The 71,190-nt window shown below is 33.6% G+C and overlaps 8 protein-coding genes across 8 annotated transcripts in view; 5 read left to right on the top strand and 3 right to left on the bottom strand.

The window, feature by feature from the left end:
- Positions 1–4,155, top strand: part of LOC130648480 (uncharacterized) — a 5,004-nt gene extending 849 nt beyond the window's left edge. The window contains exons 5-8 of the mRNA XM_057454531.1: positions 62–114; positions 237–760; positions 1,535–1,681; positions 2,822–4,155. Coding sequence (XP_057310514.1) covers positions 62–114; positions 237–760; positions 1,535–1,681; positions 2,822–3,123 — 1,026 coding nt within the window. The 3' untranslated portion in view covers positions 3,124–4,155. The remainder of the gene's footprint in view (positions 1–61; positions 115–236; positions 761–1,534; positions 1,682–2,821) is intronic.
- Positions 4,156–21,066: 16,911 nt separating this feature from the next.
- Positions 21,067–35,279, bottom strand: LOC130648830 (probable ATP-dependent RNA helicase DDX47). The gene is made up of 15 exons (XM_057454932.1): positions 35,175–35,279; positions 27,535–27,628; positions 27,293–27,416; positions 26,602–26,666; positions 26,422–26,493; positions 26,086–26,156; positions 25,325–25,372; positions 24,445–24,575; positions 23,878–23,935; positions 23,563–23,645; positions 23,383–23,446; positions 23,073–23,210; positions 22,322–22,392; positions 21,999–22,128; positions 21,067–21,260 (listed from the first exon to the last, which is right to left on the bottom strand). The coding sequence occupies exons 1-15, from the start codon at positions 35,232–35,234 to the stop codon at positions 21,099–21,101; spliced, it is 1,371 nt and encodes a 456-aa protein (XP_057310915.1). The 5' UTR covers positions 35,235–35,279; the 3' UTR covers positions 21,067–21,098.
- Positions 35,280–38,591: 3,312 nt separating this feature from the next.
- On the top strand, positions 38,592–44,886 carry LOC130648831 (TNFAIP3-interacting protein 3-like). Its single transcript, XM_057454933.1, has 3 exons — positions 38,592–39,786; positions 41,062–41,262; positions 43,553–44,886. Exons 1-3 carry the CDS (start codon positions 39,739–39,741, stop codon positions 43,799–43,801), a joined length of 498 nt encoding a protein of 165 aa, XP_057310916.1. The 5' UTR covers positions 38,592–39,738; the 3' UTR covers positions 43,802–44,886.
- A 3,618-nt stretch (positions 44,887–48,504) lies between these two features.
- Positions 48,505–53,070, top strand: LOC130649038 (RNA polymerase sigma factor RpoD-like). Its single transcript, XM_057455233.1, has 5 exons — positions 48,505–48,661; positions 49,286–49,388; positions 50,182–51,249; positions 51,340–52,251; positions 52,377–53,070. The coding sequence occupies exons 1-5, from the start codon at positions 48,581–48,583 to the stop codon at positions 52,886–52,888; spliced, it is 2,676 nt and encodes an 891-aa protein (XP_057311216.1). The 5' UTR covers positions 48,505–48,580; the 3' UTR covers positions 52,889–53,070.
- Positions 53,071–54,231: 1,161 nt separating this feature from the next.
- Positions 54,232–55,406, top strand: LOC130648479 (histone H3.v1-like). The gene is made up of 2 exons (XM_057454530.1): positions 54,232–54,351; positions 54,907–55,406. Exons 1-2 carry the CDS (start codon positions 54,232–54,234, stop codon positions 55,138–55,140), a joined length of 354 nt encoding a protein of 117 aa, XP_057310513.1. The 3' UTR covers positions 55,141–55,406.
- Positions 55,407–60,483: 5,077 nt separating this feature from the next.
- LOC130649327 (uncharacterized) lies at positions 60,484–65,424 on the top strand. The gene is made up of 8 exons (XM_057455584.1): positions 60,484–61,577; positions 61,733–61,962; positions 62,080–62,185; positions 62,645–63,041; positions 63,358–63,376; positions 63,671–63,764; positions 64,166–64,245; positions 64,995–65,424. Exons 1-8 carry the CDS (start codon positions 61,340–61,342, stop codon positions 65,277–65,279), a joined length of 1,449 nt encoding a protein of 482 aa, XP_057311567.1. The 5' UTR covers positions 60,484–61,339; the 3' UTR covers positions 65,280–65,424.
- A 733-nt stretch (positions 65,425–66,157) lies between these two features.
- LOC130649045 (endonuclease V-like) lies at positions 66,158–67,711 on the bottom strand. Its single transcript, XM_057455238.1, has one exon. It carries the CDS (start codon positions 67,213–67,215, stop codon positions 66,220–66,222), a length of 996 nt encoding a protein of 331 aa, XP_057311221.1. The 5' UTR covers positions 67,216–67,711; the 3' UTR covers positions 66,158–66,219.
- Positions 67,712–68,436: 725 nt separating this feature from the next.
- Positions 68,437–70,919, bottom strand: LOC130649046 (H/ACA ribonucleoprotein complex subunit 2-like protein). The gene has a single exon (XM_057455240.1). The coding sequence runs from the start codon at positions 69,666–69,668 to the stop codon at positions 69,192–69,194; it is 477 nt and encodes a 158-aa protein (XP_057311223.1). The 5' UTR covers positions 69,669–70,919; the 3' UTR covers positions 68,437–69,191.
- Between the last annotated feature and the right edge of the window lie 271 nt (positions 70,920–71,190).

Below are 71,190 nucleotides of genomic sequence, written 5' to 3'. Positions count from 1 at the left end.
GGGCCTAATTTATCAACGGGAGTTTATAAACAAGACCTAGCAACATTGTCTTTTTTTCAAGGAAAAACAATCTCGTCAAAGGAAACTTCTGGTAACATCATACGCAATAGAACAGTTAGGTTAAAATGTTATCACTCTACTTAGATTAATGCAATTACTTAACCTATTTGGATTAGAATCGCAATTGAGTCACCACAGTAATACATCGCCGTATTAATGTCTTCTCTTCCTCATAGATACAGCGCCCACAACATGGCAGCATTCCAAATTCTGTCAGTTGTAGCTGTCATATTCCTGTCAGTTGCTTGTATAGCATTTATCCTGGGAGTAACATCTTATAACTGGATTGTAATAACAGTGACCGTAAAATTCGATTCTATTGTTCAACTGATGGCAAATAAAAACAATTCCACACCGTATAACAGAGTGATTGCTACCCCACCAAACAGTGGTGACCCACATGGAGGAGAAATGCTACTGAATAAGTCAGTTACTAAAAAAATTACTGAATTTATAAACGAAGATGGTGTTTATGAAGGCATAACTCTTGAATGCAAAACAAACTTTGGGTTAAAAGAAATATGTGTTTCAGTACAGCTAACAAAAGGCAAAGACAAGTTGATTGAGGTTAATCGAAAAATTCAAGAGAATATGGGCGATATGTTACAATGTCACAGCAAGGAGAAAATGAAATCAATCTTCATTACAAATAGTTTTGTCGGGATATTAGCAAAAGAGGAGATTGACATTTACTTTAAGGGTACGATAAGTTTTTATCAATTGTTTCCCAGTTTCTTTTTTAGAAGGTCTAAAGTTAATTGAGCATCAAAATCTAAAAAGCGATTTTCTTATTAAAACATCTAGCGCGCATTTCCTTACTTTCCTATTTCTCGAGATTTTATTAACAATTAAATAAGCACTGTCTAATTACCTTCCTTTATTCAGTTAATTAAACCATACCTCGTGCTTCAAATGTAGTTGTAATGCTCATTAAATCAAATAATGTCTCAAATCAATGCTCTATATAAGTGTAAGTTTTCTTGCCGCTAGTGTCCACTGATAGCTCAGTTGGTAGAGCGGAGGACTGTAGATGATATTGCCAGTTATCCTTAGGTCGCTGGTTCAAATCCGGCACGGTAGAAAATTTTTCATTCTGTTAAAAGCCACTTTATTGCAACGCAACAATTTTTTTAAAAAAATGGTTCAATTGATTTAGCAAATTTCGCAAATTCTGTTGTTTCTCATAATTTTTTTGAAGTAATAATAAAATAAACCTTATTATTATAAAAATAAGAAAATTCTATAGACTAACACAGTCCCAAAATATTGTAGGTCTCCGTGTATTTACCTGCCAGATAATTAAAAGCACTACATTTCTTGGAAATGTTTAACATTTTTTTCTGTGATTGGAGACTATACCAACGGCTTTGCAGTTATAAAGACAACAAGAACTTCTTTTGTCATTAAGACAGTACTATTAAATATAGAACGATATTTGTTCCATATTTTTAAATAATATTTGATCTTGTTTCAGCACTCGATGATGCCTATTTATGCATGGCTATTGCCGTCATTTTTACAATATTGGCATTGATTACTTCATTCACAAAAGTTCCATGTTGTCATGTTTCAAAGAAACACATAACTTTAACTTTTACTGTTCTTTTCATTGGACTATCAGGTTTGTGTTTTTTGTAATCTTTTTTTTTATGAACTCTTTTTTATCTAATATTGTAATAAAATCTACGCATTTTTTAATTGATGCATGTTGTGACGTACCCTAATGTCACCCTCAATCCAAATATTTACAGCATGTGGTATGAAAAACAATAAACAAAAGCTAAATTTTTGTACAATTTTATTATTATGACACACTACATGTGAAAAAGTAGAGAATTATCACTACATGAAATCACAGAGAGGTGACAAACAGAGAAAAGAAAGAAAAAGGGAAATATTGGCGATAATGAACAGAAGATCGTGTGAGCGAAATGAAATTCTACACCGCAATGAACAATGTGATTGTTTATAGGATGTTTTATTTGCATTTAATCTCGAGGGTTGTTTATTAAGGGGGTGAATAGTGTTTACATGGAAATCTCACATCGGGTTGAAATGTCCCTTTAGTAATTTTTAGCTTATACAGTTCAGAAAGACTGTAGGTTTTGGCAGAAGATGAGTACTAGGACAAATAATATTATCGTCACAGTCTGCAAGAAAGGCCATCATTTTTAATTTTCTTTAGAAAACGTTCTAGTTGTCCTTCTCTTAAAAGTGTCACATCTTTGTTCAGGCTTTTAAACTTTTCACCATGTCCAATGAGCGCCTTGATAGTCACATGTTCTTTTGTCGAAGTATAACTGTAAAAAACAAGCATCTTGAACTTCCTTTAGGTTTGCTTTTAATAAACGATAAATTAATTCGATTGTTATAAAAATTTTATTTTTTTGCAAGAGTCCTTGAAGTAGATTTGATTTGTAAAAGGTAAGGCTGTGGCAGATTTAAAAGAATTTTTTCACAATTTTCGATAGTTTTTTTTGAGTACTTTTTTATCATTTCCTCTAATGGCTAGGATTAAATCATACGAATTGATGGATTTAAAATATTTACCAGTCTTTTAACACAGTTTTTTCTATAATAATGCTTCGTTAAAAATTAGTGTTTTAAAATACATAAAAAGAATATTGACATGGATCATTATTCTTCAAAAATTTGTGTAGTTCAAGTGCACAATCCGAGAAATTGACAAATTTTATAACCAAGAAATTGACAAATTCTGTTTTTGTAATCTCTGTAATCGAGCTAAATGTTTGCTTTTTAGCTTCTTCTGGAATCGCTTGTAAAATCATTTTACGAGAAAATATCAAAGTTCAGGAACACTATGACCAGATAACAAGCCATTTAAAAACGACATTGACAATTGGAAATGAAAGTTTTCGAAATCTTCTGGATGCCATGACAATGTCAGAACGTATTGGGTATTCCTATGTCGTTTCCTGTATCGGTGTAGTGGTTCTCCTTGCAGCAATTGTGGTGAATGTAATTGAGTTAGTCAGTGCAAAGAGAAACAGAGAAGATTATTACGAAATGACTCTCCTCGGAAGAGATAGCAATAAGCATTAAATATCTTTTTTATGCCAAAATTTGATTCACGTAGGTGTGATTGCATTTTCTCAGGATTAACGTCTATCTACTCACGTAATGCAAAGCATTTAAATATTGCATGGTAATTAGAATCAGAATTGTATGTTAAATTCCTTCACTTTAACCAAGGATTCACTTGCAGCCTAACTTATCTTAACAATATGTAGTTGGCAGTGTTTAATAAAAACTTATAACGCCTGGTAATCAAAAAGGAAGCTGAAGAAAAAAAACGTTTGCGAAATTAAAGCTTACTAAAAAGGACCTCAAGAATCATTCAAATTGTGAAATAAAATATTAAAAAGCGCATATTTTTATTCACGATGAGGAATTCAAGATTGCGAACTATTAACCCTGAATTGCCATTGCTTTGCCAAATGTAAAGTTTTGTATTAACCTAGTATTCTCTACGAAATATCTTTTCTCAAGCATTGGCGAAGCAGTTACCATAATAAATAAAAAAGAATAGCTGGGTTTAGCCATGAATAAATGGGTGACCCAGTCAGCGAAAAGGCGCTTTAGTACAGCTATGCACCATGTCGTAAATTGTGTTTCAGGTGTATTGTATTTTTAAAAAAATAACTTTCCTGAATCTTTAGCCGAAATGAAATGACATTATAAAAACCTGTTGTTACCCCCATGATAGCAAAAGCAAACGCTAAATTTTTTACATTTGGCGAAAAAAAATTCTGCGAAGTTTAAAAACTTATCATGACACCAAGCTGAGCACTTAGTCAAGGTAAATGGTGTTGCTCATCTGTATAGCCGTAATACCCTTTTAATAAAACATTATGCAAATTCGGTTTAAGTAAAAGTAAAGGAAACAGCGCGTTGCTACCCCGTCTAGTTAAAATAATTGCTCAGCAAATATTTTTATTATTATTATTATTATCATTCATATTTATAAAGATATACAATATAAATGTTATCAATGAGAGACCTGTAATTAATTTGGTGGAATAAGTTTTCATGATAGAAACAAAAAGTGTAGCTAATAATTTTGTTGCAGCCAAACTGTATTTCATTACTTTTACTCTTTTTATCAGCTGAAAAGCTAACCTGGATAGCCACGACGTTAACATAAAAATAAATAAAGTAGCTAAAATAAAGAGCTCGTTTATCGAATAAAAACCTTAAATAAGTGGGAATAAATAAGGCTAGCTATAGCTAGCTAGCTGGTTTTGATGCTCCCTCAAAATCTACGTTCGTAGTCACAATCTTAAAATTGATTCTTTAGGATTTATACATGTCTCGAAAAAGTTATAATATATTTATCTTAACATGCGAAGTCCAAAGCTTTTAGAAACGAAAAAGGTCAAGAAATGACCTACAAATCTCCTTTAAAATGACCAACACCACCTTAAATCGGCCATAAAGCATGCTGCCATAGCTTGAACTTCCCGTTGTACTCATCAAGGGAACCGATCACACGGCGAATGGTGATTCATATTAAAATTAACCTAGTCGAGTTTTACTATTTTTAATTTTTTTGTTTGTTTTTGATGTATTTTTTTTATTTTTTTTAAAGAATTAAACATAACTTTTCTTTCTAAGTATTAAAGAAAATAAATCGAACTCCGGCTTTTTCAAGGAAGCTCTTACTCATGTGAGTACCATGTCGTGCACACGAACACTTAAATTGTAATCGTCATAAAGTCCTGATTACCCTTATTTTTACAGGAACAATTTAAAGTTTAATATTCCGGCGCTGAGCTGTGAAATTTACATCCAATTGCTTTTGGCTACAATCTTTGACAAAATATGTTGAGACAAAAAAGCTAATTTGGCCTAAATCTAACATGGCCATTTTTTACAAATTTTGGGGCATTCACAGGCCCCGACGCAATCCACTTCGTTGTGAAACCGTGCTATGGAATGCGACTTGCAAATTTTAAACGATGCCTGCTTGACCGTTCATTCTATTATCCATATTCAAAAAATGAAGAAATCTGCCTTTGTCTCAATATCTAAGTAGCTAAAACACATTTGAAATTTATGTATATGCGTGGCAAGGTGATAAAGATAGATGGATACATGGATTTTAGATGGATGGCCTCACAAATATCGAGGGATATACCCCTGCCTATTATTTCAAAGTGGAAACATGACTTAAATGGGGAGTCCTAGAATATTTAATGTTCATTTTGAACTACGCAGGCGGGAGGGGGGCTATCACTGCATGAAAATTGATGTTATCCAACCAGAGAACCAAAAACGTTGCACTTTCCGACGATATAGAGCCTTTTAAATTTAATTTTTTTTCTAGCCCATTTCATTTTTTCAGGAAACGGGAAACAACCTTTTCAAGTTCTTTTAAACATGGAAGGAGACTATGATGCAGTTGAAAGAGAAGAAGAACAAAGCTTTTCTGAAGTCCAAGGTATAGCCGTTTTACGTGTTTTAGGACTCTAAAAATGCCTTGGCCTCCAGGGACTTCGCCGCAGCTGTTTCGGCAAGTTGCTTCGCTAGTTGATTGTCACTACAATTTAAAAATTTCCCACTATGCTTAAGCCTTATTTTTATGTCGTAAAGATGACGTTCTTTTAAGATCACCAGTTTTCAAAAAAATGATCAAATAAATCCTTATTCACTCTGAACTTTCTAAAAGTCTTTGGTTTTACTGAAACTATAACGTCTGCCTAGGCCTGCATACTTAAAATCTAAAGTAAAAGTTCAAACACCTAAGTACAAGCTGCAATGATCAAAACAATCTTGTAAAGGGAATGCTTTTTTCATCTTCTTTTACTCCAGTTTCAATGGCCGTTCACTCTTACTGGTCATGAGATAGTTATATCGAACAAGCTGCGTCAGAATGATTAATTTTTTAACTTTCTACATCCTTAATGAAATTTATCTAACTTAAAATATTTGTAATCTATCAACGAAATAATACAACACATGCGAAAATTCAATTTTGGTACTGTCAAGTCCTTATACTGTATTTTTAAGGTAATTTATTATTGTTATATATTTGTGAAAGCAGATACTAAAAACCTTTTTTTATTCAAGATTTTTGTTTATTTATTAAAGATGAATTGTTAGGGAAATTTGTTAAAGATGAGGTTTTTGTGTGTTTATTTTATCTTTTATGATTTGGGTGAAAATAACCTGTAACGAAATCTAAAAAGCCGCAAATAAATCCAGCAAAAATGTATACATGCTATTTATTGAATCACTGACAGTCACTGACAGAAGAAATTAATTTCTAATTCGCTTCGCGTAAACAAAATTAACCTTATTTATTTCCCTGTAGACAGACCTAAAAGAATAAAAACAATCTTTTTAAGAAGAGAAGTTGTTAAGACAATATATATTAAAAAGCAGGGGTCATTTTGTGTAGTCGTATTACGTTTCATATGTAAAACCTGATGATTTTAAAACAGAAGTTTATATCATATTACCATGAATAACGGATTAAGCGCCCGGGGCGCTTATTAAAAAAATTTTATCTTGATAGGGGTCGCTCATTTAGCAGGGGCGGTTAATTTAACAGGGGCGCTTATTATTATTTTTTTAGACAGCAGATTTTTTAAACTTTATCTTAATCTGCATCTTCATCTTCATCGTCGTTAGTAATAGTCATAGTAAAAATCGTTGTTTTTCGTGTGGATCCTGAATAAGCTTCCTTTTTTCTCAAGGTAAGGGGTGGCGCTCATTAGAGCAGGGGCGCTTATTTACAAATTTTCTACTCACTCCGGGGCGCTTATTCGACAGGTGTGCTTATTGGGCACATGCCGCTTAATCCGTCATTTGCAGTAATAACTTAAAGTTTTTTAGACTGAAAGTAAGGAGTTATGATCATCTTCACGTATTTATGTTTTGATGAGACTGATTTTAAATAACCTGTCTGTGACTCCACCATTTACAGCGACCGTTGCACTAACGGATCTTGAGCTATGAAAGCGAAGCATTGACTTGTCAAAACTGATACTATCCAGTTTCCTCATCCATGTATATGCTATACTCTGTCTTTATCTGATAGTTCCAACCGAATCAGATTTTGTAACAGTTATTGCTCCAAAAATACATTTCTCTGAATTTCCGTCCGTTAACTTTGTAAGTTCTTTGCACACATTAAAATTCTTAACTGGACATATTTCGTTTTCAGTCTACTAATAATAATCCAATTTCCCTCCATTTAAATATCAGTTTTTCCTTTCTTTACAAACAGCTTCATGTAGGATTTACAAATTGATACAACACAACGGCTAGGACTTGTTACATCGGAAAATTCGTGAAGTTTGCATATATAATTAAGCATATTTTTACTCTGTTATAGTATTGCATACAGTAACTTTAAATGCATTTGTAAATGTTTTGTTTCATGTTTTTAAAACCAGGGGGTTGTTTAATCGCAAACTTATTATTGATTAAAATATTGATTAAAATAAATTTAATAAATTAATTTTTTCTTTAATTGAATTAATTATTTAAATTTATAAAAATAAATAAATTTAGTGATAAAAATAAATGCATTATATATTTTAATACGCCGTTTCCCAAAGGGCACTGAAAATACGTTGCATGTGACGATGTGGTGTTGAATAGTCGTTTCTATGTTATGAAGAAATGTTCTTGCGGATGTTGTTCTACTTTGTTTTAACGCTTAAGCAACAGATTCGGAGATTTGGGCAAATCAATAATGTTCACGTATCGTCTCCCCAGCATGATCCCAATGTTTTTGTAAATGACTATCCCAAATGACACGATTTTGAACAGATAACGTCATATCAAGTATAATATAAACTACTCTAGAATTCCCATCAGCAACCAACCCTAAAACAAAAAACTCCCCACAGGCACAGCCAAAGAAAGATTCAGTTCAACCAGAATTTAAAGTGCATTTGGTCATATTTCAAAGCGATTATGATTTGGCCAAGGAACGTAGAATACTAGAAGGTCGTTAAGATCAGATTATGTACAATCTGTATCTGTAATTATTAGTTGAAAACGAAACGAAGCTTTTCTATTGGCTTTTTAGGTGATAACAAAGAAATAAAAAAATAAAAAATAATGCCCAAAGATTGCGTGAATATTTTAGCCTAAATATCACAGCCCCCTACGTCCAACCTAGCTGCGCTGTCTCTATATCTCTATCTCCCTGAAGGCGATTTCAAAGATTCTTCTTCGCGTAGCGGTTGGCGGAAATCAACAACCAATTTTAAGATTTTGGCTATGAACATAGACATTTAAAGCAGCATCCTGCTAAAGCCTACAATACCCGAACAACAGTTATTTATATCAAGAAAATTAGGTCAAAAGTTTAAATTACATCCAACTTCGGCAAAAATTTGCAAACATGAATTAAGATTTTTTTTAGTACCAACCAGAATTATGCCTTGGGATTAAACTTTGACATGCCTACCGTCCATACTGCTTAGCTACAAGGCATGTTTCTACTTAGCTAAACATACAACGCATATATACCGCTACGTAATGTTTGGAGACTCCTGAAAATGCAGGCATAAAAATCCGCCTGTTGATCCGCACTGGATGTTCCTAAGAGACCGGATTGGTGGGTTATAATGTCACGTTATTTTGTGGCAAGTTGACAGCATGTACTATAATATTGTGCCGCTATGAAAAATATTGATTGGAGCTATAGTTACAACTAGTAAAACGTCTTTCGTATCATTACCTAGCTAGTCATGTTTCCCACTGTGACTATTGTTTACCATTCATGTTAGTCAGCTAGTCACGCTAAGCAAGAGACAGTAAAGCAACGTAGAGCTAGCAAGGTTTAAATTTGTTTGAACAATGTAAAAGAAAAAGACGGACAACTTCTTTTTTGTTTCCGAAGCCATTCAGCGTCTGGGTAATATTTCGTTTCCAAGATCAATTCGTTGGAATTCTGTCCCTGTGTTAGACCACTCGGGCACGATTTAGGTAAAATAATTATTTATCATTGGTTCAATTTAAATAATCCTTTCTTAATCAAAATCGGCTAAAAATAGTTGTATTAATTATTAAATGTATCAAGCCATGACAACATCTGTTTGATGTCTTTCCAGCTTTCCAGTTCTCTGACTTTTACACGAGGCTGATAAACAACATCTTTTTTGTCTTTTTAGCTTTACAGATCTCTGACATTTAAGCGGGATCGATAAATTGATAAATTATCGGACTAAGTTAGACTTGTAAATGGTGACGTTACGATAAGCACTCCAAAAATCTGTCGAATCGGGAGAAGAGAAAAAAAGGGGATCCTGTTGTAATACTACCTCGAATTTGATTCGAAATATTTTATTGTGAAATCTTAATTATTGTGATAATGAAATGGTAAGACATAACTAATGGTTGACATTTCGAACATAAATTTTAAATCTATAAGATATATAAAGTTCAATGATAAAATTTCTGTAAGCAAATTACAATAGCAATCTGTCCCGGCAAGTTTACCGACGTTCTTTAAACTGAATTCTTTGCTTCAATACTTTCGTGGATTATATTGGTAACATCCATTACATAGTACACACATATATTAACACAAAATAAAATCCATATGAAATAAACATTCTAACTTTTACAGGGCGGTTGTTTTGAAGTCTGTAGACCATTATCTTTTGCTGGATGTATGTTATTTTTATTGAACAAACGATTTGCCTTCGATCTGATTCTTGCAATTCTGAAATCGTGCAGAAAAGGATCCAACAGAGGGTGTAAAAATAACAGATAGACAGCAGTTGGTCCAGCATAGCTGATCAGACTTTAAATCTAATCAAGGAAATTTCCTGTACAAAATAAATCAATTACAATGGCGACAGATAAAAATTAACTGCAGAAGTATGTCCCGTTTTTTTGTGTTTTGTAGAATACTGATACACAATGAAACAATATATTTTAGGACGTATTTAACCCTTTTACAAAATCAAATCAGGACTGCCATGCAAGGTAGCGCAGTCAAATTTGTGAATTACATTTTTTTTAAAAGTGTACGATATACCCTCTGCCAAAGGATTAACCTAATTTGTGACCAAATTTTTAGGTGTTTTTATCAAGGACATAAAATGTACCAAAAGAGGGAAAGCCTAACGGCAAAGTATAAAGAAATCAATGTTTACGACGTGCATATGAATTTCTTAACAGTTTTTAAACGCTTTTTTTTTCAGGGATAATAATAAACTGGGGCTTATAACAGCCGAGGAAAGACAAACACAGGGGCGTGATTTTTTATTTTGTGGTCATTTTGAATTCAAAAATTTGGACGTTTAAAATTTTGTACGACAAATAATTTCAGACGTTATTTTTTTTTTGGACTTTTTCTTTATCCGAAATTTGTTAAACAAGCGTAGGGCAAGCAAGCAGCATTTAAAAATACGTTCGTTTTACTTAATCTTTTCTAAATGCTCGCATTAAAAACAAAATTCGCATAAAAAACAAAGATACGTGACGACGGAAAAATTTGTGAGGATCACGTTTGTATTAAGATTTTATGATCCAATTAAAAGTTCAAATCCACTGACGCCATTTAAATTTCTCTGTGCTTTGCACAATGTATTTCAATACATTTATTAATACAGAAGGGAGCCAAATGGCACTGTTTTTTCGCAAACAGGAATTGTTGGACCGTAACTAATTTTTTGTTTTAGTGTTAACTATTTAAGCAGTAATCACGAATGTTACACAATTTTTTGTATCATTATTGGCCAAACCTTACAATAATTAATACTCCGCGGAAGTAAAACTTGCAAACTTCAACAGCTAACCAGAACCGAAGCATGGGAAATGATTTTGTTGATATGGAAGCTTGGAAAGGAAAGCGAAGAACAACAATCCTTGCATATATGTCAGTTTATTTTCTAAGAGGGCTTGAACAAAGTGCAAACACGGCAACTTTGTGGATATACCTAACAAAAGTTATAAAAACTGACAACGCAGACGTATATTATGGATTAATAAATATTGCGGTTTATATTCTACCGATGTTGTTCTCTTCTGTAGTTGCAAGATATGCCGACAAAACAAGACGCATAAAACTCATTATTATCATCACAAACTTTGTAGCCATGTTGGGAAGTATGATGTATATTGTGCCATGGTCGCCACTGTTTCCCTTTGTTGGAAAACTTCTAAATGGTGCAGTAATTGTATCGAAGCCTTTAATGATAGGTGAAATGGCAAGATCATTTCCATCTGATAAACTGCAAAGAAAACTACCGTACTTGGTGTGCACGACAGCTCTTGGTTTTGTGACGGGCCCTATTATTGTTCTTCCCTTTAAGAAACTCAATATCTGGTTTGGTAAGCTGCATATTACGTATGGAAACATATCAGGCGTCATTCTCCTGATCCTTACTATCGCCGTGCAGTTCTTTTTTATTTGCTTTGCGCATGATCTATCAAGAGAATATGACATGAAAGAAGCTATATCGATCGGGAAAACTAGTAAACAGAAAGATGCAAGGAGTAGTGCACTAATGGTTTTGAAAAAGGCTCTATGCTCAAAAGTTATTGTGGTAATGTTGCTTGTTTCATTTTCTGGTTGTGTACTCAATATTGCTTTCTTTCGCGGCCTCCCAATTCTTTTGTTGGATATATTATCGATGCCGTACGAAGCTGTTTCTTGTGCTTTTGCTGCTAATGGAATTCTCAACATATTACTATATATTCTAAGTATCAAGATCAAAATGGGAAATTTAGTTGTATATGCTATTGGTCTTGCCAGTCAGGTTTCCATTATCACGGTATCAATTTGTCAGTATATTTTCGCTAGTGGTCGCCATGAATTCGATTTTAAAATTGGAATGTTGGTGTTATATGTTGCTTCTTTGACTTTGTTTGAAATGGGCGAAGAGCTATTTATAGTCATCGTTTTCGCCAAACTTGTATCGTCTGAACATCAAAGTTACTTGGAAAGTATACGAATGGTGCTTAAACAGTTTGGAAATATCTCTGGAGCATTTTTATCTCTGATATGCATAGAATATGCAAGTATATTTATGCCATTGTCTGTAATTGTAAATTTAGTATTACTTTTTTTTCTGTATCTGTTCAGGCATGTTTTAATCCATCCAGAAATACTGGTTTAAATGTCTATGTTTTAACTATAGCATTCTTTAATCTTCGTTTAAACTTCTTTGAACATTTAAATATCTGTAATGACCAACAACAACATTTTTTTTTTGTTTTGAGTTTTTTTCCACAACAAACAACAAGCTTCGAACGATAACGTTTGTTACAATGAGATGGCGCCAAATTTAAATAAATATAAAGACCGGAAATAATCAACAACAAATCGAACGCGCAATATAATAGCTTCACCTTTATTTACGAATTTTTCTTTTACTTATTTTACCTTCACCCACAAAGTGAATATCAATTTGCTAAGTACGTTCAGTAGCTACTATAAAATAACAGACCTTTTTAAATATTTACCTTTTTCGCGGTAAGCAATCCTCACTTTAACAACTGCGTGGCAGGCAGAAAAATGCAGGAGCTTCCTAGAAAGGTCTTATTTAGCCTATTCTTTCTATTGAAACAATGTTAGGTTTTAGATTATTATTTAGTGTAGATAAATAACTTCTGATTGACATATATTCATATAAAGTTGTAACGATATCTTTGTTCGAAGAAAAAGACTTAGTGCCCACAATATGTAAACAAAACTTGTATTTTTAGCAGACTATTTTGTATTTTGGGTCTAGTGTGTTGTCGTTATGCAAATTTTTACGTGAAATTTAATGTTTTCATGTAAGAAACATAAAAACATTCTTAGTCTTTGCTTCTAGACTTTTTTGTTATGATAGCTAAAACATGTACATTTATTTTTTATGGAGCAGACCAAGCTAGACGGTCTGGTTTTTCAAATCAACACTGTCATCATGAACTTTTATTCAGCAGTTCGCCTCTCCTTTAATAACTCTGATTTTTTATATTTTGTGAAAAACTTCAGAAGGGTTGCTGTATGCAATTGACTGAATAGCTGATTTGGTATGACTTATTGCAAACTGTACATTGTGGAAATTCTGTAACAACCCTTTTTGTATTGCTTGGCGAAATATTTTTAATACCAGGTATACTTTTTCCATGGTGTAAAATAGGATTTAGTTTCAGCAGATTTAGGTTTTTACGTAACGGTTGTTAGACACCTTTGATTTTAATGGACATTTTGCATTTTTATTTTATTTTTATTTTTTTTTTTATTATTTACTTTTTTGTTGCATCTGCTTATATTCTTAGACGTTTTGTTTTAGCGGGTATAAACATAGAATAATGCAGAATGTGGCTTTTAAAAATGTTGTATGTTTTTCTTTGGCATACCTAACATGCATTCAACGAGACATGGCAATCGATTCTATATTCCCCTACTCTGTATCTCACATGGATATGAACAAGATTGTCCAACAAAGGAGCAAGTATTTTCAAAGTGCGCATCTAGTTCGTAAACAATCCCACCGCTTACGCATTTAACTATGGCTCAGTTCGGTGCATAAATGCAATATTAACAACTTTATTAGCTGAGCATATTAGCTAATAGGACCAGTTCATCTTGAGTAAAATTTATATGATTTTTTATTTTAAATATCATTAATAAATTTGACGTCAGCACATTTCACTCAAGTATATGCTTTATATAACCCCATCATACAGATTTGGTTTGCCACCTTATTTTTCCTGATGTGCATGTTCAAATACAATCATTTTCAATATAACACAACATTTTCGATAAGCGCTTTTTATAAGGCTAATATAACTTTCAGAACAGTTTTTTTTCTCAGGGAGCAAAGCTAATTTGCCACTCAGGCGAGCAAAAAATTTTCTTACCAAGGACCTTTTTTAAAAAGTTAGTTGTCTACTTATAACCTTTAGTCCAGTTCCGCTTATGACCTTCAGATTAAAAAGTATTTCACTTTTTTAGCGTACTGACTCTGAAGTGACTTTTTGGCGCGAAAACTGCAAATTAAAATTGGAAATCGATCACGACGATAAAAATTTCTTCATTCAAAGAAGTTAAGAGGAAAAAAAACATAAACAATAAAAACTGCTGAGAAAAATTTAAAAATCATTTGAGCAGGGGAATAAAAGAATATAAATAAAGTTCATCATTTTCGCGGGTTCAGTGACAATTCCTCCCCTGGACAGTTCACATTATTTCTATCTGGAAGATTGGCCCCCGGACTATTGCCCCCATTACTCATTGCCCCCAGGATTATAGCCCCCCCCCGGAAATTTATACCCCGATCGTTTTGTCTCCCAGATAGTTCCTAAGTATTAATTGTTTATGATTGTTCGACTCATCAAATTCCAACACGCTATATTGCGCGGGGGGGGGGGGGGGGGGGGGGGGGCGTGATGTGACATGTATAATATGTGCGACGTTTCTGTTTTCATTGTTAATATGATAAAGAAAAGACTTTTAGATGTTTATCTCACATAGCTTGGTTGTAATGTGTTTATTCCAAAAACGTTTTTAATAAGTACCAAATAATTATTCAGTTCAAATAACTGCCCAAAGTTCAAAATTAAATAAGCACACAGCAAGGGCAAACGACAATCTCTAACTCTCAAATTTAAAACCGAAAACACGGAAAACGAAAGAAATGTTTCTCTTATTTACGAAAGGTTAGGTACTTAGGAATTTTCTTTGTATTCTTCAATATGTGTGCTGAAAAACGTATGCGTTTATAATAAATTGAACGAAGTATAAGGCTTCGCACACTAACCCTATTCTAAGAGAACTCTTTTTGCTTGATTATACTGTCTTTCCCGCTCCTCAACCCTTTTTATACTGATTTAAGGATATAAGCCCTATGTTGCTTATATCTGGCTTTGGGAAATTAGTCTAATTTTGATCTCAGATGATCTCAAGTTTCTTGCGCGGTATAAAATTGCTGACGTCACTAACCCTTTTTTAAAATTATTTAGCTAAAGTTATAACTGCATTGTAATGGCTTCATTAATTTAAATTAAGCTATTGACGTTAAAGGAACAGAAGTTGGCTGCGAAGCGCGTTCTCTAAAATTGGATTCTGTTTTTTTTCACTTCTCTCGATTTAAATTTGGCATTACTCACTTAGCAATTTTCAACCAGTTTATACGGGAAACCCGCAGTGCTGATTGGCTAAAAACCCTTAACAATGGGCCTTTGCAGCACGGTATAACTTTTAACTTCATAACTTGATAGCTAAAAAGGTAAAAAAATAATATTGCCCGAGAATCATTACAATATAGTTAGCCAAATATATACACACTTAAAAATGCAGTTCAATATATCCAAGATCTTAAATCCATCTGGCAAACAAAACAACTTTAAAAGCACTGCGTTTTTTACAAGCAATTAAAATTCCAAAATGAGACTTAAGGATACTTATGAAAAGTACTTTCTCAGGCTTGAAAGATGTTTAGGTTATGCTTAATAGCAAGAAGATTTATTGGAGAATGTTAATGAAAAACACGATCAGGCTCAAATGTGCTTATTTGAAGGAAAATTTTCCATTTAAATTTTAAACATCTGTAAATTACAACTTAAATCTAACTGCACGATAGTTAATTCAGGAATAAAGAATAAAAAGAGCAACTGCTTACGAAACAAAGCACATAAAAACTTCACAACATTTTCTTAGGCTTTACATAATGCTTAGCATACGCTTAAAGAATGACCTAATTTAAGCCTACAGATGTTTATAAATGCCATGCTTGTATAGAAAACATGTATGAACATTATTCGGCACAATGAACAACAGGTGAAACGGCATTAAAATTTGGTATTGCACTGTTATGACGATGAATAAATATTGATTCAAAAACGTTTAAAAAAATCTGTATATGATTATTCAAATGTTTTGTTTTAAAAAATATTTCTTCCCGCATTTCTTAAGATATCGGGACTAAAAATGATTCTTATCACTAAATTCCTTAGCAAAAAGTTGAACAAATAACTTAGTCTCGTAAAAAATTCTGTTTGTTCCGGGCCTTAATTGCGAGGTGAAACTAACAGTGTCAAACACTTCATAACGACTTTTCTAAGAATAAGTCTCGTTTTTCAAATAATTATTTTTTTTTAAATCTTGAGAGAATGCCACCAGAATATTAATAATGCCCAAAAAACTTCACTTTTGTCATGATATTTAATATCTATCTGAATAATTATATTTGGAGATCATAGAACCATCAAATACAATGCAATGTAGAATAGAAGCTTTCCCAGTTATTGATTTTCGCCAAGTGAGGCGGGATCTTTAATATTGCCTGGTGATATATATGTTGACATGGTACATACGATAGATGCCTAGAAGGTAATGGTACCCAGTCTACTGAAAACTTTTAGTTCCAGAACTTTCCTGATGTGCTAGAAAAGCTGTTACTTATGTTATAGTACGGTGTATGCTGAATTCTGATAGATTAATTTTGGTTTTGCTTCTGTCTGTTCAGCCAGCATTCATACAGCTAGCTATATATAAAAATCACAAACAAGAAAACAATTAACTTGCTGATTTTTTATCGAAGCCCTGCCCTGAAGTGTCTTTGATTGCTTCGATAATAAACATTTTTTAGTCAAAAATATATAACTACCCTACTAATGTAACATTAAGAGTATTCTAGCTAGTTAAAAGCAGATAACAGTGACCTATGTAGCTAGTTCCTATCTACCTGTTTTTAGTAATATAAAATCGTACGGGGGTGACGAAACTACATCGATGAAACAATAAAAGTTAATCACCCATGACTTTTGTATAATAAATTTTTTTAATTAAACAAAGATTTTTTAAAACCCCAAAAAAGAAATTAGATACTGCATTTCTTGTGTCCGTTAGCACGATATTTTTTTGCACAAAAACCAACAGAAAACGGCTATTAATATAGAGACAAGTCGATTAGACTAATCACATAATAATAGGCCTAAAATCTACTTAGGCTGAAAAACAATGAACAAAAACTGGTTACTTAAATTTAAATGACGTCAAGAATGACCTGTTGATACACTGCGGCTAGTTCTATCTACTTCATGATCTTGTTAAAAAGCGAAATTTTGAAAATGCTGTTGGCAGCAACAATAGTATTTGTGTTAAGTGCAGTTAGTTAGGGAACTTGTCCGCGTCACAACAAAGTCGATAAAACTATATCGCATTTGTTATTCTTAAGAATTTTGTGCGTGGTTTAGCATGACCCCACTTTTACAACAGACAAACGGGGACGCATATTATATAGAGCTTTAATATAGTTTTTTGACTAGATTTGTTTTTTATATCAAAGTTTTTTATTTTTTAAGAAACCATTATTCCTGGAAGAATGAGCCCCTGTAAACTCTCCACGCCTATGTGCTGTGATTTACTTGCGGCGTTTCGTTGTCATTCACAATAAATTTTTAAACTTCCATGGACCTAATTCTGCCAATTAAAAAAGTATTTTTTAGTATGACGCCGCGTGTTAATTTTTCAAACAACAAGGCATCCTGATCTATCTGTCTAAACTAAATGTGCAGAACGATTTACGAGCAATTCAGTGCTTAACAATCATCCATTTTTTTTTTAAATCCTCTTAAATCTGCTTTGCTGTATTTTTAAAGACCAGACCGACTGCGCTTTTACCCACATGAAATGAAAAGCTGTGAAAGAAACATATATCTTCAAAAAATTTTAGACAGGACTAACGCTATAAAATGTCCACGTTAGGTTACATGAAACGTATGCAACCTATGGTAATGAAGAGTATAGGAGACATTTTAAGGGACATGGTATTGCTGAAGATGCGCAAGTTAGAAATGCGAACAAAGTAATGGAATCAGCTACAATTGCTCTGGGGAAACTTGTTGCATCTTGGAAAAGTAACAATGAGCAGCGAAACCCTTTGCAAAAAGTTGATGCAGAAAAAAAATGATGATGAAATATATTGCGAGATGCTGACGACTGACACAAGTATCCGATGGTGATGACAAAGATGATTTAAAGCCGGAGATTCAACAATTGGTAATTAACACCAAACGAAATACCATGCCGTCACAACCCCTACAATTGAACCACGTGATGTCCCATGGCTATGGTATGTATGCGTCTAGAAACCATACTCACACCGCCTCAAATTGGCTCTCAAAGAAAATATCAGTGACACTCGATTTTCAACTACACATAAAACACAAATATTGTAAACTTGTTTGTTTTAATGACCACCTTGACCAAACTATATTTTATACGTACATTGTTGTAACAAGAAATTAGTAGTTAACATATCGTATATAAACGTGCATATGACTAATGGCCTTCTTTTAAACCATGGCCACGGAATTTGCCCAGGCGCCAAAATTGATCTGCAAAAACGTCTCGTACATACTCCGCTGAATGACTTGCTCTATTACTGCGATTAACTGGAAGACTATGCAATACAAAGTCAATGAAACCTCCTTCCCTTGAGTAACGTCCCGTCTTACATTTCTCGGTTGACATAACCATCTGGAGTGTACGAATCTCTGAAAAGATCACGAAGCATGTTGTTTAGTACAAGCGAGCAAAAGTGATAATAGTGGATTTGTCTGGATTAAGACATATTTTTGTCGAAAAAACTCTGAAACGGTTCACCCATATTCCGAATGCATTCTCCGAGATTCTACATTTACTGGATAAGCGATAACTAAATATGCGCTTTCGCAAAGTCAAACCGGATTGCGGGTAAGGCTTCAGGCAGTGTATTCGTAGAGGAAAATCATCATTAGCTACAAAATCGTGATAAAGGGGGTCACTTGATAATGGCAACATCTTTCGTTCTGGAAGATTAAGCTGATTTCTTTCTAAAGCACTGTAAAATGCGCTATTTCAAACGCTATCATAACTGATACGACCTTGGCAACCAAAATCAACGAATATGAAGTTGGTAATCATAATCTACAAGTGCCAATAACACTTAAAAAAACTTTGTAGTTAAAAAATCTGATTCACTGTCAGGTAGATGAATAATAGCAACATGTTCGCCGTCAGCTACACCAAAGCAATATGGAAACTACCAGCGTCGCATTGTTTCATGTTCGTACTCCTCCCACTCTTTTCTGGTACTTGGAATTTTCAAACAGATTTCTCTCAACGTATTGTATATCTCTGCACAAACAACAGGTATAAACTGTGAAATAGTTGTTTTATGGATCCGAAATTGATACATTAGACTTTCATGCGACTCGCCAGTGGCCAAGAAACAAAGAGTAATAGCTAATTTTTCTTCAGGGTAAAATTGGCGTTCTCATCATTGTCGTTTGCTTGACCAACTTCGGACCAACCAATTCCACAAGTTTCTAGGAGAGGGTGAAAATGTCTGTTAGTTATAGCATAAGGATTTTATCTCATTTTACTTCCCTACAGGGATGTACACCCTTAAAACCCACGATGTAACCTCGTTCCCAGTGTCCTCCAAAAGCCATACAGCCCTGGGTTTGAGGTTGCCCAACGACACGCACACCATAATAGAACATAGAGGAACATGGATTCGAGGTTGCAGAGAGAAAGTACTATGCGTCTAAAATATGCTTACCTCAAAGGCTGCAGTATTCATTCTTAAATAACGTCGAAAACTTTCAAATCTCAGCAATTAAGCCAAAATAAGCGCCACATCTCTTCGTAACCATTTCTTAACCTAAACTGTGCGCTTTTCACAAGGTTTTTTCTTTTACTCTTCTTTTAACGTTATTACAAGTAGCAATGATAGTAATAAGAAGATTAGCTTCTTCCTCAAAGTTATCCATAGTTGCACTCTGACTGTAACAATCTTCCGTGTATATGTTTGAGAAATAACGAAAAAATATAAAATTAGTAGGCAGGTGTTACAATATTCTTTTAACATTTTTACGTGTATTTACCAAAAACATCTCTTTAATAATAGCCGTATTTTGTCTGTCTGCCCGCGAAAACCGCGTCCTGTTACAGAAACACGAAATGCGATATATAAAGGACGGGCGACACCGTGGATTTTTCCACGGGTTAACGGCTAGGCTATATAATAATACCCGTGTATGTCTGTCTGTCACGCAAAATGGTAGCTTAGCTGCGCAAGTAACGAGACGCACGCAATTAAGTATAAAAAGGACGGGCGAACCCGTGGATTTTTCCACGGGCTAAAGACTAGTATTAGAAGAATATTGAAAGAATATTTAAAAGGTGAATATTCTTTGTGAATATTCTTCTGTGTATATCGGCCTTTAGCACTTTTTTTAATTGATCAAATAGCAGCCAAAACTAGAACTATAAAAGAGAAACAACCCTTATTTTTCCAAACAAAACTTTTAAACGTTGGTTAGATGTCCTGTACAGTTAATGACCTACTAACTTAAGAAACTGAAGAAACTTTTAGCCTCAAAATCAGAAAAAATAAGAAACTTGGGCCTCAGTAGCCAAAGCTAGTTTCTTATATAAAAAGGCATGCAATTAGTTACTGAGAGTTATTTTTAGATTTTATACTTTTTTTCTATAACACACTTTATAACACTTTTTTTATTATTATAACACACTTGTAGCGACTTTATATCTGTAATAATATTATCTTTCATCAAAAATGTTCAGTTGCAATTATATTAGCTGCACTCACTTTTGGTTTTCAGGGAAACAACACATTCCGACCGCCAGCTTTTCAGGTTGGTTTATTTTCGTTTTTATGTATTATCACCTAGGAAGATGGAGGATCTACATAATATAACTTTACATAACACCTTGCGCAATCCTTACACTATCAGTAAAAGTTGAAAAAGTGATACTTCATCAAGCTCAACTCCAGCATCTTTTACAGCGCAGCGACGCCGAGAAGCAAATTATCCTGGTGACGGGGTTGGTTCTCTTCGGTATTCAGATCTTTACGAACAAAATATTTAGAAGATTTTATGGGATTTTTACACTTGCGAATTCGAGAAAACTTTTATACTTGCATTGCATTTACCTTTCTAAAACATCCAAATTGGAATGAGTGTTTTAAACCGTTACATGTTTGAAATACTAGTTTCACTAAAAGTCGTGGGTTTTTTTGACAAATATATATTCTGAAAATATGTTATCTCTTTCCAAACTTCTTTTTAAATTTGCTTCCTTTCTTTATTCTCTTCTGATCTTGATCTTGTTTCATTTTTTTCGTCAAACCCTCCACAGTGGATGAAGCGCTTTCATCGTCGATATCGATCGATCGTTTCTTGCTGTCATGCATTTCTTTCAACTCCTACACAAATGCAAGAAAATAGTATTCGCAATGAAAATAATCATACTCGTTAACTCGTGGAAAACTGCACGGGGTCGTCCGTCTTTAAATTACACGCTATTTCGTGCGCTAGTTGCACAACACTTTTCTTGCGGACAGACAGAAAAAATACGGCTATATAATAAAAACAAAAGAAGGATTCGCAACGAATAGTGGAATTGGTTGATAAGGCATGAGATTTCAGAAACGTTTTTCCGAAATTATAGCAGAAAACAGAAACATACCAGTTGCACAAGCAACAAGTTTTATAAGAACGAAGATTTCGTTTTCGTTAGTTACATCAACTTTATTGTGTCTACGAGGCTCCAGAACATTGAACATTTTTTAAAAATATAGTATTATCAAATTTTATCTTGGATATTCGGGATAGTGTTTGATTAGTTCTCCTTGTTAATAAACTTATTTTACGACATGTCAACTTTCAATATTTTTTATCCTTCCACGTATATTGTCTCTGTTCATTGGTGTCATATGTTTTAAATTAAATTAAATATTTGCCGGAAAATCGGCATTGTATATATTTATCATGTTTTAACACTTTAAAGATTTTAATAAACACAACATCGTCATCAGAAGACTATGAGATAAGAATTTATTAATTTCATTTTAATTTCGCAATATTTCGCTAGTTAGCAGTTAAAAGTACCTTATATCCTTCGCCTTATGTTTCGTAAAATTGTAAAAAAACATATGATATACCAGTTTTGCATATCGTTGTGCCTCGGTTACTCGTTCAACTAATAGCATAACCTCTTCTTCAACCATGGGGTGTAAAGGCAACTTTTTTCCAATTAGCTGCTCGATGCGTTGATACAATTCAACATCGTATCTAGGATTGGAGAACAAAATTTGACAAGACACCGGTTTTAAAGGACGAAACGATAGCCACAATAGTGTTAAATTACAAATAGAACAATTTTTACTGGCACAAAAAACTAAACTTTAATCAACAGTGACTGGATAAGATAAGGTAAGATCGTATGCTTCTTAAAAAACAGGAAGCGAAGTTAGAAAAAACGTACTGGGTTACAAATGTGATTGATCTTCCAGATCTTCCAGCTCGAGCTGTTCTTCCGACTCGATGTATATAATCCTAAATAATTAATTTCACGTATTTTCTATCAAGAAAGAACAAAATGCACAAATTTCCAGTCAAAAATTTGCAGAAAGCAACCTTGTTGGGTCCACAATTGTATAAATGTATTAAATTGACAATCCAGCAGAATATATTTTTGCAAAAAGGTGGACAAAATTTTGCACTCCGAATTTGTGAATGTTTACAGTGGACTTCATACTTTTTCCCAAATTTTTAGTTTCGTCACATTCATTTTTATCGCACCCGCAAAGTTCCTAAACATTATGTCGAAAATTGTAGCTCAGGACCTATTCACAACATTTTGGTGCTCAAACAATAAAGCATATTGAAGAAAACGGTATTGACAACCATTTTATGTGCTTTTTTACACCTTGCCAATCACAAAACTTTTAACATATACGATCAAATTTGTCCGCAAAATTTTAAACCCATCAAAGTCAAAAATTGCTTCCCCTTGGGTATATTGGCATTGGCTATTGCAGTCAAAGTATTCACTAACTGCTGTTCATAGACATTTTTAATTTTTTAAAAAAAATGCTTTTGTTTTGAATTTGAAATTCTTCTTCGGGATCTTTCTTATAAAAGTTAAGAAAGATTCCGAAGGAGCCAGCCTTTCCCTGAAGTGAAAAAAACTTCTTCATTTCACAAACGTCCTCAGTAAGTAAGCTACAACCTACCTTTGAATGGGTAGGAATATCAAAGTTGATCACGATGTCCACATGAGGTATATCCAAACCACGACTAGCAACATCAGTGGCCACCAATATAGTACGTGTTTTTGATTTGTATTTATTTAAAGCTCCAAGCCGCTTCGACTAAATGATATCATAGATATGATTGATGGGACAAAAACAAAGAGAACATTTGAGGTACCCTCCCAATGTCTAACACAGAAAATCTTCAATTTTATAATCAGTATTTATCTAACAGAAATTTGTCTCAGTGAGAAAAATCAAACACACTAAAAGTATTTTTATGGAAATTTACCTGACTCATTTGGCCGTGCAGTGGTATTGCATGAAAACCAAGATGGCGCAAAAGTAAACAGATTCTAAACAATCCAAGATAAAATTCACAGTAATAAAAACAGTAATAAGAAGCATGCCATGCAACAATAATTTTTCGGAGACTGCGAATTTGACAACCAAAAAATAGTCCCGGTAGTACCTTTGAACGTTATTACAAGTTCCACAAAAGATCATAAAAGAATTGCCAGCCAGATCGTTCATGATGGAAACCAAATAGCAGTCCTAAAAAAGAATTAGTAATGGTCTATAAACGGCGTCTCGATTAGTCAAGTTTTCCTCTAAAACGCAGTCAGGGCTAGATAATAAATATCTTTAAAAAAAAGACTGAATAACAGAACAAATTAACGTAAGTTTCCCGCTTTGTTTTTGGGAAAAAACTTTCTTATCCTCTACGATCTCAAATTCTCAAAGGTTAATCCACATACAAAAACAATTCTAAATAGAAAAGTGGTACCTTGAATTTATTTGGGATAAATATATAACTTTGTTGCAGTTTTTCCACAGTTTGAAATCTACCAAATAAAAACAGATCACAATACTCTAATATTGAATTTCCTGGGTAGGTCAAGGTAACATTGGGGAGGGGTGGGGGATGGGGTCTGGAGGGGTTACGTTATAACGAACAAAACCGAACAAGGGAAAGGGGCGTAAATTTTGGTTTCCACAATTTCTTCTTTTAATGCTTTTGTATTGATTGTTTATTGCTTGAGTTTATTGTGAAATAAACGCTAGGTGTGCAAAAATAAACTGATCTAATACGACCAAGAGTCAACGTAAACAGCTAGCAACCACAGTATGCATATGTATATACACTAAACAAATCATTACTTGTTTCTTAAATATACCACTTAAAGAATTCGTTCACAATTATTAGCTAAACCTCTAACATGTTGCTTAAAAAAACAACAACTTACATAAACAACGTATATATACCTATGTCATGATTAGTATAAAACTTATAAAACTTGATACAAGACAATATGCTGTGTCAAAGAACGTACTACTTAAAAAGATTACATACTTGGTGGAGACTTCAACCTTCACAGGATTTTGCAGTGAAGCTCTTTGTAACTTTTGAACTTTTTTTGTCATTGTGGCTGAAAATAAATACGTGTGTCTTTCTTTCGGGAGAACTTTTAAAATTTTATCAACCTAAAATAAAAATGTTTTACATTAGTTCTATGCTTTAACCCTTTTTCCAATGACATCATCTCATTCGTAGAAATCGGAAGAAAATTAGCTTAAATTTGAGATTCGTAAAATTTTTATATTAATTGTGAATACACTAATGTGAAAAACAAGAAATAATGCAAAAAATGTCCCAACAAGCCCTGTAAATCTTATAAAACATTTTTAAAACATTTTTTGAGCGAACGATGTCACTCAACTCTAAAAAATAGTTGCCATGACGACACTCATTTTTATATCCACCATATTTTCCAAACAACATTTCCCGGAAAATTAAAGCTAAATAATAGTTAGGGCAAGCAACAAAATATTGGCACGCAAGAGTTTGGTTTTTGGCAATTTTTTATACAAACTTACTACAAATTTAAGGTATTTTCAGTATTCTGAGGGGGGGGGGGGGGGGGGGTTAAGGATATAACTATCATTTCAGCGATATTATGTTTCGAAGCGCACAGACAGATAAAAAAAACTTGGTTATACAAAAAATGGCAGTACTGAACATAACTTACGAAAATTAATTATTGAAAAATATGTTAAGCACGACATTTTAAGGCAAGGCACAGAATTTTCATATTTCCATGTCTTTAAGGTTTTTCTCGCCCTTGTCTGATTCCAGGAATTATAAGGTCCGGCAGATACAGATACTAATATAACATGATGCAGCGAGACGCTAAGGTGGACCAAAAAAATCCACGTTAATAAGCATTTAGTACCTCCTCTTCGAAGTCCATGTTGAGTATCCTATCAGCTTCATCCATTATCTACAAAAAAGATTCAAACACTGCATATTTTACTTTATCAGTTACTTCTTCAGTAATCGCGCATGCGCATACATCAAGACAAGCCATTTGAGGACAAAGAAATTGGATTCTTATTATCACAGTTGTCAATGTCATTAATGATTTAAAATCCATTTTTCCATTTACTCTTATTTCATTGCATTTAATGGCAATAAGTGTTTAGTTCTAGACTATATATTTTTAAATGCATTAGGTTCTTATACTTCAGGCGAAATAAAATTTCACAAGTTCCTTTTTATTATTATTATGTATTTAGAAAAGCCTCTTCGCTTCCTAATTGTAGTGTCATCAATGAAGGCCCTGTAAATAGGGGTCTTAGTGCATAAAGCTTCCATTTGAGCCACAAAAGTCGTGCAAGAACAAGAATCGATCAAATAGACAACTGCTAAAGATATCAAAACCTATTCCCATGTTAAATGCCAAGAAAAAAAAACATTTCACAGTTTCATGATCCGCCAGGATCTTTGGTGTTATACATTTACATTTATTTATCAAACTCTAAACTTGAATTTTACAAAAGCGAAAATTTTCAAGTTTTGTTTTGTGTTTTAATCCCTGATGCAGCGAATAGTTCTTGACTTTTGAGCATTTAAAACTTGTCTTTCTGCAAACGCTTTATTAAACTTTCATTGCAGTAGCCTGTCCAGCTTTTAACAATTCAATGCACAACTTACTAAATATTTTAACGACCGTAAGTTAAATCCTTTTGTGTTTTCTAAATGATCAACCAGGCGTCCAGGCGTGGCTAGAAATAAAATGACATCCAATTTCTTTTTAAATATTTCCTTGTTAGTTATAGTGTGATTTTCAGAAGAGTTGACATACACAAGTATTATGAAAAACAAAAGAACATTCGTTTGTACTTAAAGTTTTCTGCTACCGCTAGGATCACAATTCTCAGCAAATAATGTCTATATAGCTAATACACCAAGGCAAAAAAGTAAATAGTAAGGCACATCCACCAGAGATGACAGGTTATGGATTCCAAAATAAAGATATCTAATCTATACCTATAATCACGTGTGGCTTTTTCGTCAGTGCAAGGCTCTGTGTCATAATATCTATTCCACCAACAATAACAGCTGAAAGAAAATATGAAAAGAATCATGATTTGCTTTTCGTGTCATTTAAAGCAAAATAGTAAAGAAAATCAGCTCTAGATGATAACATTAATGCATAAAAAATCATACCACATTTGATTCCAATTGATGAACCAAGCGCCTCGAATTGTTCTGATATTTGAAATGCCAATTCCCTGATAGAAATAGAAAAGAGAAAAAAGTTTTGTTAACATACAAAATGTGTGTACCTTCATAGTCATGATAATTTTCTGGAGTATTTTTAAAATCACTTTTTAATTTAACTTCAGGAATAGTAGAAAGAAACTTGCGGACATAAACTTTAATGGGTTTTGCAAAGAAAAAAAATCCAAGGTCTGGATTATTTCTGGGGGACTGGTTTTATGTTTTTAACAAACTTGTGAGATTTACTTTTGAAGATGGCAGGTAATTTTATTCCATCATTTAAAACTAAGAGAAATAAAGTTAAAAAGACAATTTTACAAATTATATATTTTTGATCTATTTCGTGTTTTGAGACATTTGAGTTTTTTGTTTTTAACAAACTTGTGAGATTTACTTTTGAAGATGGCAGGTACTTTTATTCCATCATTTAAAACTAAGGGAAATAAAGTCAAAAAGACAATTTTACAAATTATATATTTTTGATCTATTTCGTGTTTTGAGACATTTGAGATTAGTAATCCTGTTTAGAATTTCTTCTCCATTTTTCTCTTAGACTTTACTAACACTGTTGATGTAATTACCCTATCTAAAAACCGAGGAATGCAATAAAAATATGACTTTTTAAATAAGAACATACCGAGTTGGTGTTAAAACCAAAGCATAGAGCCTTTGTGGATTTTCCAGTAATGTGTGTAGAACAGGCAAAGCAAATGCACCTGTTTTGCCAGAGCCAGTCTCTGCCAATGCTATGACGTCTTTTCCTAATGCAAATATTACAATATAGGCATCAGAACTAGGTGCTACCATGAGTCATTTTTTTCTTTCTTGAAGTAAATGTTTAAAGCAACTGTTTAATCCAAATTGTATAAAAACATTCACCTTCTAATGCAACTGGAATAGCCTCTTTTTGTATTTTTGTTGGACTTTTCCAACCGAGTCTTGTACAAGCTTGACATAACACTTCATTGATCCCCTAAAATTTAAAATAACATTTATTACATCCATTCTTTTTTACACAAATTTGAACCAATTTTTTCCCCAAAAATTTGAAAAGCTAAGAATTCGTTTTTTACAACAATCCAAATGAAGAAAAAACCTATGTCAGATAGTATTAATTTGATAGCATGCAAACAGAAATAAAATATAAAGGGAAATAATGACATTCAAATCTTGTCACTACAAGCAGAGAAGTTTGTTTTGGGAAGAAAATGGCCATGTGAATTAATTACACCATGGTTTGGGACTTTCATGATATTAAAGTTGTTATGGTGTTAATGTTCCTGCACCTAATGCAATCCAGAAAAATAATTGTGTGAAAGACAGTGTAAAACAGTGAGTAAACAAATTGAAAATGTGATTTAACTTATCAGATTTTGCTCTAATAAAAATAAAAAACTGAACACTGAGGTCAAGGTGATTGAAAAAGTGGTATAGCTAGCTAAAATAACATGACAAAATTTTCAAGACTTTTTAACATGAAAAAAGAACCTTACCTAGATTTTATTCCTCTAGTCTCATGGAATATCTTATTAAACACTAGTCTATAAAGCCCGTGGAGAAATCCACTTAGGCAAAAGGTCAATAAAAAGAAAGTTGTTTTAGATGTTTTGCTGACGTCAGCAGTGCATTGCAGATATAAAAATTCGCGAAATTTGTTTATTCTTTGTCTGTAATGTGTATTGGTTGAAATGCTGGTTAAAATAATGTACAGGATCATATTTTCTCGACGAACGCCTAGGGAGATATCAGGAATTAAAAATTTTGCTGACGTCAGCAAAGACCCGCCAAAAACTCAAAAAAAAATTTTCAGAAATTTTATACCTGTTGCCTTCATCGTATAGATCTTGAAACGCTGATCAAGAAAATGTATAGGATCATGCATCTTTGACAAATGGTTGCAGAGATACTAGGGTTTGAAGGTTTTTTGATGACGTCATCAACCCACCCATTCCAAAACGGATATGGGGACCCCAGTTTGGGAAAATTACCCAAATTGGTCCTAGGTGGTCCCTAGTTACCCACGCGGTGAAAAATCATTGACGTCACCACCTCGTTTCCAAGTTATTTGGCCTCAAAGTTTTAAGTGCACTGTAATGGCTTCATTAATTTAATATATCCTATATATATATTGACGTTAAAGTAGTGTGATTGACGTCGCGCAGTAACGTCCTAAAATTTAACATTTGAGACATAATTTTTTCGGCGACTTCAAAGAAAATTTCACATACACTTCGTATTATTATATAAGATTATAGTTTTGCGGAAATTGTGTGTTTTAAATTTGGACGAGAGCAAAGTGACAGTGGATGTAACAAAATGTCACACCATCCATTAGTAGAGAAACTAAGAACTTAGAAAATTTTGTCTAGCTTGTTGTCACACCAATTAAAAAAAAACACAGTTCTAAGCACAAATACTTTCTACTTTTATATTTAACGTTATATATGTATTATACAATGTTTGAAACTCTTTGACACTTCTCATTTAAACATAATGCATATACATCATGTCTGGCATTATTTTTATCTTGATAAATTTTTAAGGAAGGATTGTTTGCATTTTCATAAAAGATTTCCTTACATTGCCAAGCCTGCTTTTAACATATTTTGAATATGTGAGAGATAACATGATTGCTTTCATCGATTTTGATTCTGTGGGGAATTGTATTTTTTTTCATGAACACATGGTCTTGCTTTATTGAATTAAAAATAGAATTGTCATGGCAGCTGTTGTATTGTAAATTGTTACTTGTTTTTTTACAAAAGGAGTATAAGGAAGTACTTATGAATCAAGGTTTTAAGTAATATCCCTCTGCCCTGGATGAAAGTCATAAAACAAGTCTATAACGGTGATCTCTTTGCTTACAAATATAAACAACGGAAAAATCATTTTTCCCTGATAAATGTATATACTTCTCCAGGTAGCTCAGTTTTGTTGACAAAGAGAGAGTACTTTCCATGAAGAAGATGGTATTTTAGATGGTATTTCAGCATCTTCTAATACTACCTTATTCCATGAAATTAACGAGTCAAGAAATTTAAGCAAATTAAATTAACGATCATGAAATTAACGCGGTTCAATGATATTAAAGAAAGGTTGTTTCCAAAAATGCATTTAATTAACGCGAATTTGAGAATATGCGATATCACACACAGCAAAAATTACTGCAACAGTCGAATCCGCTGTAGTGAAACGGTCTCCTCTGTTACAAGGCGGTTTGAAAATCAAAATAAAAGTTCTTGTTGTTTGGAAAGACAATGCTAAAAAATTTAAAATTTTGGAAGAAGAAGTTTTTTTAGTTAATTTTCCACTTGGATCAGAGTATGAAGACGATACAAAAGCTATTTTTATAAAGATCCTTGAAAAAGAAAACACTGTTGAGGTATCGCCTGATGAGGAGGAAATAGTAGGCTTTTATATATTGTAAAACCAAATTAACAGTACTTTAATTAACAAGTCATGAAATTAACAGTCTTTAAATTAACATTGCATTTAATTACGGTCATTAAATTAACGCGAATTTTAAAAAAAACGCATTAATTTCATGAATCGTTAATTTCATGGAATAAGGTAAATCAACTCTATTTTAGCATTTTTGTAATTGAGGTCATAAAACAATTGCTGGGGGTCAAAATGCTGGACTTCTGAGATGGCATATACATAGTGATTTTTTGGCTGAAATACAAACACAGCAAAAGAATATTAAAGGGAACCCAAGGTATGTTGGACTTATATTATAGAGCTTAAAAAGTTAGCTAACAAGTCTTTTTAAATTTTTTAAAAAGCTCTTTTCGTTCTCAAGATATTCACATTTAAAGAATTTCAGATTTAATTATGCTGCATAAATTATGATGTCATATTTCAGTAATAGCAAATTTAGACATTTTCTTTTATCAGTAAATTTAGACCTGTTAAGGGGTGTGCATTCAAACTTAATCAATGCATATATAGATATTATAAAGGTTAATTGATTAACATAATTTTTTTTGCCAAAATGACACTTGTTTGCTCGTCCCAGGTCTCCTAATTTTTTGCTGACGAACTCATAACTTGGGATCTGCATTTCGGTTTGCAATCAAGTTTTGTGTACATATAGGGCTTATACAAGCTTACCCACAAAAATTGGTTGCAAACCATGTTACATATCCCGAGTTATTGAGTCATCAGCTTATCTTATGTTAACAGCATTTCCCAGCAGGTTGCAATAGCTGGCAGGATTAACTAAAATAGGTAAAACACTTCTTAGCTTTAATAAAGGTGCATGGTGCTTTGAAACCCACATTGAGTATTGTCTTATTTAACCAGGCCACTGAGCCTTCTTGCTCTTACTAGTCTATGGCATTGTTAATATAGTTTTTCAACATTGCTTTATTTTCATCTTTATATGTTATAAACTCATTACTACTAGCTTGCTGGATGCTGGACCAATGATAACCTCATTGGGTCATCATGGATACAAATCTTAAGCACCTTAAACCCTGTCGAATTGCTTTAAGATTTTCTTGCATTGGTTTAATTTTGGCACCATGAATCCACCGAGATTTTGTCCAGCGGTGGAAGCAATTTGTCGATACCTTTTGCTATATTTGATGCTAGGCTGCATTTACAAGTGATGTGTGTAATTAAGCTAGTTGTTCCTTTATCTATTCTTAGGCCTGGGTAACTTTTTTAATTTCAACAATCGTTATAAGTATAGCTGATCGGGGCTATATACGTGGCTGACAAGTGGTGAATCCAACCAAAATCCATCTTCCCAATTACCAAATTTGGTTAATAATGATTTATGGCGCTCTAGTTTAGTGATTATCACTCTCGTACTCTGTGTGGGAGACCAGAGTTCGATTCCCCTTGGCAGTGAGTCAATATGGGCAATTGAATATACTTGTTAACTGCTATGATGAACAACTATCATCTGCTCCAGATAAGTACAGGTATGTTTGTGCACCAATATGCCAATTTCTCATGCGTACGGCACAAATAGACCCTGGGTAAACAAGGAAAACAACAATATAGCCAAAATCGCCCATTCACGACCACTTCGCCCTAAACCGGCCGCAATTATTTTTCTTAATAGAGACTCTAATCTGGTCATCATAGTATAATCGGCAATAGAGGGAATTGAACCTTCTGATATATGCCAACTGATAACACTCCCAAAATGCTTCATTTCCAGTCCCATAAACCCTGTTAGCTCAGTTTGTGACCCACCGGGGTCTATTTTTATCACGCGGCCAAACATGTGGTTGTTTTGTCACGATTTAAGATAGGAAAATGAACAATGTCAAAGAAAATAACAACAACTGGTTGTTTATTACAATATTTTTTATTAAAATAAAACTTTACATTGTGTAAAGCATAAAAAACCACTTAAAATGTATGCGGTCTTATTAGGGCGCCATATTTGTTTTTAATCCGGAAATTTCATAGGTCTATTATTTCCAATCCTCTAGTGTGGATAAGGAACTGTACTAAACTTTTTAATTATGACTTTTTTTTAAAATCCATTTGGATCTCTGTTTATTTTGTTTGTTTATGTTTACCCACTAATAACGCTGTGGTGATCTTTGTAACACTCTTTCTGTATCATACTGAAGAGGTGTTATCTCGCAAATAAATGGAACTTTCAAACAAAAAAAGAGCAATGAAGTAACAATTATCTTTGTCTTTATTTTATTTCCCTCTGAGAATTGTCATAATAAAACATCTTCATAGCCATGGAAAGTCATCTCATTTACAAAATGTAAAGCTATCATTACAATCCTTATTTGAATTCGAAAAAAAAGAAAACGCAGAAAAAGAACCATGGATTTACCAGCAAAGAGACACAGAACAAAAAACTAATTCCGTTAATTCATCTTCTGTTCCATTGATAAGCGATGGTGACAGTATAGAAGAAAACTCAGAACATGCATCATCCGCATGTTGGATTTTTGAAATGAACTCGTTGATAAATTGTGTGACTAATATTAGTGTATACAAGAAATGTCATAGCGATATCAATAAAGTCAAACTCAAAAATTATAGCGCAGGTCTGGGAACAAAGTTCTCCGTACAATGCTTAAATTTGGCTTTTCAAAATGAAGAAAGCTGTTTCAATACCAAGAAGAGTGTAAATTATTTCAACATCAATAGAACAAGTGTACTAGCAAGTTCCATGTTAGTTTTAAATTCCACAGCCAAAAACTCCCACTTTTTTCATTTATGTGCTCATGTACACATATTTCCTTCAAACAAAAAACTATTTTGAAGAGCTGATATTTTTCTCAACTTTCAAAGATAAAAAATATCACACTTTTAAAAATGGAAACCCTGTCAAGTTTAATTTTAATGGCACAAGTAGCTGCATGTGAGTAAAAACTTCAAAACTTCAAAACTCTTTTTCTCAGTGTTTATTTTTTTGGTAAAATGGAATCTGTATTTGAACTTTCTGTTACAAAACTAAATAACGTCTGTGTAGGAGAACTGTTTTGAAATAAGGATAAATAACATATATATCTAAAAAGGAGCTTTTTACTTTATTTTTTTTTTGCAAAAGCAAGTTTAAATTTTTTTACAGCCGTGTATATGCAAAAAAACAAGTTGAAAAAGTAGCATTTGGAAGAATATGAAATAAAGAAAACTATAAAATTTTGAACAAAATAGTAAAAACCCTTTTTAGATACAGCTGGGAAGAATGGTCAAAAATTAAAAAAAAAAATCAGTCGTTTTGTAGGAGAAACATCAGTTAGGGTTAAATTTTGTATACTACACCTAAACCTCAAATGACCTTAATATTTTTCCAAAAAAATTACATCACTCAATTGAGGAATAAGAGCTTCCAAAATATCTACTTATCAGGTTATAAAAATGTTATTTAGAGATAATATTTGGATTATAAAATCATGCGCACTTTCCTTTACACTCACCTTAAAGGATAGCACCGAGTATGTATATAATTCACACAGAGATGATTGAAATTTAACTATTCACACTTTTTTATGAGACTTCCAAGAATTTTCGAAAAAATATTTTGTCAGCCATTTTTAAGGCGCACAGTCTGCAACAAGCTTCGAACCAACATTTCTTGACAAATTAAGTGGTTAAATTGATAGATTTTGGGTTTTTTGAAGCTAAAAGGTTCTTAAGTGTTTCAAACAAGGAATTAGGCTGTCATCAAAAATATGTTGTGTTCGAGTCCTCCGACCGACTCACTTTTAATAAAAACCCGAGTTGGTAAGTTGGAAAAGACCGGGAAAAAATTTCGCGAGATGCTGAGTGGCGCTATACTGTCTTGGCCCTGGGAACGAAATTGCTTGCTCCGATCTGAAAATCCAGGGGAAAAATACGCCGAACCGCCGGATCGACTCATTTTTGCGGGGTCTTCAGGACGCGAACACAACATATTTTTGATGGTGGCCTTAACATAGCATTGTAATAAATAAATGAAGTTATTCATAATTTATATTCCTGGTTGTAATTGGGTGATGGCCGCATATGGGCAAACCCACTCTATACAGCCTAATTATTCAGTTAGGGACAACTGCAAATTAGACTATTTCTCCTAAATAAGCTAGTAGCTAAATTAGGAGATTTTTAATAGCTTAACTTAAGAGAATAGTCTATTTAGTAGATGGAAAATTTTAATTGACGATATCTTCGCAATCTTTGTTGGTTGCGCTACTATTTTTCCTGCACTACTTGCTGACTTAGTCAGCTTTGCTTAGGTCAAATTTCATAGAATTTGCATGACGGATATAAAAGTTATACATGTGAACGTGCCCACCAACCAAACTCGTTTCCAATCGACTAGAACAAGGTCCAGGGCGAGATTGTCCAAGTAGCTTATTTTGTCTGTGATAGCGTAATTAGGACATCATAGCCTAACCATGTGCCTATTTTTTTAAATCAAAATAGTCTACTTCGGCGTTTTTTTAAAACATGGCAGAAAAATATGTTGTGCGCATGCGGATTAGCAGCAAAACAAATTAAAAGCAATATCTCAAAACGCACCAAAACATTTAGGAAAATAATACTTCTACATCCGAGGGAGGTTTGTTAGATCATATTTAACCTTAAAGATCAGTGTGACCACGGACCAGAAGGCTGCAATAAGCAAATTTAATGTTGATAGACTAGTTAGGAGATAAATTTCGCCTAATTTGTCTATCATAGCCTATTTAGGTGGAATAGTCTAATTTGCAGTTGTCCCTAACTGTTATTATGATGATTAACCCCTACCTACTGGGACATGAGTCGAGTGCTCTGCTGGGCTGAGCTACCAATCTTTAAAAGGTGGTATATACTACACGTAAGCATATTACAACGTACACAAAGAAAAAATGTATATCAAAATTTGCATTTTCCGCTTTCTTTGCCTGGACTTCTTCTTTTTATTTTATGAAAATACTTTTCTGTTTTACAATTTCTTCATGAAAAAGAAATGAATTTTTGAAAAAGTCACATCCGAACAAAGTTTTTTAGGAATCGTGTGGATGCTTATGTGGAATAAACGGTAAAAAGCAATAGTTTATCAGACATACCAAATCTTCAAAATTCGATTCGTCGATGTTACCTTCAGCCATATTTGCTAGTATGATCATGTGCGATCAAAATCAAAACAAACGAGGTTATAAAATACGTAACCGTTTTGTAGTATAATTTGACGGAACAGGGTTTCCCTCCACCAACAGGCTGCGGGAACCCTTTTTACGGAAGCAATACAAAATGTTGGTGTATAATAAATGCCTGATTTACACCTATAAAACACATGCAGAAGCGGACACAGTAAAACGTGCTTCAAAGTACAAAATGGCAATGTTCAAACAGGTGAACTTATGTTACAAAGAATTAAGCATGTTTTTTTAATAACGAGGTTGTCCAGGTCGAGGTCGACGGTGATACTAATTATTGAATTAGCATTGCTCGACATAAAAATTAGCGTAAATTGGCTACCCACATACGTTAGACAAAGTCTTTCGGGCGCAGATACAGATACATATTAATATTACCGAACAACCAATTACATCATATACCGAAGAACAAAAAGAGGATTAATACCAACAAAATGTATTAAAACTTCAATGTATTAAATATCAAGATGGTTTTTGTCTTTTTCGCTGATGCGCTCATTCACTTAAAGAGTACATTAATGGCATTGCATTGTTATAGGCGGGAAAGTACATTTATTGGCATTCTGAAGGTGATTTTTCAAAATACACGATACACAAAATACACAAAATACAAAATACAAGATACACCCCTCTGGATTTCTACCCCGGTTTCGACGCCTGATTATATTCGCTGCTGCAGTAACTCCAAGCTTTAATAAAAAGCTGGAAATATAATGAGGTGTTGAATTATTCTGTTTGCTACGTAATCGTTCTATTTAATGTCTTTCATCAATCTCGTCATCACGACTCACAGACAATCCAACAAGAAACGATCCAATGATTACTACAATTGTTTCAACGACTTGATATTCACTTCCTTGACTTGATATATCAGACTAAACGATTTCTGCTGCGTCATAATTTGGTGTGTTTACTACAGATTTTTAGAATAAAACATCGCGAATGGAGGAATTTTGAGAACATTTATTTCTGGGAAAAATCTTATCTTGATTTCTATGAAGCAGGGTGAAAGACATATCTCAGTTTAACGAGTTAGAGAGTTGAATAACAGATCTTCGATCTTGATATAACAGGTCATAGGCGACAATCAACGATTCTCTGCATGACGATCACCATATTTGCCCAAAAAAATTTTTTTAAATATTTATTTAAAAACCTTTAAGGTAGTATTTTCCCTTGGAAAAATTATTGGCACTTTTCCCACAATATTTACTCTCACAAATAAAGGATACTATAAAAGATACTCTTAATTTAAATGCTACTTCAAAAACTTTTTAAAGAATTTATACAGTCAAAGTACTGCGTCTGAATCACTGATGCTCTGTAACGATATCAGCAGCAAATTTACTATCTTGTGAAGGTTTAATTTATTGAAGATATTATTTCGGTTTGTCTGTTCAGTATTCATATTACTGTGGAAAGTTTATCATTTCTTGAACATGATAGTTTAGTAGGCGACGTTTCGGGAGATCCTTCTCCCATTATCGGGCAAAGTAAAAGCGCATGTATTTATATAATTGCAGAGGATCGAAATTCATGAAAATTAACCAATCAGAAACGAGCTGATAATTACAGTTAATTACGGTAATTAACATTTTCGGACCTAGATGTAGGTAACTACTTCTTCTGTAGGGCTGGTAACCAAATCTCACGAAGTTGATACGAGATGCTGTTTATGTGTTTGTTACGTTCTACACTGTTGATGGTTTCTTTAATCTTCTTGGCCGTTGTTCTGGATTCTCTGTCAATGATTTTCTTCTCATCCCAATTAAACTGATGACTTCCGCTCCAGCTGTGGTCCGCCATTTCCTTTTTTCCTCACATCTCCGTTTCTCACTGCGCGCATATGTTCTTGTACTCGTTGCTTAAACTTTCTTTTTATTTCGCCTATATACACTGCATCACAATCTTTACACGGGATTTCGTAAACAACATTGCTTTGTTCCTCCAGGTTTATTTTGTCTTTTGGTTTAGACAAAGTGCTTCTTAGGGTGTCTTTAGAGTTAAGAATGCATTTGATCTTGTGTTGTCTTAAAACTCGACGAAGGCTCTCGCTGGTACCTGGTACGAAGGGTAGGAATGCTGATGCGATAAATTCCTCTAATGTTTCCTTGTTCCTGTTAGCATCACAGCAATGCTACCATTTTTACCACTTATTTAAACATTATAATTTAAAAAAAAAATCAGGAACCTACAGAGAATCTATAATATAATGCCCGTATACGTCTGTCTGTCTGTTTGTCTGTCACGCAAAATGGTAGCTTAGCTGCGCAATAGCGAGAAGCACGCAATGCGGTATAAAAAGGACGGGCGAACCCGTGGATTTTCCACGGGCTAACGAGTAGTGATTTAAAATTTCGTTAGAACTTCAAGGAGAATCATGAAACTGTCCTTTCACGCTTTAAGCAAAATACCATGACAAAAAACATAAAAATAGTGATAGTTTTAAAAATAAATAATGACGTAATGTTTCGACGGAGTTCATCACGCTACAAGTGCAATGTGGCATGAATTTAAGATTCCCAGGAACTTAATTGGCTGGGAAATATGACGTCATTATAAAGTAAGACTCCATTTGAACCTTTAAATGCGCTGGACCATTTTTTCTAAAAAGGGATTCCCTTATCCTATGAAAAAGCGGGAAAACACTGGGAATGACATTAAAAAATTTTCAATGCTTAAAAATTTAAAGGCCATATCCTGTAAGCGCATTCAACCAACCGCAGCTCAAAGGTTATAGGAAATAATCTAGAACAAGTAATATTTCGTTATTTTAAAAAACATCCCATCATTTATATGTTGTGCAAAATAGTGTAATTAAAAATATCTGTTTTTCTTTCGTTCCATGATTATTTCTGTCTGTATAACATCACCTAATATGATTAAAACACAGAACAAAAACAAGAAAAAAATCCCTCTCAAAAATTTCATTATCTAGATAATAATCAAAATAAACCTAAAAAACCTCAACAAAATACTGAATACCAAGAGTCAGCTAAAATTTGTCATCCTAATTCCCAGACTTTCGTTTTCGCTTGTGGCAAATATGCCAGTCTCAGATGCGCTAGCCATACATTAAGCCACAAAAAGTCCTGGGGACGAGATATAATATATGTCGATCCTTGGAGAATTCCATATTTATTTGCGTTTCAGTTGTTTTTTCTATTTGTTTGACAAGATTTGTTTTGTCAGTTACCAGGGTTCCCACTGGCGATCTTTATCTGCGTGTACAGATTTGTACCATTAAAAAATATAATAACATTTAAAATCCGGCCAACGCGTTTTATTAATCACCCTACGCTTTAATACACCCCTCTCATGACTTAACATTTTTTTAATCCCTATTAACGATTTCCATTGTCCACAACTGTAACAATTTGTAAAATCTCTTATAGGAGGGTTGGGGGTTATTTTTATAGAGGTGCTTTAAAGAAGGAAGCATTAAATAAAATACAGAAAAGATGGTGACTGTTACACTCATACAATAGTGCGAGAGAAGGAATGTAAATGAACTCGAAATATCTAATTACCGCATGAGTGACAATTCAAACAAATGGAAGATTTATCCAATGTGCTACTGCTCGTAGAAAATGGGAAAGTCACGAATCATACATACATATGTGCTTCCATATATATTTGTTTTGGTAAAACCTACCGGTCCTGTTTATTTTGTTCAAACAAGATGTCATTCTTTGTAATTGTTTCTCTCAGATATCATAGAAGTGGAAATTTAAAATAATTAAGGAGATAGCAGTGGTTTGTGGAGAGGTAGTGATATGTAATTAGGGGCGTAAGAAAATGATAACTCTTAATGTTGTGTCTAGCAGAGTCAGGGGGTAAATTCAAAAACATTAAGTAAGAGGGTGTCTAAGGAGATTAAAGTAAGATTCTAAGTTCCAAAATGAGACGTTAAAAAGACAGGTTAAATGGAAGGAGAAATGTTACTGGAGAATCTTTGGTAATATTTTTCCCTGAACATACAAATTATAAAATAGAGGAAAACTTTCTCAGAGCCAAAAGTGAAGCCAGCACGTGCTCTCTTTATTACTATGCGCACGGAGCGTAACAAACATGAATGATGGAAACGAATTTAATCAAAAAATGAAAGAAATATGATTACGCGAATACTGAGGGTTTTTTGTGATTTTACGGAACCTGTACTTTCAAAGGGAAATTTTGGGACTTGAAATGAAATCGTCGCCTCAAGTTTGAGTAAAAACCGTTTCACGTTTTGCATACTTTTTTTTCGTATCATTATTAAATTACTCGTATTGTGAAAAAAACAACTGATATGCACGTGCAAAATGGGGAAAGTACCGCGCGTTAATCTGTGTTTAATAATATGTCTTTAATGTTGTACGAAAGTGCTCGTTATTATTAAGCCGAAACTATATTTATATATATAGAAAAAGTTTAAGCTCAATCCAAATTCTCTGTGATAAGGAAAACACAGAAAGAGTGAGAAGTAGTGGGCATGGCGGAAAGTTGTTGCGACTGTAGTGCATCTGAACAATTGGGAAAGGTATAATAAATAGATATCTTTATTTATTTTTGGTGCTGTATTTTTTATTTATGGTTAACTGACTCATTTATTAGTTGCCTCGAAAATGAAAAAATGATGGCTAGAAAGCAAGTGGGAAGCTAGTGAGAAAAAATGAAGAAATGGTCATCGCAAATATCTTCTTTTTCAAAACAACATGATTATACACCGAGATTTTGAAATCTCTTCAATTTTGCCTTGAAATCTCGTTAGGAAAACAGCATAATAAATTCAGGTCTCCAGGAAGTGAATTACAGTACAGTATACGTGTTTCCTTAAGAGTAAGCCTGTTGCGTTTTTTAAGTAATTTTTCTGAAACTTTGTAAGTGCATTGTAACATGGCAAAAGCACTTTTTTAAAATAACTTAAAAGTGCAATATAAAAAAGACTATAAAATATCTCCAGAAATAACTACAGCTATAAGTCTAAATGTTATTGACATTTTCTTGTACGTTTCCTTGGGATCAGCTGGATTTGATAAAGGCGGGCTAATAACAGTGAATATATAAAGAAAATATTTTCCTTATTCTACTTATTTGTTAAGGTAATTACTTTCTAGCTAATAACTTTTTGAAAATCTCTTTTTAAAAAAGCCACATCAGGAAACAAAACCCTATGTTTAGCATTCTTAAAGTTTATCAAAATAGAATGGTATTTTTGTTTTACGTGACAATTTGAAAACTTTAACTCGATTACTGTGTTTGTTAGAATTGGAATTCTCTGAAAGAGGTCCAATGGTCTACCAGATGTTCTGCTTTGACAGACAATTAGTTTTGAAAGGGAATTCCAGTGCCTGTGACAATACATTTGTTAATGAAAAAAATAAAGCTTAGGATCTGTGGTTGCTTTTCTAAGAAACGAGCTATAATTTGCTGCATTACTAAGAAATATTATTATGTACTATACTACCTTATATAGGAACACGAATTTTCTGCCACTTTTTGTTGTGTCGTATGTGAATTTCGACGACACGTCCATGCAAATTCTCGTTCCTTTCTTTCTTTGTCCTATATTCCCAAAACTGTGTAAGAAAAACAGAGATTCAACTATACGTCAACAAACTAGAAGGCGAACGTAATTGTTTGGTTGACAATATTGATTAATCTTCTAATTCCCAATTACTTATAAATGCAAAGGACCTTCACTAGGGAGATCCACAAAGGCAACGTTGGTGCCCTTGGAAGTTGTAAGAATCTAGAGGTAGATCAAAGGGAAAATCAAAGACATTATTTACCGTTGCATTATTTAAACATTTAGCTCATGAAAATCAACAAGTCCTGGCATGCGGAATATAAATCACTTTCGGAAAGACATCAAGCATTAGAGTTGCGTTATTTACGGGAGGTAACAGAACGTCTTGAGGTTAGAGAAAGTCAAGGAAATGATAGTTGTACCGAATGTGATCAAAGAAAAGAAGACAGAGGAAGGGAAAATCATGTAGAAGTTCTAAAACAACAGGTACACGTTTTTTCTAAGTTTTATCTATCTATGGAGATTTTTCTGATATGTATTTCTTCAACATATTAAAACACCCCTCTATCTCAATGTGGAATCATCGTAACGTGATCCCCTTGGTCTTCAATATTGAAAAATGGGGGAAGGGTTTTTAGTACACAATTTGAAGATGACATTCTCTCAATATATTATGCACATGATTGTAGACAGCTTGATTTAAATTTAATTTTAAATCTATTTATATACTGGCAAAAAAAAACACTAATTTTATGCAACTGGTTATGTTGTAGAGGGTTTGTTAAATGATGTTTTTAGGCTATATCTGTGAATCGGTAAATAATTACTTTACCCCTGAAGAAGAATTTTTGGCAGTTAACTACTAAATTTTATAGTTTTCCTTGCTAAAACTACTAAAGCGAATTATCAATCCAAACATATTATTTTTATTTTTTAAAATCTATTCAAAATTATTTACCCGAAATTTTGCAAACTGTATTGATTTTTTTTCGGTGACACCATGCGAAAGTAGCAGAAAAGAAAATTTGGATTGCAAACAAATTAAGAACAGGAAAAACCCTTGTGATTGGATACTTTGATTTTACATAACACGAAACAACGTGCAGAACACGAATTTGTTTGTAGAGATTAACTTAACAATTTTGAGATGCTTAGCCCTGTTCCTGCCGGTCTTTTCAATCTCTGTAATATTGTTCAATAGACATGAAAATACCACAAGTGGTGGCCAAACCTTAAGTAACAACTCTGACAAAAAATTGCTTAGGTCAGCTTTTTGCTAATGACGTCACCAAATTTATGGAAAAGGGTAAAATTATCAAAGATGTTAGATTTGTATAATACTTTAACAATTGCGTTGTCTTTAGCCGCACCAAGGTAAAAAGAAAAAAATATATAGAAAGATAAACTAGAAAAGTCTCCTAAAACTTACAAAAACAATATCAAGTTCAGATTTCACCCAACAACAAAATTGGGTAACAACATTTCGGCATTTTTCCAATAAAAAATTTCGGAAAATGTAAAGCTAAAAAAAATTAGGAAAAATAACAAAATTTCAAGGCGTCAATTATAATTATAATGTATATGTACTGAGTACTTCGGTGCATTAATGTTGTCCTCTTGTGAAGCGTTTAGGAGAAGAAAAACGATTTTTTTACAAAGCAGACAAATTACTCGAACTGTGTTGACAGGGACAAGACAAATGCAAAACCTCTCCCTTCAAAACACGTATCTAGTGAATGATGTGAGAAATATGTATTTCAACCTTCAGTAAGGAGAAAAATAAAGAAGTGTCCGAATTAGTACAAGAGGGTTAATTAAAATTAATATCAACCGTATCACAGCTTGTTTACGTTTACGGAGAAGACAATTAACTCTAGCGTTTCAGTTATATAAAATCCTTTAAATGCTTTTTTGTTCTGTTTCTTTTATTACCATTTTAATAATAATCTCTATTATTGTGCTGTGACCTTTTTCTAATACTTTCTTTTTTAAAAAAACATTTTAAAAGCTGAGCCACAAGTCAAAAAGCAAAAACTCATCGTATTTAGATGTTTACATTTCATTCCACCACCTTATCCCAGGCCTTAACGTCAAAATAAAAAAAATGTAAAATTTTTGTCCATCGATCCTTGAAATCGCAAGAACGCCGATATATGCTCCTCTGCAGCACGTAGACGAAAAATCACTGTAAAATGCTTTCGATATCTCACATATACAATATCTATATTTAAAGGATTCCCTCCCTCCCTTTCGATTTATGTGTCACACGTAAGATTAAACTTTGTAAAAACTAACTAGGATAGATTAAGAGAAAAAAATGTAACTATTTTCTTTCTTCTACTGTTTTCTGATACAGTAATTTTTTAGATTTAAGTTTTTACATAGCATTAGACAAGTAAAGTTTCTGAGAGCTAACTAAAGACATCTATAACTAACGTTTTGTAGTATTGAAACTCACATTATTTGTAGTATTGAAACTCACATTCTGTTTTTATTTACTCCTTCATGTTCCATTGGAATGTAAACAACTAAAGACGTGTTAAGCTTTATTTATTGTTATGGCTTCAAATAGATTTAAGTGTGTGTTTCTCGTGGACTTCTTTGCATTTCTTAACATTACAAGAGTCTTAAACGTACATACTTATTTCTCCTTCCCCAGGCCTTAAAAAAAATCACGTATTTATCTTAAAGAATCTCAGTAAAGTAAGGTGTTGATACTTGTACGTCAAAATTACTAAAGTATTTAATTTATAATGTTTATTTTCTTTCTTTACAGCTTATCGTGTACAAAGAAGATTTCTTGCAAGAACAAGACGAAAATAAAAACCTACGCAAACAAAACGACGAATTACAAGAAAAACTTCTACAACTAACTCGTGTAAATGAAACATTAATGAAAGAGAAATCACATTATAAAAGAAACCTTGAGAATGTGAATCGAGAAAAATTATACATAGTGGACGAGCTGAAACGCTTGTCGTCATCTAATCCGTACGCACACAGAAGTCATTATGATATTAAGTAATCCTGTCTGGAAATTTAACAAAACAATGTCATCCAGCATGTCTTGACATTAACAGTAGCGACAAGTTTATTGCGGAATAAATTGCGCAGAAATCAAAAACATTATCTGGTCATGCAAGAAACAATTATAATATTTATCAGATATGTTCATGTTAGTTATGGTTTTACAAGACCTTCTGTGACATACCTTTTCAGATTGTAACAGAATGATTTCCTATGATCAATGTTCTTTCCTTTGGAAGAGGTGGTAACGAAATTTAGTATCGAAGAATTTCAAAACAGATGAACTCACTTTGCGTTAAAATACCTGACACATTTAGACAATTTCCCTTATTTTAAAGTTTTTATAAACAGGTGGCCATGAGATCCGCCATGTCGGATGCAATTCTTGCTTTGTACAAATTTATAATAAATGATTTTACCAGTCGTATAGCACACAAACAAAATATAATTATAGACAGAATATTACTTGTCCCGATGGTATTTATCTTCAGTTTTTATCGACACTCGCAATTTTGTGTTGTATGACTCAAACAGTGGAGTGTAAACAAATAAAATGTTTTTGTAAACAGCGAACTGTTTTTGTTAAACAAGATCAGATTAATTTAAGCTGGCGTAACTCGCTCTAACTGTTATTATTATTACTTATTACATGTTCCTAAAATATTAAGAAAAAATAAACTTTAAAAAATAATTTTATTTTATTTTTCCTCACTTTTAGCTTTAATCTCCATCATTGCATATTTATATCCGCTAAAACAAAAAAATTGACAGGTGCCACAAAAAATAAAAATAATAAAAATAAAACTATGTACTTGCTTTGCCCATGCCAAAATTACACCAGGGTAAGTATATATACCAACAAACACATTAAAAAAGTTAGTCCGTTAAAAAAAATCCACCTAATTACGGATACAAATAGTTACAAATATTGTCAGAAGTTTGTGACACTGTTTCTTCTATTGTGTTCAGTTTGACGAATAAAGAACCTCAGTTTACTTGATATGGAATAACAGATTAAACAAATTTTGTGCATCATACAAATTTTCATATTTAGAACAAAAAATCGAGCTTGTACATATTCTCAACTTTTTTTTATTCTAATACGCACAAAAATCTTGGGTAAAATTCTTAAAACGCATTGTCTCCCTAAAGCGTGGCTTGTCGCTAAAATTCACTAAAAAATAAGTAAGCGGCCAAACGCGAAAACAGGGGGTTCATTTGCAATTTATGCTATGTACCCCTCCGTAATGTTTAAATAATTTATTTTTACCTCCGCTTTATCATGCGCGTGCCGTGTCTTACGGAAACAAGTTGTTTATCAGCTAAAAGGAGAAGCGAAAAATGGCTTTCTCTTTTTTTATATATCTTTTGTACTCATTTTCTCCAAATTAATCCTGAAACAGTTGTTTTAAACAAAGCATGCTAATGATTACTCATCACGAGGTTAGATTAAGGTTTGTTTGTTTTTCTGTATCTTCCATTTTTGTGTTCTTGAACCGAGGTTGCCGCTTTTTATAAAAAAAACTATCGCTTTCGTGTTGGTGTTGTTAGTTAGAAATGTTTTGTTGTAAGAAGAAAAACGTACAAAATGAACTGATTGGAAAATGCATATCGGACAATTGCATACATTTTTAATCCGTTCTCTTTGGGATAAAGCGAAGTTTCGTGATTGAAGTAAAAAATCATTTTGAAAGACCACAAAATTTCTTTGAAAATAATCAATTAGTGTATATTAGATGTATATCTATCCGTGTAAAATGTATATCTATCCTATTTTAGAAAATGCATTTTCAAAGACATTTAACTGTATTGGGACTTTACATCCAAACTAACGTACAAAACCTTCAGAAATTTTCATCACACATTACTTGTTACACCATCAAATCCACATAATTAACTAAGGTATGTCTTAACGTCGCGACCGATGCGATGAAAAATCTTGAAAAAGAAAGTTCATCTTTTTTATATTTAAAATTTAGAAAATTGGCTATTCGTATGATGTACACCAAGCTTCTCTACACAAAATTTCGCGTAATTACCACGTTTTTTTAATTTTGTGTACCTATTCCCTAAATTTGCTTGTCAATGTTTTTCTATGACGCGAGGTTTTGTGCAATGACGACAGGTTTTTGTTTTTTATGGGTAATTTTTCAGTTTACATATAGTTTTCTACCTTACTACCTGCAAGCAGAAACATGCAAACATAGGTTTAAGTTTAGACAAACGTACCCCCTTTTTTACTCACATTAGAAAAATTTGTATCCCTGAAACTTAAGTTGCTGTTGCGGGCTCTAAACATTGTCATAACCTCAGCAGCACCCGCAGGGTGTAGAAGGGGGGGGGGGGGCATGTACACGCAGCCTCGTTGATGAACAATAATTTTTGTTGTGCATATAATATAGTTTTAATCTTTGCTTAAGGCTTCTACTAAAAAAGAAATTGTACTTTTCAAAAAATAATATATTTTTGGGAAAGGGATGAACTTTGATAAATCCTTGTAAGAGCGTTGATGTATTGGTTATATACACATATTTATCTAAAATATTCTGGTCAAGTTACCAAGACGTTTCTACGGGTATATACGGGAATCAGAGACTAAATACTGACCAGATTTAAAAAGAAATATCCATCCACCAGAATGTCATTATTTATAAACCCAGTGACGGCATTATATATTCTTCTTACACAAAATTCAAGATCATGGCGAAGGAAAGTTTACAAGCTATGAGGACAAAAACGACATATTATACTGACGCCCAAATATAACTTAAACAGACAGAAAAGTACCTTACAAATATTTGATATCCATAATTTATTTTATCTATATTATAATGCCCGTATACGTCTGTCCGTCCGTCCGTCTGCCTGTCACGCAAAATGGTAGCTTAGCTGCGCAATAGCGAGAAGCACGCAATGCGGTATAAAAACGACGGGCGAACCCGTGGATTTTCCACGGGCTAACGACTAGTTGTATAATATTGTAGTAAAATTTATTTATTTCGAGAAGCGTTGTTACCAAAAAGTAGTTGTGTTTTACGTTTGTGAGAATACTATGAGAAGAACAAAACTTTTCGTGATTACAAATCACCAGGTTAAAATTAAACACAAACGTACAATATAAAAAAAGGTTTAAATTTAAAGGAGATCTCAAGTGATCCAAATGTCTATATTACTCATTTCAAGAGGCTCTGTGATCTTCCTTCTTATAAAGTTGTTTCTAGGGCAGATTGACAGGTATAGACATTTTTAAACTGTATAATCGTATGCTCTTTTTAATCATTTATCCTTTTTTTTAAAACAGCAGTAGCTAATACACGTCAGAGGTTAACCGAATGCAATCTAAGTTTAAAAAACTGAATGAGAAAATTTAGTACTAAAAATGCCAAAAATTAAGAAACTAGCAGTAATAGACCCACATGCTTCTTTTAAAATAAATACGTGTAGATTATCATGTTTAGCCCAATAGACTTCCGAATCACGTGTTCTTTGTCATTTATGAAGTGTTTGCTCCTGTGCTGAAAATCAAATGAGCGAAACTGTTCGCAATGCATCTGTACGATGGACTGATCAATATTTTCAGAGATGTTTTTATATTTTTATCGGTAAAACAAGAAGTTTCTTGCGTGACGTCATTCTTGTCTGAGCTACTCCACTGAAGTTCGATTTTCGCAAAATTAATTTTTTCTAACCCAGCCCGCCCGTTTGCAAGGAGAAATTACGATACATTTTAAAGGATGATAGGTTTTTTGGACATATTACCCTACTTCTGATCCAATTGACGTCATGGAAAGTTAACAAAACATTCTGTTACTGTGCCTAATTTTATGACTATAAGTTTTTTAGTTATTCTGGGTTATATGGTCGCAACCATTCTTATCCTTAGAGCTCTTTGAAATTAAACCCTCGACAGTAGTTTATTTGAAAGAGCTCTGGGGTCGAGAATAAGTCGCAACCACTCTCGGTGCAGCACAAGACTAAAGAAGTCTGTTGTAAATAGGGTTAAGCACAGAACATCGGCAAATGGCCAGGATTTAGCAGGAATCTCTTCCTTTATATTTTGTATTTGATGATTTGAATTTTTTATGTTAAATCTGTGCTTGGAGATCTGTGTAACAATATAAGTCATTCTGAAACAGTAAAACATTTTGTAATGTAAAAGTATTATTGAAATTATTTTAAAGAGTTTATTGGAAGATAATTTGAGAAAATAAATTTCTTACAAACTCCTTTTACTCCTAAAAAACTTGCACACAAAAGCTAACCCAACGTGAGATAGCTGCATTCCTTTTCTTCTTAAATTTCGTGGTATATCGCTGCTCTTTCTCCCAAGTGGGAACACGACAGGAGGGTTGTCATACGGCTACCGTTGCTAGTGTGAGGTTAACGGGTGTGAAAGGTGTAAAAAGGTGTTGAAACTATCATTAGTCATGATTATTGTCTCGCTTCAGTTTCAGTACTTTCTCGAAAGATGATCCGAAAACATCAATGCTGTAATCCCTTAAAACCATGACACATTTTTCACATTACTTGTAATTATGTTTGCAGTTTCTTGTTGTTTTAGCTCTCTTTGTGTAGGTGTAAAAGCTGAAACCTGAACTTCCCTGTAGAGCCTTTTTGTTGGATTACACCGCGATTCCTATACTAGGAAAGAAAAAAACAGTTATGCCGGAGTGTTTACGTACTTGTCGACTATGCAAAAAATCGACTCAGATTTCACTCAATTTTTGTATAAATCCACAAACAAGAGAGACATTTGTCAGATGCGACGGGTAAAAAGATGACGGGTGGCACGTTGTGGGTGTGCGCATTTGCTCTGCTTCTTTTTACAGTTGCAGCCGCTCCTCTTTCTGAAAACGAGGTAAGTAAGATAATTATATTTTTTGTAACACGCTTTTACCTGTGAAGAAAGTGCATATGTAATGGAATCAGAATGTATTCGTATAAACGTCTAAAGTTCATCTGGGGCTGTTTACACTGGTTTATCCTCAAATGTTCGTATTTGAGTTCTTCCAAAAGTAGGGAAATTATGGTCAGATTTGGATGGCCATAAAGAATTTATAGTTTTGGAAAAAATATATGGTGTTCAATAACAAAAAATTTTATAGAAACATACAAATTCGTAAAAACAAAAAACAAATGTTCAGGCCCCAATACGAAATCTAAGCATTGTTCTTACAAACAAGGTTTATATACAATGATCAATTTAGATTTCCAAAATAAGTGGATATAAAAAATGGCTGATTCTTCAGATAGCTAATCCTTTCAAGATTTCTGATATTTCTTCTTCTGAAATTAGAATATACCAAATTGTCAAACTAGAGCTAGTTACAATTCCATATTCGTTTGACTCAAAATTCTGGATTGATTCTTTGGTTAACGTTAATTTTTCGTCCAGCTCCGTTGTTTTATCAAATATAGGCTTTTTTTTGCTCACATTTGTTTGTGTTATCTTCAGTTGAGTTGAAACATCTATTCTCTTTAGCACGCAGAAGCCTTTCACAAGGAAGACTCTGATCCCCTTTTAAAAGATTTACAAGAAATCGAAGTATCACAGAATCGAGACACACCAAACGAAGATACTGCAGGTAATCAAGGCTTAATGTTTACATTTTTGTCACACGAAATTTTGGTAAAACTATTTTAAGATGTTGTTGAAAACCTTGTGTTTGTTGAACAAACATTATTGAAGTAAAAAGATAGTAATGTAAATATGATTTAATTTGTTCAAGGGGATTAATTTCTTTTGAAGTGGTATAAGTTATCCTGCATCAAACTCTCTTCTTTTTTTAAATGAGCGTTGAAAATTCAAAGCAGCTAAAACAACGAATCAAATCGCGTTGTATTTTTGCAATTTTTGAATAAATTAAAATTAGAAATATAAAAATATGGCGAATTTAAAATGTAAACAAAGTTATAACAGACGGATTTATAACTGCCAACGGCATTTTCCTTATCAATCTAGAAATTTAAAACATGCTTAGATGAAGTAAACAAAGTATGTAAGCAGGAATATTTTTATTTTAAAACTTTTTGAAAAAAGTTAAACAACAACCGTAAACTACTTCACATTCACCTCGTGCAAGCTTCTCATTATTTTCTGGGGTTTTTTTCACAGTCACACTTACCAAAACGATATACGATAAAACGGTACTTGGCTCTGGCAGAAAAAAAAGGCCAGTTATTTTGAAATAAATTATACGTGTTTTAGCCAATCAGAGTGCTCAGATTGTATAACTCGTACGCAACGTTTCTGATATCAATTTGTTGAAGAAATATAGGACTTCCAAATAAAAATGTTGTGACAAATTAGAAAAAAAGAATACTGGGTTGTTTTCTAACTTTGAGAATATTTTAATTTATTTTTAATTTGTTATATAGCTGACAGCAACGGTGAAGACGATGCCGATTCTAACTATGATCTAGATTCAAAGAGCAACTTAAAAGACCACGTCAGTGATGACGACGATAGCGAAAATGAAGCTGATGCTGAAATAGATGTCGACGACGACGATGAAAATGAAAGCGATGAAGAAGACCCAATCAGTGACAGCAGGGAAGAAGACGAAGAAGAAATGAATGGTGAAGAAGATGATACAGATGTCAGTGATGACATAGAACAGATTGAGAAAGAGTTAGAAGATGAGGAAAAGGAAGATAAAAATACAGAGAAATCACAAGAAGGTGGTGCAGATGAAACTCAGTCATCTAATTCAGTCACATCCGATTTGTCAAGTCTTGAGGATGACGTCCCTAGTGAGCAAGACAATACAGATAGCGCGGGTGAAGAAGATGAGGACAGCGATGAAGAAAAGGTTGACAACAGTAAAAGTGCAAAATTGGTACAGAATGGTACAGAGGAAAAAGATGAAACAAAACCTACTGAAGAAGATGAAGTGGAAATGTTGGACGAAAATGAAGATGAAGGTGAAGATGAAAACGATGCCGATGACAACGATGCCGATGACAGTGTTGACGACAATGATGAAAACAACGATGAAAGCGTTAGTGAAGATATACCGGTGGAGGAAAATGAAATTGAAGAGCCTGTAAGTACGCCAGAGAAGAAAGCTGATGCTAGCGAACAAGAAAACGAATCTGATGAAAGTGCGACAAATGAAGCGGAAGACGAATTAGCTGACGAAACAGATACAACAGCAGAACCTGCTGATGAAGAGAGTGATGATGAAGATAATACCAATAAAGAGGATGAAAACGGGGATGCTGATTATGACGATGATGAGGAAGATGACGAGGAGGGTGACGAGGAAAATGAAATGAGAAATCCTGCAGAAGAAAATGAAACTACAGATCAGAAAGATTCTGAAAAGAAAAATGAGATTGCAGCGTCAGTTAAAAATGAAGCGACCGTGGACACAGCAGTAGTTCCATTGAACATGCCAACAACAAGTGACGTTAAATCTTCTGACGAAGACATTGTAAAACGAGGTAAGCTTCATCTCTTAGCTGTATTTGTGTTTTTGCTAAATAAACCAGAAAACTTGATGTTGTTATAATATTGTTAATTATTGTTGGTAGGTAGTCGAAGAGGCGGACGACGTGGTGGTCGCAGATCGAGATCGAGAAGAGGCGCAAGACGATCACGAAGAAGTTCGCGACGATCGCGAAGAAGTTCCCGACGATCGCGTCGATCGCGTCGATCGCGAAGAGGTATCCGACGATCTAGAAGAGGTTACCGACGATCTAGAAAAAGTATTCGACGATCAATAAGGAGAGGTATACGACGTGTTAGAAGAGCTGTACGCCGGGTAAGACGTCCCATCCGTAGAACTATCCGTCGTATTCGAAGAACTATCCGTCGAATAAGAAAGCCAGTCAGAAGAACCATTCGTCGTATTAGAAGAACCATTCGCCGAATAAGACGACCCATTCGTCGCTATGTTCGACGAACTATTCGTCGCATAAGAAGACCTGTCCGCCGTTACATTAGACGTACAATTCGTCGTATTAAACCCGTTCGAAGATATATTAGACGAACCATTCGCCGCATAAGACCCGTTCGCCGTTACATTAGACGTACGATTCGTCGTATTAAACCCGTTCGAAGATATATTAGACGAACCATTCGCCGCATAAGACCCGTTCGCCGTTACATTAGACGTACGATTCGTCGTATTAGACCCGTTCGAAGATATATCAGACGAACAATTCGTCGCATAAGAAGACCTGTTCGCCGTTACATCAGACGTACAATTCGACGTATTAGACCCGTTCGAAGATATATCAGACGAACCATTCGCCGCATAAGACAACCTATCCGACGCTACATTAGACGAACAATTCGACGTATTAGACCGATCCGAAGATATATCAGACGAACTATTCGACGCTTTCGAGTCGTACGTCGACCTGTTAGAGTTCGTTATTTAAGGCGTGTATTGCGACGTTATAAGAAACCTGTTAATGTTAGGAAATCATGGTGGAACAAATGTAAGTAATTTTGTGATGTACTAATGCTGTTACCTTGTTGTACCTTAACCATCGTCCATAGTGCTGGCTAATTCGACAATGATGCATTAACACTGAGTAGTAAAAATCAAATTTCTTTCTTTTAGACAAAGCCAAAATAGGAAAAACTCTGGATAGAGTTCAAGTTGGCTTGGATTTAGCTGGTCTAGCTCCTGGTGTTGGAGCTCTGCCTGATGGAGCAAACGCAATCATTCATGCTTTGAGAGGAAACAAAAAGGGAGCTTTGACATCATTAGGAGCGATGGTTCCAATTGCTGGCCAAGGTGTAACAGCTGGTAAATATGGACTTAAAGGCTACAATAAATACAAATCTCTATCAGTAGACAAGCTGATCAAAAACTCCAAGATCGACAAGGTTTACCCACGAAACGGCAAAACCATCAACGAAGGCCACACAACTATGTCCTTAAAAGAAGCCGTAGCAGCCTTTCGAAATTCTATTGATCCAAGCAAAGGAATAGGCAAGTACCCAGGTGTGCGTGTTGGTAAAATGCCAGATGGAAGGACTGTTACCTTAAGAACAAAAGGTGGACATGGACCAACTATCGAAGTAAAAGAAACAAATAACGTGACGAACAAAATCAGACTCAACGGATAAGGATTAAAAGAAGAAAAGTGTTTTGAAATCAAAATTTAATTTTTTAATCCAAGTTTTTTTTAGTCTTAGTTGGAAATAAAACATTTCTTGTGCAATTGAAAAATGAAACAATAGTCCCTTGTATCTTTTACTAGTTTATGATAAAAAATGAAAAATACAATTTTGAAAACACATAGTCTCAATATACATTTTTTTTTTTTGTCTTTCCTAAAAAAAAAAAAATTGAGAACAATATTCAATTTCTATAGCAACGCCCGCATACCCTCTGTTCGCAAAAATCACTTTGTGTCGGAGAAAAAAATGGTCGGGGAAAAAAATACAGTCAGGAGCGCCAGCATAAGTTTTCTTACCACCGGGAAATCAGAATATTTAAGGTGGAAATAATTACGCTGGGCCGCAAATGATTCTTCTGCAGTCAGAATAATAATCGCGCCTTTTGACTGGTTAATTTTATTGTTCTTTACCCACGTGACCATTAGCGAGTAAGCATTTGTTTCAGGCTAGGAAAAGTACCGAAAAGTTTTTGTTTATGCCTAACAACAACGGGGCTAATTTCGTTACTTTGGTTGGCTGATAAAAACATACTTCCATTGACTAAGATAACTAACTAAAATATCGAGAGAAAAAATAGTCTTTCATACAACGTGATGAAAACTTTCTCTGATAAATTTTTTCTCCTTAAGGTACGCGGTATATATAATACACAACATAATAACACAATAATAAACAAGTTGTTGTGAACAACTAGTCTGCAGCATAACAAAACCATTTTTGTGAGTTGGAATTCTAACCAGAATAAAACAGGACTAGTCGGTTGCCGTGGAAATTCACGGGTTTTGATTTCCCTTTTACACCGCAATGCGTCTTGCTACTTGCGGTACCATTTTTCGTGACAGACAAACGTATACGACGTTAGCCCGTGGAAGTTCCACGGGTTCGTCCGTCCTTTAACTTTACCCGTCGCAACAAAGTGGAAAACTATATCTCATTTGATATTCGTTTTTCCGTAGCACGTCTTTTAAACTCAACGGGAAAGACAAAATACGGCGAATATTAAAGAGACTAGTCGTTAATCCATGGAAATATTCACAGGGTCGCGCATTTTTATATTGCGGCTATTAGTATAAAGATGCTGGTTAACAGAAGAGGATATAATTCAGTGTATGTTTTTTTTTGTCTAAAACCTTGTGAAGTGTAACTATATAAAAGAATTTTAGCGAAGCTTTAGCTAAATACAAGACTATCATTACTAAAAATTATTTAGGGAAGGTTTAGAAAGGTTTCTTAAACCGAATTGCGTTAACAAAAAATAACAAAAAAAAACCGCGCGTGTCCTAGTGGTTATGGAGTTCCCTTTGTTCACAAACCCCATGGTTCCGTTCACAACGCGAGTATGTTTAGCATGTGCCTTTTCCACAGCTACGGGTTTGGATGAAAAGGGACTGTTTAGGATATCTGATCATGTGAGGAAGTAGAGTACGATGTAGAGGAAAGGACTTAAATTCTGGTGCAAATTTATCCGGCTGTCGTTGCTGCCGTTGTTCTATTTAGAATGTTCAGGAAGATGTTTAAGTTGCAGATTTTGCGAAATTAAATAAAATTCTCTAAGTATGATTTTATTTCACATAGTCACAATATTACAATACAACCTTGTATTTTGTTTTAACTTGCCTCTAAAACTCATCTTTAAGGATACCTAAAAGATAAAAAATTTGAAGAATAATTATGAAGAAGAAGAAGAAGAAGAAGAAGAAGAAGAAGAAGAAGAAGAAGAAGAAGAAGAAAAAGAAGAAGAAGAAGAAGAAGAAGAAGAAGAAGAAGAAGAAGAAGAAGAAGAAGAAGAAGAAGAAGAAGAAGAAGAAGAAGAAGAAGAAGAAGAAGAAGAAGAAGAAGAAGAAGAAGAAGAAGAAGAAGAAGAAGAAGAAGAAGAAGAAGAAGAAGAAGAAGAAGAAGAAGAAGAAGAAGAAGAAGAAGAAGAAGAAGAAGAAGAAGAAGAAGAAGAAGAAGAAGAAGAAGAAGAAGAAGAAGAAGAAGAAGAAGAAGAAGAAGAAGAAGAAGAAGAAGAAGAAGAAGAAGAAGAAGAAGAAGAAGAAGAAGAAGAAGAAGAAGAAGAAGAAGAAGAAGAAGAAGAAGAAGAAGAAGAAGAAGAAGACGTACATTTACAAATACCACATGTTTTTGGGCAGCCTTGTTTTACTTCTTCTGTTTTACATTCTGATGAATCGATCGTCAGTTCTCCACAAGACAAGTAGTTGTCGCGACATTCTACAACAAAAACAGGAAGAAATAGTATCATACACCGTGTGCATGCGTTAGCGTTTTGAAGTACTGTTTTAAATCACTACCTCGTTTTTAAATTCACAAAATACTAACTTTACTTCTTAGGTTTCACAAATATATTTTAAAATTATTTCCTCTATCGTATCTACGATTCAGTATATTGCTTTCTTCCTTAAGATAAAGTCTCCCGAGTGAAACAAATTTACTTCTCAAAAATCTGTATCTCATAATGAAATGAAATTTATTTGTAAGCAACTTAAAGAGACGGGCGTTCGTACTCACTTGGACAAGAATATTTCTTGCACTCTTCACAACGCGTCTCCCACCGAATGTTATTCATGCACTTGTATTCGTCCGCTTCTTCGCAATTCACTAAATGTAGAAGAATTTGTTTTATATGTTAATACATTTACTGAATCGTCAATCTGTGCAACGCTACCACTACGTGTATCATATCAACAAAGCGAACAGAATATTAAGAAATCTTAACAGAACGGGTCCCTTAAACCTTTTTTCAATTGGCGCGATTTTCTTAGGCCCCAATGTGCAAATAAATCTATGAAAATTTGAATGGAAAATTTGATTAAGGTAGACTGACAACGAGGCCAGACGACCAATCGAACATTTATTTTACCTTTGTTTTTATCATCTTCTTTGTACCAATCCCGCACACTTCCAAATGTTAATCCAATTAAGAATATAACTGAACAAGCAAGCCAAAGTAAACGAGTCATTTTCCACCTCAAAGTATTCGCGCAGAGATAAAACCAGGAGTGTTCGCTTTCTAAAGAGAACTATTCTTTACACGTTTCTGTAAGAGCTGTAACAGAATCAGTTATATACTACTTGCTGAAAATAGTATATAACTGATCTCTCTTTTTATAAGAATTAAAAAAGGATAATACCAGCAACAACAAAAAGCGCCTGAAGGCCCATAAAAGCTTTTGGAGGTTGATTTTAACTTTATTCTTTGTTGTCAACATTTTAGTCATAGATAGATATGAATGCGTTTACACAACCCTGGATGCACACAACCCTGGGTGCTTAAAATTTTAACCCTGGGTGCTTGAAAGCTTAACCCTGGGTGCTTGAAAGCTTAACCCTGGTTGCCTAAAGGGTCAAGTTGTGTCAAAATTGACCTTTCTGCATTAAAACAGCATGTTTTTTTATAAAACCAACTGAGTTGCTTATAAAACATCCACTTAGAAACCTTCCCAATTGGACTGTGAAAAAATTCTTCTCAGAAGTAACGGTATATCAATATGTGGACTAACTAGTACTTTAAGGAAAATGTTTTTGTGTGGGTCAAAATAGGGCTTGCGTGCTGTGTGAGTAAAAGTAAGCACTACGCAACCAGGTAAGCAATTTAAGGACCAAACAGATTCTTCCAACTAAAAGGAGCTGCGAAACGATTCAATAAGCTCAATTCCCGCACATTCTGAAGAATGGCGTGTAATAAACGAACTACTCAACAAAAGATCAAGGTGCAAAAAATTATACACACATTTTTAGAACCACATAGACAACCTCTTCAGTTTTTTATGATGAACTTGCTACTTTTTTTTTTATCTTTTTATCTTTATTTTCTAAAGAAAAAAAAGCTTTTCTTCAGTTCACTTTTTGGCGGTAAAATAAGCTACGGTCTGTAAAGTATATTAAATATCCGTAAATCAAAAGTTTGTTTTGACGAGCGAACAGAGACAGCACGACGAGTTATATTTGTTAAAAAATGCTACGTTACCAGCTTTCAGAAGGTAATTAATACCTCTGAAAAGATTTTAAAGTCATTTTTATTGCTTTGATTGGCTTTATGTACAATAAATTAAAGTCGAAAACCAACAGCCGTTTTGTAGCCCCTTGAAGGCCTTATAAAAAAACATGTATCCTGAAAAATCTAAGATTGATTCAATTGTATTTCATTAATAAATATAAAATTTAAAAAATTAAAAATAAATAAAAATTACCTTCGGACTATCTCAAGTAAAATAATTTTTCTTCCTGTTTGAAAAACATTATCTTCTAACGATAATTTCATAAATTATGACGTCATAATGCATATATTATACCATCACAATATGGCTTCTAATATGTTGTTATGCGCACAATTCACTTAGAATCAATCTATATTTATTCTTTGTATGCTGTTTAATATTGTATTATTTTGTTACTTTGGGCATCCATTAACAATTTTACACACAAACCTCTTCCAATCAATAATTAATGAACAGTGTGCGCACGGGTGTTGATGGAATATTGATATTTTAGATTGCGTGGTTGTTAAAACAGGCGCTTGTGCAAGGGAGAAGAAAGGGTGGGTTAGCTTGCCGATTGATAAATTGCTAGGGATACACTGCATATTAAAATTTGAATAAAAGAAATTTTGTTGTTGGCAATTGGTTATTCTTGGAATCGATGGCCTTAAAATCAGTTTCTTAGTGAGCCTTATTAACGAAAAATAGGCAGAAATGATTGTTGTTGCCTTTAATTTTAACTAACGTTTTAATAACAGTTAAATTCCACTAGCTTGGTCTGAATTATAATAGTTAAAAATTTGTAAACTTAGGCAGGTTAAGATTGTTTGAGAGTTGATATTAACCCTATCCTGAAAAAGAGACACTGTGTAGATCCCAAAATATAAAGTTTTTTGTTTTATTAAGTCATAAATACCCACTTCCCTTCTATTCAGTCAAACACTGAATCTCACGTGACTCATAACTTTTGACAATACAGTTTAACTTTGTACTGTTTTTTTCTTTATCAAAATTCATTTTCTTTAACCTTAGTTTATTAATATTTTACAAATTAATCGATATCATATAGCGAGCATGAAATCATCGCACCTAATGTTAATAACTTCTCCTTTTTTGTTTAATTGTTCCTGAAGAGATAGGATGCCTTACATACAAAAAAGTCATTCTACTTAGCTTGATGAACTAACACGGGATGGGATGGGAAATCCGTAACGCTTATTGGTTCAAATTAACAACGGGTTTTAAATGATCTGAAATAACAATTAACCTTGTAGCAACCATAATGGTAGCTATAAATAAAATGTCGTCATAATTTATTGCCAACAATAATATTTAGATCGGAAGTGAATATCTATTCTGTTTCAAGATTTAACTTAGGATATAATATAGGATATAATTAATTTATGATAATAAATAAACCTATTCGGACTTGACATTTCCTTTTCGCTGCAGCAACTTTTTACTAGAAAATTGTCCTTTTACTGAACAAAATAGTAGACCGTATTGCTTAAGCACGTGACAAGCTAGCTCTGTTTACAACAACTAAGTAAAAAAAATTATGAATAACACATAACCTTTTGAAATTTAGAACTGAAATATAAAATGCGAAGAGTCGCTGATTTTGTGTTTTTTTCTGATCTCTATATCGATACCTTCCTAATGTTTTTGCAAGGTTTTTGTCCACACTATGCCACCATTTTGTATTTTAATTTCTTGCTAGGTCACGTGACAAAACGTACGACTGACATTGACATGGCTGCAGTTCTATATTCAATCCGTTGTTGTCGGTTTCTCTGTTTACCTTTAAGTTCACGGTGCAAAGATTATTATTCGGTCAAAAAAAAGACATTTGAATATATTATTTACAAATTGTTGCCAAAATGTATAATACCAAGTAAAAAGGAAACATGTCATATGATGGCACGTAAACTGACGGTTTTGCCGCCAGTAATATTTTCCTCATACTGTGAATTTCTTTGTCAAGAGGAAGGGGTAGAGCAGAGTGGCGTTTTCACAATACTCAGGAAAGAAAAAATACTATGATTTTACACAGTAATTAATCAAATATAAAAACGTGATGTGACATCAAGAAATCCATGCTGATTTCATCGTTTTTGCAGTAAAAGTTTGGCAAGTTTCTAACTCTGAAAAAACCTGTCACGAAATTTATTTTTCTTTATAATGTACATGTAGACAGGATTTATTCCAAATGAACCTACATGTGTACAAAACAATTAGACATGCGCATGTGAAGCACATGCGCTGTTCGTGCAACTTCAAAATGATAACCCTGCTTAACCCTCGTGTAATGTCATTCTTGTGGTTTAAAATCTCATTATGTAAATTGGTGGTTAATGGGGATACATAAAAAGATGTTTTTTAAATCATTGAATGATGTTTTGTCATGTCAACAATAAGTAATGTATATTAATGTTTATTATTTCTGCTTGGAGATGTACGCACCACATAAGTGCAAATTTAGTCACTTAACTGAAGGATTCAGACTTATTTTCAAACCGGCGCCCTTTACGAGTATAAATTAATCAGTAAGTTCACTCCTTAAAAGTGCAATTTTTGAAACCCTTATTACAGTACTTCTGTGTATTCACGTTTTTATTTCTATGTGCACTTGAGCATAAGATATACCATTAAAATCAATGCATCATCCAATCAAACAATTGAGTGCTAATGGCTTTTAACTTGTCTATTGTTCTATTTTATTTTTTATTATTAGTGTCTTTTTATCTTTTAAATAAAATGGAAATGTAGCAACGTATTTGGAGAATTTTTGCAAAACTTGACGTTAGCCTGTGTGCAGGGGGTTGCAGGTTCTTAGATTCCCACTTGTTGTACATATTTCCCACATCTGTATTTAGAGCATATTGTCCGCCTGTTAGAATTAATTAAGTAAATCTGCGCACAGCCATTTTGAACAGAGTACCGGTATATATTATTATAGAGAAGAACTGCTTAGGACATTGAAAAACGATGCAGTTTAAGTTTATAATATTTATTAATAGCCTTATTTTGTTTCTGCATGATTTTGTAGCCGTGCTACGAAGGCTATGCTGCAGGCACTACACAAAAATTTTATTATTTTAGCTCTAAAGACGATAATAAAATACTCTAACTACTAACTCGCAAAATATACAAAGTAGAACAGCATAATTATAAATTGTTACAGCTCTTGCTGAAAAGCATTTTAGGATAGGGGTCAAGCCCTATAACTTATCAGGCCATCCTCAACATGTTTTGATGTCCTTACTTGCTTCTCAGTTATCGCAAACATGGAATGTTTAAACCATATGTAGTCAAACTTCTTATCAAATTTGTGTATTTGTAGGATATTTATCGTTTTGGAGAACTTAGCTTTGTTGCACGACAATCAATTTGTAGCTACCCAACACAATGACTTCTTAATCTGTTCTTATTTCCTGCGGTTTCGTCACTCGTAACTTTGTCGCCATTTTGGCAGAACAATAGCAACAGAAACGAAGATTTATTGGGAATTTTTATAGCCTCAATTATATTTTAGGGTGCATAAAAATACCGATGTAGGATTAGTTGACATAAAAACAATTTGTTTTTGTTTATACAAACATTTTTCTTTTCTCTTGATATTCTAAGTTTCAAATTTAAAAGTTTTGATGAATCACTTGCTGAACCTCTTTGTTTCCAGTCCCACTTAGAGATGTTAATTCTTTTTTCACTTTTACTCATTATGATTTGAGCAGGGCTGATAATTGGAGCAAACCGTTCATTGCCTATATAGCGCGTTCATACAAGAGGCGGGGTTGGGAGAAGGGGCGAGTAAATACGTTATATTTAGCTATGGTTGACTTCAGTAATTGAAACTTTTTATTTGGTTCAAAATGAAAACCAGGGGAAGAAACTCGATATGTGGTTGATTCAATAATTTTGTGTGTTTAACGAGATAATTTTGACAATACCATCACGACCACAATAGTCTTTACCAACCTCTGAAAATGTAATTAAATGTTAATTTCAGTTCTTGAATATTTTCTAAAAAAGCTCACGTATGGTCTGGGCAACAAGTAAGCATCGCTTCAAACATCCTTGCTCAAGTTTGATAATAATAAATTATAATGGTAGCAAATATTTTCTTGACGCTTTAACAATGCGTTACAAGAAATATGTTTTAATTGCATTCACAGAAAATAATACAAAAGAATACGTATTTCTTCACGTTTTTACGTCATTGAAAGCCGCCATTTGTTGACAGTGTCATTAAATAATCAATACTTAATTGGTAAAATATAGCGTCATTACAGTTTCGTAACAACAATGGAAATTCCGTTTATCTGATCATTTAGGAAATGATTGCGCACTGACGTTCTACTAATGACATTTTTGACTTTATAGTGTATTATGCTCATCACCATAACACTAAAGCTGAAGAATGGCTAACATTTTACACACTTTATTAATAATTTTTCAACTTTTATTCGTTTCATGGAGTTTTGATATTATTGTTAAAAGACGTCGAACGGGAGATTTGTTCAGTATCCCAGATGGCAAATGTCCTATTGGATCTAAGGAAAATGATGTTACATGTAAATGTAATAAAGATACTTCAACATTTCATGTGTTTGAAAACAAAACTTATGGATGTTACAAAAGACGTGATATAGGACCTAGTAAGTCCATTTTATATTTTATTATTGATTGTACTTTTTTTGTCTTTTTATAACTTTTAAATACTGTTTATTGTTTTATCTGCATGGCTATTTTTAATTACTTTTTCCTTTATTTCTATTATTTTTCGCTAATTTCAAATATGTTATTGTTTCAGACTGCAGGCTAAACATTATGCCTCAGGGAGAGAGTGTTACTCAGTTACCAAAGAACACCAATAATGAGATCAGTATAAACGAACGTTTACACCGTGATGATGGTAACCCATTCCTGGATTGTAAAATTTTCGACAACAGACAGGTGTCACAACAACTATGGATAAATACCTGGCAAAACGTTTCGCATGCTTACATGACATTTTTGCATGACAACAAGATAAATATTTTTGTAAGAACTTGCTGTTCACATTTTGGTGTTGTGTTTTTATAAAAAGATTAACAATACCATTTCGTTATGTGTTGCCATGTCGTGATTTCGTATTCACAAAGTAAATTCTTATTTTAGATGGATACTGAAGCAGTAGAACTATCTTCAGGAGGGTTGTATTATTCAGTGTTATCTTGTAAAGGAATTGTAGAAGGATGCTTGCTGTTGAAAGTCCCTGGAAGTGGTAAAAAAAACATATATTTTCTATATTTGCTGCAGTAGTTATCTTCACAGGCGCAAAGCAACCGGGGGAGCAGGGAGGGTGCATTGTCCATCCGACAACCTCCCGAAACGCATTTGCTTTGGGCATGCATCTAACTAATAATAAGCTGTACAGAGGGTACAATGTCAGTTTCCAATTTCTTGTGGTATTTATTTTACTGGCGTGTAGTATATTGATAGTATCTTTGTTGTCAGAAAATACTGTCTAAATCATGTATTCACCTCACGCATTCAACTGTTTTAGTGATTAATTTCTACGTTATTGTTAGCTAGAACATTTTACCAAGGTGTGCCTCAAGCCAACAAAAAAGTTAGTTCTGAATGCTCAATGTAAATGCACCTTTTGTTTGGAGACATATTAGGAACTGTTTATGTTTTTACTACAACATAAAAATTGTGCCATTTTGTTTTATTTTGACAGTAACTGTATCGATAACTCCAACAACCTTCCCACAAACCACTGAAACCACAACCGCCGCCACTGGGACCACAACTGCTATCACTAAAACCACTAGTACAGCGGTAAAAACAACTACTTCAACTCAAGAAACCACCACAACCCATACCACCACAACTGCTCGCACCACCACCAGATCCTCTTCTCCTACTGTTACGACAACAACGTTTAGCAAAGCAACTAGTGATGCTATCTTAGTATCAACAACGACTTCTTTAACAACAGAAACAACGACAAGGAATTTTACAGTAGTGAACGCTAACAAACAAACTTCTTCTTCTAACACAGTAATGATAGCTATTGGTGCAGCAATAGCACTAGCCGTCTTGTTATTGGTTATCTTACTTGTCTTGCTAAAGAGGTTATATAGTTTTTATATTGTTTGTACTCATTCCTTGCTTGATGCTAATGAAAAGAGAAAATCTGCTGTAGGCAATTTTTAAAACTAAGTTGTTGTTTTTAAAAACGTTTTATGTCACCAGTCAAACAATCGTTTGGAAAACCGTTTTTAAGATACGAACAACTACAGAGTTAAAACGAATTTTGAAACGAATTTAATTGTTTTTATTAATGTTTAAAAATGCATATTTAATTTCACTCGGTTTTGGTAATAACTTCCAACATTTTGTCTGTGTTATGTAACATAACTATTTTTACATTGATTTATTTATTTTCAGGAACAGAAAACGAGATATGGTTAGTAATGTATTGTATTCCAACCTCGTCTCCAGGACCTCTTTGGTTTATTACCTGAACTGATGATAAAAGCTTAAGAAACTCTTGGAACGGGATTTATTGTATTTGTGAAAGATGATTAACAGAACTATCACTCGTCTATGATTTGCAAAGAATTTGTCCATGTTGTGGTTTACTGCTTAAGATTGTGAAGATAAAAACATCTGAAGAGCTTCTCTTTTGTCAAAAATTGTAGGGTATAATTTAAGCTGAGAAAATTTTCATCATGTCTGATGTGATGTTTTGCCCTTTTAGGATAATGTAGAAAGTAGTGGACAATCTAATACAGGGAGTTCTGTACAAGAATATGATTATGCACGTTCCGAAGAATTACGACGACCGCCTATAGGTTAGTACATGATTACTGGAAACAAAATTTTATTTCATAATTATTACAAGTTATTTTTATAAAGAACCAAGTCGCAACGGCTCAGGCTGAGATTTTTAAAATTTAAAAAAGTTAAGCAACCAAGGCTTAAACCTGAACAATGTAACAGTCATTCCACAGAACAGCTATATAAAGAATTAAAAAGTTTTTCTTTTTATAAATAAAAACATTAAAATGTAAGAATTGTGTATAGCTTAAATGATACATATTATGCTTAGCGACTTGAATAACTGTACCACTAAAATCAAACTTTTGTTATCACCATCTGGATGTTACTTAAAAAAAACATAAAAATCGCAAATTTTATATTTACAGCGTTAAAGTGTCATGTGTTAAATCGCATATTTATTTTATTTTTATAGGTGTCCTAAAACATAGTGGTTATCCTAAGAGACAAAGTACAATGGGACTACCACCCCCTCCTCTTTCCACAGATGAGAAGGTAAGGTTTTTTCTTGCTGTATTGACTTGAATTATCCAAAGTTTATACAATAGGACGGTCAACTACAGTTAGCTCCCAGTAACTAGAATAACGGATAACTCGAACTTTATCTTGGATCCCGTTAACTTTTGTTAATACTTACTTACCGGTTAACTCGAACATTTGTTAAGTCGACCTCTTTTTTGTCTTCCCTGAGGCTAATTTCTTCAGATAACCGAACCTTTTACTCGAGAAAAAGGAATCAAAGATTAGATAAATGTCAGATTTTTAATTTTTTTTTAATTTTTTTATCTAACGTTACACAAAGTTCGACGTAACGAAAGCTTTGCTTAACTCAAACATTCATTAAGTCAAACTATTCTCCTCAGTCCCTTGTTACCGAGTTCGAGTTACCGGGATTGTATAACTGTATTGTGCATATGTGGAGAAAAAAGGCAGTAGACAAGGTTATTCTGTTTAAAACAGTTTCGCGTCATTAAACTCGTATAATCGTGAAGTTAAATTTTTACAAAATCGGGAACCAGAATTTTTAGTTCTACGTTTTCTTTTTTTCCCTTCCAACTGAGTTATTTTGGTCTTATTATGCAGTGATTCTTGCCATGAAAATAAAAAAAATTATTGAATATAAAAATTGATTGTTGTTAATTTTTATTTCTTACATCGAATGGTAAATTTATTTCACGTAATTTTTTTAAATGCTTACAGAAGAGAAAAGCAGTATATTATATGACTTTAATTGTAACTTTTAGCTGAATCCACTTCCTGACAATTCATACGCAAGTCTAAACTTCGTCTCCAGGCCAATAGAAAGTTATGGTACTCTGCAAAGGAAGCAGAAGCAGGAAGCTCTGGACAACAAAAACGAACCAATATATTTTGAGACTGTTCCGGAACCGATTTATTTTGAAGCAGAATCTGCTTACGATGAAGTTGGTGGTGTTGACTCTAAAGACAATGAAACTGGAGACAGCGAACCTGTTTACGTGGAAACAGAACCTGATGTCTATGCGCAGGTGAATAAAACAAACAGGTAACCGTTAGCAACTTCCACATCTGCACATCTTAAGTGTCGCAGCTATTATTAGCAGATGAGTCCGTCGTAGTGAAAACGTCCTAAGATTATTTGTAATATAAATTTAATGTACATACGAAAAATTGTTAATATCAATGCAAATTAAAGCTCTGCTTTTTCGTTTTTTGTGCATACATTTTAACCTTGTCTACAGGGCCCTTGTGTCTTTATGTATTGTGTGTCACGTTTATAATTCAAACATGTTTACTTGTAAGTCTTTTTTTTCGTATTTCGCAAGAGCGAGCATAGTGATTTCCTAGGAAATGGCAACCTTAATTCTAGGGTGAAACGCGTTTTATCTTTACGCTACAGGCGCTGGGATGAGGGTATTATATTTCCAAACGTTCTAAAATGGGATTATTTCTAACGGTAAAATTGCAATCAAGGCAACACGACTTTAATCAACTCCAGTATTGTATTTCACAATCCAATATCAAATCTGGTCAGTCCGTTGAATTCAAAGCCTTATTGGTGCGTAATCACATTGGTCGCAAATTGAACCAATCAAATTATCGGGTTTTTTCATACCAATCAGATAATAATAAAAAATATTGCTCAAGCTAATATTTAGCTCGTCCACTTTAACGCAAAGAGAGGTAAAAAGACCCTAACTATGATAAAAAACACGAAGAGAGATTAGTCAGTAAAGCTAAAATATACGCGCGTTGTGGGACGCTATATACGCGGATGGTAAATTTGTAATTTTCCAGCAGTAACCGTTTCTCTTAAAAAATGTTTGTACGGGAAATCAAGGATAAAAATTTATCCCACGTTTACTGGAATCAGGTATTTTCTGTCTGGAGAACATTTACAAATCCAACCAGAAATGTACTCACTTGCTCTCATTAATTTATTTAAAAAACATTGATATAAAAATTGGATAGTTACAGATAAAAAAAAAGTCACACAGCTTTAGCTAACTTTTGAAAATATTCATTCAGCTTATTATACTCATTACATTCTCTCGCATGTTTCTCATAATTTTCTCTTATATATTCACGTGACAAAATATCTGCCCATCTGATTGGTTCGGGAACACGCACTTTACAACAGTTCGTCACTAAGTCAATGCAAGTCTCGAGACCTATTTTGTGACCAATCGAAACGTATATCGGATTGGACGCACTTGCTGTGCTACGCAGTACTTTACCAAACGTAAAACCACTGTTACCAATAATATCGAAAGATGATCCTGCCACTTCTAAAGTTTTAATACGATCTTTAAGCTCTTGATTCTTTTCTAATCCATCAACATGAAAAAGCTTTTTGGCAACACCTATTGTTGGCGTATCCATAACCACACCAAGATGGCACGCCAAGCCAAATTTCCGTGGATGCAGAACACCGTTTCCATCCACAAGAATTACTTGCGGGAAAAGTTCTGGATGGAGTGCTTTAAGTTCATCACACAGTGACTTCAGTGGTACAACTTCACGAAAGGCTAAAAATTCTGGAACATAGATTGACGTTAAATGAACGATTTTACATTGTTTGTAAACAATGTCTAAATCAGGGTATGACATAACAACAAAGCAGGCGCATGCGTGTACCAAATCATTTTTATTTGAAGGAAACGATATGTCAACACCACCCACGTGATGTAGTGATGAAATGAGATCAATGTCGCCTTCTAGTTTATGCAACAGCCGAAGTTCGTTTTGTATAGCTTTCCAATTTTCAATGAGTATTTTACACTTCTCATCAACTTTACTTAATTTTTCTGCGACGCTTTCATTATTTGACAGTTCCTGTTCATGACTTGTCAGACTTATATCCAGAATGCTGATAACTGTAAACTCTTCATTGTCATCATCAGTGTCCTCGTCATCAACAGGACACTCCCTACTGACTTGAAAGCTTGACTTATCTCCTCTCACCTTTTGCAACCAATTTCCCATATTTTCTCATAAATGCTTTATATTGCTTTTTAAATTTTATTACTAAAAATACAAAAAAATGCATCCGTGTATTAATTAAAGAAACGCTACATGCGTGTCAACGGTAAAAAATATGCATAATTTAAATTTGCTGTTAAATTGTGAAAATTAGCGAAAAAAGTCTACGTAATTTTTCGTTTTTGATCTTTACAGCGTGCTTCACTGGAAAATAACACGCAAATAACAGGCCTATTCGGTCAAAAGTCACGGCGCTTTTTGTGTCTGAGATAGAATTTTATTGCATATAATGTCTTTAAGCGACAATGAAAGATGGTACAAGTTGTATTATTACGTAAGTAAGTTTCATAAAAACAAAGGCTGAAATGTGATGGTAAGAATTTACCATAAATATTCTTAACATGCATTACTAGCACAAAATTCTTCTACTGATGTAAAAAAAAGTTTTTTCTCGGTCCCTTCAAGTTGCATATAGGCCTTTTTTTACCCCTGGTTTTTCGAACTTCAATTTTTAGAATAAATCTCTCAGTCCTTTGAAGCCACTTTCACCGAATTTTTGAATGATTAACTAGGCAAATTTTAAAAAACATCTAAAGTATTTGTGATAATAACGAGATATTAGTTTTTTTAGTTTTTACTAAGTATATATATCCATAAATTCTGCATATCCTTTAAACATAAGAATGCAGGGTATTCTCGTAACTAAGCCGTCACATTTGTTTACAACTTTGCCAGTAACCATAGTATTAAATTCATTGTATTAACAAGCATACGTTATTTCTTTGTTTTCTAAAGATTTTTGGCAAATGCTCGATCTCCCTAACCCCCGTTTTTTCAATTTTTTTTTCGCAGTTCCTATATATGATTTTCGGCAGTTCGGCAATTGTTCATAGGTTTTGTAATACCATAAGAAAAGAACGCAGACCTTTTTCTTGCGATTTTAAACCCTATAAAACCAATGTTTCAAAAGATTACGCTTTTCAGAGGAAAAATAAGTTCTGCCGTTAAATTCGCGAAACTAATTGATATAATAGTTAATCTCGTCAATGTAGCCTTCATTTGAGGCAGGTAAAAACAGGAGTTTTGGGTTACCTGACAAGGAAACCTCATTATTTGACTCATTATTTTATACTTTCACACGTATTACGTATTGCTCTTATAAAATTTCGAACAAGCACTATTGAAAAGGTGACGAGAGTTTAAAATAGAAAGAAAACGCAAAAATTAACACAATGGTTTTCTTCGGCTTTAAAACTTAAAACAATATTGACACACTTTCTTCTTCTTAAAAAATAAAATAAAAAACCCGAAATTATTTTCCTAATTTAAAGAATAAGCAAAAATTTGCATTTCTTTCGAAAACTAATTTTATACCTACACAACACATTGAAATGCTATTAAATCGAATATCTGCTATTTCAAACAAATTTCTTATTCACTTGCTTAATAAAACTCCTCTGTTTTCTGATAGTTAATTCGAATATTCGTTTATTCGAACATATTTAACTTTCCATGTTCGAAAAAGCGGTTGGCACAGTCTTCAGTGAAGCGTAAACAATATGCTCAAACCAACTGCAGTACACCACCCAGTGGCATTACAGTGGTTTGTGGGATAGAAAATGTTTCAGCGAGGAACAAAAAAGAAAAAAGAAAGGAAGCGCGAAATTTGTTTGAAAATAGTAAAAGTTCGAATTAACCAACCAAAGCACTAGAATTATCCATGTATACCACGTGACACAGCTATGTATATACCAAAACATTAAATCTAAAAAGTCATCTTTATATAAATGTATGTGCACACAGTCACCATTTATGAAATTACGATGACTGTTAGTAACATTGAACATGGGTTATCTGGATATTTTCTTTTACCAACTATAAATACCACAGGCGTTAATAAAAGCATGAAAAGAAAATTGTGTATGTATGTATAAACACAATTTTTACAGTCAGAAAAAATATGTTGCGAGCAAACTGCTTCATAATGGCAAAGGAAGTTCTTTTATGGCATCTCTAAGTTCAGTATACGCATCTGCGTAATCGTCGCTTTTCTTAACCATCACAACGCATGTTGCACGCTTCGTTTGACTCGCCAATCCCAAATCAATACGCGCTGGCACAAAACAGTAAGGCAATTTGTTGTCTTCGCACATGACTGGCATGTGTGAATAAACATCTAATGGAGACACATCTCCAGCAAAGATAACTAAACCTTTCTCTTTCTTACGGATAGCTTTTGCAACTTCTTTTACACCTCTACGTAATTCCTTCTTTTTTGCTGCTTTCTTAACAATTTTGTATATTCTCTTCGTCATTTTCTTGCTTGCTAAAGGCTTGGAAATAATATTTACCATCGAGACTAGCTCATCGTAGTCGGGACGCTCGGCATTCACTACACTAACATCCAAAGTTTTATCTGCATCTTCAGTGATCGATTTATCTTTTGACTTTCCCATTTTTCAGTTTTCTTTAACCTTAAAAAAAACTTTGCCCAAAACATGTTAAAAAAAATTATGGAGAGAAGCATTTAACCAATCAACCAATTCCCTAATTTTCTTTGATTTGTGAAACTAAATTCTGCCTAAATTTTTTGGATTTCCCTAATAGCCCAATGAGTCAACGTTGAAAAGGCATTATTTAATTCTCTCAAAGATACAAAGATTTCATATGTAAACTAACACTGAAGAAAAATATATTCAGATGAAATGCCAAAAAAAGATAAAATAATAAAGGACATGTAACAAAGAACAATTCTGCAAAGTTTTCCTGAAGAAAAGGAAAAATTCAGAATTTTCTTTTTCTCGCCCTCCTTGAAAAAAGTTAAGAGGGTTACTTCCTTTGGTGACTAGCAGAGTCTTGTCAATTGAGGTAAAAGGTAGCTTATATGAGGTCTGTGTGATAGGTGTTATGCTGTATGGTAGTGAGACATGGGCAGTGAAGAAGGAATATCTTAACCGTTTAAAAAGGAATGATATGAGAATGGTTAGGTGGATGTGTAATGCAAGTCTGAGAGATGAGCTAAAAAGCGGGCTAGGTATCTGTAGCATTAAAGATGGATGTCAAAATTATGTTCTCTTTTTTAGGCTTAGCCTGCACGTACTTATTTTTATGACGGGATTAGGGATAACATTGTTTTTTTTAAAAAACAAAGTCAAACTAAGGCTAAATAATTTAGCATCTTTAAACCAACTTGCATAAATAAATGTATTTGTTATAGCTTAAAGAAAGTAGAGATGTGAGGATCAATTTTTTGAGGAAGTCAGTATGGACTTTGAACCTTCTGTTCTTGGCAGTGAAGCATTACAAAAAGTGTTAATATATAATTTGTACATTGCTGAATCGCATTAGATTTGAAAAAGCACAAACATCACAAGAAAACCTGCAAATCTGACATAGCAATTTTAATTTTTAACTTTTTCATATTTCTGGTTACTGTAAGAATTCTCATACTGGTTAAACAGTAGCAAATACACTGTGGATACGTCGCTGCGAAACGTTTCCACTTCATTTAAAAGTTTGTTTGCCTACAATTCTTGAAAAGTCTATACAAGCATCTTGATAAATATTCAAACAAAAGACCACACAGATCAATAAAAACAACTTAAAAAAGAAACTTATGCAGAATTAAAACTTGCTTTTAAATAGAGAAGTATATAAAAATAGTTAGGGGCTCTCAACAAACAGTTTTCGTCTCCGCTAACAGCAAATTGGCCACTAGACTCGGACCCCACTCCCCTGCCCCTTAACGACAAGCCCATTTCCCCTATGTTAGTTTTCGTCTCCGTTAATGGCAAATTGGCAGTTAAATAGAATTTTGTCCCCCCTTCTTGTCTCTGCTATTGTTTTATTATATATACATGGTCTCACTTCCTTTGAAAAATTTCTTGCCAACATTGACTATGTACATATTCATATCTAATATTGATTGGTAGCACTTTACGCAACAATCTTTGTGGAGATTTATACAAACACGAGATC

This window comes from Hydractinia symbiolongicarpus, chromosome 7 (genome assembly GCF_029227915.1).
Source record: "Hydractinia symbiolongicarpus strain clone_291-10 chromosome 7, HSymV2.1, whole genome shotgun sequence".
In the NCBI taxonomy this organism is placed as follows: Eukaryota; Metazoa; Cnidaria; class Hydrozoa; order Anthoathecata; family Hydractiniidae; genus Hydractinia; species Hydractinia symbiolongicarpus.
This window is presented reverse-complemented; position numbering and strand designations above follow the sequence as displayed.

Coding starts and splice junctions, on each gene's coding strand:
- LOC130648830 (XM_057454932.1), bottom strand. CDS start 35,234: ATGATCATACTAGCAAATATGGCTGAAGGTAACATCGACGAATCGAAT. Junction 27,417..27,534: donor TATTCCAGTTGCATTAGAAG/GTGAATGTTTTT, acceptor TATTTGCATTAG/GAAAAGACGTCATAGCATTG. Junction 23,211..23,382: donor TGCACGGCCAAATGAGTCAG/GTAAATTTCCAT, acceptor GATATCATTTAG/TCGAAGCGGCTTGGAGCTTT.
- LOC130648831 (XM_057454933.1), top strand. CDS start 39,739: ATGGCGGAAAGTTGTTGCGACTGTAGTGCATCTGAACAATTGGGAAAG. Junction 39,787..41,061: donor CATCTGAACAATTGGGAAAG/GTATAATAAATA, acceptor TTAAACATTTAG/CTCATGAAAATCAACAAGTC. Junction 41,263..43,552: donor TAGAAGTTCTAAAACAACAG/GTACACGTTTTT, acceptor CTTTCTTTACAG/CTTATCGTGTACAAAGAAGA.
- LOC130649038 (XM_057455233.1), top strand. CDS start 48,581: ATGACGGGTGGCACGTTGTGGGTGTGCGCATTTGCTCTGCTTCTTTTT. Junction 48,662..49,285: donor CTCCTCTTTCTGAAAACGAG/GTAAGTAAGATA, acceptor TATTCTCTTTAG/CACGCAGAAGCCTTTCACAA. Junction 52,252..52,376: donor GAAATCATGGTGGAACAAAT/GTAAGTAATTTT, acceptor TCTTTCTTTTAG/ACAAAGCCAAAATAGGAAAA.
- LOC130648479 (XM_057454530.1), top strand. CDS start 54,232: ATGGAGTTCCCTTTGTTCACAAACCCCATGGTTCCGTTCACAACGCGA. Junction 54,352..54,906: donor TGTTTAGGATATCTGATCAT/GTGAGGAAGTAG, acceptor GAAGAAGAAGAA/GAAGAAGAAGAAGAAGAAGA.
- LOC130649327 (XM_057455584.1), top strand. CDS start 61,340: ATGGCTAACATTTTACACACTTTATTAATAATTTTTCAACTTTTATTC. Junction 61,963..62,079: donor ACAACAAGATAAATATTTTT/GTAAGAACTTGC, acceptor TTCTTATTTTAG/ATGGATACTGAAGCAGTAGA. Junction 62,186..62,644: donor GTTGAAAGTCCCTGGAAGTG/GTAAAAAAAACA, acceptor TTATTTTGACAG/TAACTGTATCGATAACTCCA.
- LOC130649045 (XM_057455238.1), bottom strand. CDS start 67,215: ATGGGAAATTGGTTGCAAAAGGTGAGAGGAGATAAGTCAAGCTTTCAA.
- LOC130649046 (XM_057455240.1), bottom strand. CDS start 69,668: ATGGGAAAGTCAAAAGATAAATCGATCACTGAAGATGCAGATAAAACT.